At 38.1% G+C, this 72,089-nt stretch overlaps 4 protein-coding genes across 8 annotated transcripts in view; 3 read left to right on the forward strand and 1 right to left on the reverse strand.

Moving 5' to 3' along the window:
- LOC104217538 (putative late blight resistance protein homolog R1B-12) overlaps positions 1 to 345 on the forward strand; it is a 3,700-nt gene extending 3,355 nt beyond the window's left edge. Inside the window, exon 2 of one of the 2 annotated variants that reach the window (XM_070150262.1) lies at positions 1 to 345. This exon is cut by the window's left edge and continues 2,366 nt beyond it. The gene's annotated coding sequence lies outside the window, so the exon portion shown is untranslated. The other variant, XM_070150263.1, reaches the window with a different exon arrangement.
- Positions 346 to 7,268: 6,923 nt separating this feature from the next.
- Positions 7,269 to 10,680, reverse strand: LOC104224736 (uncharacterized). Its single transcript, XM_070149960.1, has 4 exons — positions 10,528 to 10,680; positions 9,277 to 10,089; positions 8,841 to 9,071; positions 7,269 to 7,274 (listed from the first exon to the last, which is right to left on the reverse strand). The coding sequence occupies exons 1-4, from the start codon at positions 10,678 to 10,680 to the stop codon at positions 7,269 to 7,271; spliced, it is 1,203 nt and encodes a 400-aa protein (XP_070006061.1).
- Positions 10,681 to 23,391: 12,711 nt separating this feature from the next.
- Positions 23,392 to 41,150, forward strand: LOC138868178 (putative late blight resistance protein homolog R1C-3). Its single transcript, XM_070149961.1, has 2 exons — positions 23,392 to 23,547; positions 38,766 to 41,150. The coding sequence occupies exon 2, from the start codon at positions 38,835 to 38,837 to the stop codon at positions 41,148 to 41,150; it is 2,316 nt and encodes a 771-aa protein (XP_070006062.1). The 5' UTR covers positions 23,392 to 23,547; positions 38,766 to 38,834.
- Positions 41,151 to 44,303: 3,153 nt separating this feature from the next.
- On the forward strand, positions 44,304 to 48,324 carry LOC104224735 (putative late blight resistance protein homolog R1B-16). Of its 4 annotated transcripts, XM_009776429.2 has the most exons (3): positions 44,304 to 44,460; positions 45,447 to 47,915; positions 48,095 to 48,324. In XM_009776429.2, the coding sequence occupies exon 2, from the start codon at positions 45,535 to 45,537 to the stop codon at positions 47,896 to 47,898; it is 2,364 nt and encodes a 787-aa protein (XP_009774731.1). In that variant the 5' UTR covers positions 44,304 to 44,460; positions 45,447 to 45,534; the 3' UTR covers positions 47,899 to 47,915; positions 48,095 to 48,324. The 4 variants fall into 4 exon arrangements, with proteins under 4 accessions (XP_009774731.1, XP_070006365.1, XP_009774733.1 ...); XM_070150264.1 differs by having other exon boundaries at positions 45,447 to 48,324; XM_009776431.2 differs by having other exon boundaries at positions 45,454 to 48,324.
- Positions 48,325 to 72,089: the final 23,765 nt, after the last annotated feature.

Below are 72,089 nucleotides of genomic sequence, written 5' to 3' on the forward strand. Positions count from 1 at the left end.
GTGAGCCACTACTTCAATATCTGATCTGGTGTTTAAATGCATCTGTTTAATAGAATAGTATATTGTTGCAGACTTATGAGATGCATTTGTTCAAAGGCTTCTTGTTGCAGACTGATTGCGGATAACAAATCAGGCCAAGTTGAAGTTTCTGCAATGCAAATCAGTGTAGAAGATATGTTAGGAACTTAATGTCACATTATTCTCCTACTTCAAATGTTAAATTTTGGTTAGTTCTGTTAAAATCATATAGAATCTGTGAACTAGTTTTTGATACGTTGTTTAGTGATGATCACTTGTTAACTTAATCTGAGTCAATAGCACCAACATTTTATGTGGAAACCCTTCTGATAAGGGAAAAATCACGGCCAAGAAGAGCAATTGATATCACTATAACGAGGAATTTTATACTGTATAGTAACGAGTACAAATACTACTAAGACCACTACACCCTCAAAAGAAAAAATACTCTTTTGCTTTTTCCACGTTACTACAATATGTCTCATACTCTATTTTTTTCTTCACAGACTATTTTCTTATAGTCTATGAAATACCTTGCTCTCTATCTTTCACTCAAATGTATTGTCTGATATTTTTGGTGTGTAAGAAATGAGAGTCGAAACTCTCCTTTTATAGGTAGAACCTCACTCCCTCACGCCTACTACATTTTACATTTTTCTCTCATGCATATTTGTTATGCTTACCAATCTTGACATTTTTTCTTCTGCAGCCTACCATATTTGACAGTGCAAAAGAAAAGATGGCGGCTGCCAATCAAAGGAAGAAAATTATCTTCATTGATTTATGGGATGGACCCCATAAATCTCCCCCTCCAGTCTCATTCACCTGAAGGAGGTAACACTGGAGATTCTAGTTTGAACACATGCCGACAAGTTCTTTGCAAAGCTCGAACTTGTCTCTTGGTAGGGTTTTCACTCGTGTGAATCTTTTTGACTTGAAGTGATTCGTTCTCCACTTGCTCACGAATCCAATGATATCTGATGTCGATGTGTTTTGTTCTCGCATGGTACGTGAAGTTTTTGCTCAGGTCTATTGCACTCTGATTGTCGCAATAGACAACATACTCCATCTGTCGCAATCCAAGTTCTTGAAGAAATCTCTTGAGCCATATTATCTCCTTGCCAGCTTCAGTAGCCGCAATATACTCTGTTTCAGTTGTAGATAGTGCGACACACTTCTGCAACTTCGACTGTCATGATATAGCCCCCCTGAAAAAGTAAACAAATATCCAGTAGTGGATTTTCTGTTATCAAGGTCACCTGCCATATCAGAATCTGTATAGCCCTTCAGAATTGGATTTGATCTTCCAAAACATAAGTATTCATGTGAGCTTCCTCTTAGATACTCGAGTATCCACTTTACAGCTTCCCAATGTTCTTTTCCTGGATTTTCTAGAAATCTGCTAACAACACCGACTGCATGAGCACTATTTGGTCGAGTACATACCCTTGCATACATCAAACTTCCGACAGCAGAAGAATAAGGAATATTGGCCATTCTCTCTTTTTCCTCCGTTGTTGTAGGACACATCTTCTTGCTCAACTTCAGATGACCAGGAAGGGGTGTGCGAACCAACTTAGTACTTTTCATATTGAAGCGCTCCAGTACACATTCTATGTACTTCTTCTGTGACAAGTAAGGCTTTCTTTCTTTTCTGGAACGAGTAATTCTCATGCCCAAAATCTTCTTAGTATGACCCAATTCATTGCAAAAGATTTATTCAACTGTTTCTTCAACTCGTCAATCTTGGAAGCATTCCTGCCCACAATCAACATATCATCCACATATAGCAAGAGGATGATAAAGTCATCATCAAATTTTTTTTGTATAAACACACAGTGATCTGAAGAAGTCTTCTTGTAGCCTTGCTTCCCCATAACAGACTCAAACTTCTTGTACCACTATCCGGGAGCTTACTTCAATCCATATAGACTCTTCTTAAGTTTGCATACAAGATTTTCTTTACCTTTTGCCTTGAAGCCCTCAGGTTATTCCATATAAATCTCCTCTTCTAAGTCACCGTGAAGAAAAGTAGTCTTCGCATCCATCTGCTCAATCTCCAAATCAAGACTGGCAGTCAAACCAAGAACTGTCCGAATGGAGGACATTTTCACGACAGGAGAAAATATTTCGTCAAAGTCAATACCTTTCCTTTGACCAAATCCCTTGACAACCAATCTAGCTTTGTATCTGGGCTTCAAACTATGTTCTTCAGCTTTAACTTTGAACATCCACTTCTTCTTCAAAGCTCTCATGCTCTTAGGCAATTGCACCAACTCATAAGTATGGTTCTCAAGCAGAGATTTCATCTCATCTTGCATGGCTTCAATCCATTGATCCTTGTGCTCATCTTCTATGGCCTCCTCATAACATTCAGGTTCTCCCCATCAGTGAGTAATACATACTCATTGGGCGAATAACGGGAGGAAGGAATACGAGGTCTAGAAGACCTCCTGAGTGGAATATCTAACTCGTCCACAACTTCGTGAGTAGGAACATTTACCTCATCAGTATTAGCATTGTTATCACCATCACCATCAATATGTTGATCTGGAATATGGTTCTGGGCATCACCATCATCATTGAGCCCACCAACGTCATCCACATTTGTATGAGGAATTTGATCAAGATTAACTAAACCTTCAGAACTTGGAAATTTTAGCTTCTCCGCTTTGTTAATATCTTCAATGATTTGATCCTCCACGAAGATAACATCACGGTTTCTCACGACCTTCTTCTCAATTGGATCATATAGCCTGTAACCAAACTCATCAAGGTCATAACCAATGAAGATGCACTGCCTTTCCTTGACAGTTAATTTTGACCTCTTATCTTTAGGTACATGTACAAAAGCTTTGCAACCAAACACTTTCAAGTGGTCATAGGAAATATCCTTGCCATACCAAACTCTATTTGGAACATCACTTTGCAAAGCAACCGCAGGGGATAGATTAATAACATGTGCGGCGGTCAACAAAGCTTCACCCTAAAAGGAATTCGGCAACTTTGCTTGAGAAAACAAACATCTCACTCTTTCCATCAAGGTCCTGTTCATCCTTTCTGCTAAACCATTAAGCTGAGGAGTCTTCTAGTGTCTGATACCATATTGCTTGTAGCATTCGTCAAACGGTCCACAATATTCATCATCGTTATTAGTACGAATACACTTCATCTTCTTTGCAGTTTCTCTTTCAACTAAAACTTGAAACTGCTTAAAGACACCCAACACTTGGTCTTTAGTCTTTAAGATGTAGACCCAAAGTTTTCTTGAGAAATCATCAATAAATGTAGCAAATTAAAGTGCACCACCCAAAGTCCTTGTCTTCATTGGACCACATAAATCTGAATGCACCAACTCAAACAACTTTGTCTTTCTTGAAGGAGGATGAGACTGGAACAAAAATCTATTTTGTTTTCCAGCCAAGCAGTGCTCACATTTTTCTAATTTTGCACTTTCAAAATTTCATAACAATTTCTTCTTGGCTAGAACATTTAGTCTTTTCTCGCTAATGTGGCTAAGCCTCTTATGCCATAACATTGAAGAGCTACTGCTCTCAATGGCATTCACCATATCAACACAGGTAGAGGTCGTAGTCCAGTATAGACCATGACGTTTTTCCCCACGAGCCACAATCATGGAACCCTTAATGAGTTTCCACTTTCCAGCACCATTGGTACTGACATATCCCTCATCATCCAAAACACCAACTGATATCAAGTGCAAACGAACATCAGGTGCATGTTTTACATTGTTTAAAACTAATTTAGTTCCAATACTAGTTTCCAAACAAATCGTTCCAATACCAGTCACCCTAGATACAGTTCATTACCCGTACTCAAAGTTCCAAAGTTACCCTGAGTATAGGATGAGAAAAATTCCTTTGTTGATGTCACATGAGATGCGACAACACTGTCCACAACCCAGCTTGACTCATCACAAGCAATATTTATCAAATCCGTATCAAGGACAGTAACAAGATGTTCTGTAGTGATGGTGGACACACGATTGCCATCTTCTTTCTGTTCTTCCTTGTCTCTATTCTTCTTTTTCAAAATACGGCAGAACTTCTTTGTGTGCCCTTTCTTCTCGCAATGATAGCACTCAATATCTTTAAGTCTGCTTCTGGATTTGCTTCTATTATGTTCTCTATTTTGAGAACCCCGATTCTTGCTTCTCATTTAAAAAGGCTGCTCTTGGCAAGATCCATAGAGATCACACCATCCGGAGCAAAATTTGATAATGAAGTTCTAAGAACTTCCCAAGAATCTAGTAGGGAACCAGGTAGAAACAGGCATTGAATTTCTTCATCAAATTTAATGCCCATAGTAGATAACTGGTTCATGATTCCCAGAAAATTATTCAGATGATCTGTCATCGCTGAACCATCACGGTATTTTAAACGCAATATTTGCTTTATTAGAAACATCTTATTGTTTCTAGTTTTTCGAGCATACAAACTTTCAAGGTGCTCCCATAGGGTCCAAGCATGTGTCTTCCCAGAAATATAGTTCAAAACATTATCGTTAACCCACTGTCTAATAAAGCCGCAAACCTTCCTGTGTAGCAAATTCCATTCTTCATCTGATTTATTATCAGGCTTTATAGTGGCGAAGACAGGTTGATGAAAACTCTTGACATATAGCAAATCTTCCATTTTGCCCTTTCAAATGGCATAATTTGTGCCATTCAAAGTAACTATTCTACTAGTGTTGGCTTCCATCGTTTATCACAAATACAAATACTATTTATTATGAGACCAAACTAATTCTTTTCTGATGTGGAAGTTCAGACTATGCTGTAACCACAGAGCATACTCAGACAGAACCTTGGCTCTGTTACCACTTGTTGGGAATAAACCCCGTAAAAATAATATTCACGATATTAGTGATAAACGCGGACCATAAAGTTATGGTTAAATCAGCAAGAATAAAATGCAGCAAAAATAACACCAAGATTTTACGTGGAAACCCTTATGAATAAGGGAAAAACCACGGCCAAGAAGAACAACTGATATCAGTATAGCGAGGACTTTTACACTGTGCAGTAACGAGTGCAAATACTCCTAAGACCACTGCACCCTCAAAAGAAAAAATAATCTTTTGCTTTTTCCACCTCACTACAATATCTCTCACACTTTATTTTTCTTCACAGACTATTTTCTTATAGTCTATGGAATACCTTTCTCTCTATCTTTCACTCAAATGTATTGTTTGAGAATTTTGGTGTGTAAGAAATGAGAGTCGAAGCTCTCCTTTTATAGGCAGAACCTCACTCCCTCACCCCTACTACATTTTATATCTCTCATGCAGATTTGCTATGCCTACCAATCTTGACATTTTTCTTCTGCAGCCTACCAGATTTGACAGTGCAAAAGAAAAGATGGTGGCTGCCAATCAAAGGAAGAAAATTATCTTCCTTAATTTATGGGATGGACCCCACAGTGTGCGTGACTCATTCTACTCCTTCAGTTGTATTTTTAAGTACTACTAGTTTCTATGTATGTGTTTCACAGGTAACAAGCCAACTAAGAAGAGAAAGATGAAAAAAAACGGTAAAGTAAGTACAATACAATAGACACGATTAATTTCATGCAACCTATATCTTATAAAATATCACTTTTTAGCTAATTTATACCATATAGGAGTATGTTTTATTATCACTATTGCATTTTAGTTATTTATATAAGCAAAGCGGGTAAGGAAGACTGTGGTGCCATTCATTTATAGATTGAGCTATAAAAACTTGTGTTTTGTTGTAGTTTTTTACTATGGGAATGAGAAGAAGCTTTTAGCCTTTAAATATATAATAAATATATAAATAATATGACAACAAACATGTGTGGTGAAAAGTCATTTTTTGTTAAAATATATATTTTAGTATGTATTAGTATCATCTTTTATGGAGTCAAAATAAGAAAGATTTTACTTTCACCGAATAATTTGACAATTAACATCTCATCTAGTTGATTGACATATTTATTTTTGCTAGTTATTATAGTTGTTGCCATAATGTATTTTGGAGAACTTACATTTTCATGTAATGATGGAAATTATTAAAATATCCAGCACTACCATAACCGTAGAATTGACAACTAACTATTTGGAAGTTGATGATAGGCTATAATTGTGTATTTTAGTCATTTATTACACTCTAATATACTGCACTTTAATTGAGTTTGAGCTTTAATCGCTAGTGTTTTTCACTAATTGTGTATGTTATGCCTAGTAGAAGTGATTCTGAGCTATGTAGATATTATGGAATGAATTCAAGTGATTTGGAGCTTTGAAGTCTGAGTAAAAGTCCAAGGAATTAAGTCGGGATCGTGTCCGGGGATCAACGGATGATAGTTAAGAACGAAAAGAAGAATCGAGCGGGCATACGGCGCATTGTCTAGTAAAATACAGATAACTTTTCGCTCAGAACTCCGTTTGGGCTCCACAATATATCGTTGAAAAGCTATTTGAAAGGGCTACAACTTTCATTTTTACATTTTCGCAAATTATCACTACTGCGCCGCATGGGACGCCGTAGGGTGCGGCGCAACAGTGTAAAAATTGGCCTGACAAGAACAATGCAAGGATGCTGATAATATCCACTAGCGGGCGCAGGGTGCGGCGCACATGTACAAATTTTACAGAGTTGGAGTCCTATTTCGCGCAGGAAAGGGTATTTCGTCTGGACCTGACCCTACTTGGTATAAATACATATAAAAATACTATTTTGAGGACTTTTGACAGATCTTAGACCTGGGGACAGATCTTAGACCTAGGGACACACTTTAGACGTGGAGGAACACATACCATGCTTTGGAGGAGGCTCCTAACTAGTTTTTTTTTTTCTCTTTTCTTCTTAAGTTTCATAGTTTATTAGTTCTAGAGTTTTTCGGTGCTACATGAACGTTGTAGTTTGAATCTTGAATTGTTCTCATTATTTTATCATATTGGATTATTTATTCAATCTTGCGCTTAATTATTTAATTGTTTGATCACCAATTAAATACTATCTACGAATCTAGGATTGAACTCGGGAGAGGGAATTATAGATTGCATATAAGATTGAGTCGAGCAAGATCTTAACTCTAGGGGGGGGGGGAGATTTGCAGTTAGGATAGGAATATACCTAATCGCCTTGCTTGTTTACTATACAGGAATTGTTAATGTGTTCTTGTTAATTCTAATTCCATAGGAATATAGGCATTAGATTAACTTGAATAGACGAGTTGTACTTCGGAAGAAGGCTACGAGTAATATTAACCCTGTCAATCAATAAACCAGATAAATTAATTAGACAATTTAAGTGAAAAACTCAACGGGATTGTTAGCTAACCCATAGCTCTAGAATATTCACTCACATTGAATTCTGCTTTAAGTTTGTCGTTGTTTTCTTTAATCTCGTAATTTGTTACTCTAGATTAAATTTTAGAAAAATATTCATACTTTAGGATTCACTTGAATAGATTAATTGTTTTGTTTAATTTAGTTGATAGTTAATCACAAGTCCCTGTGGGTACGATATCTGGACTTACAATCCTATATTACTTGTCGACCACGTATATTTGCATGTGCGTTTGGGAGCAACAGAAGGAGACCAAATCTTTTATTATATGCTCTTCTATATTTGTCATGAATACTGGATTTATTCTAGCTCTTGTATATATTGTTTGTTGAATCTTTTTTATTTGATGTTAGAAGTATGTTTTTTTTTACCAAACCTATATTTACAGTATTCGCGCTTGTCGATTTTGGAACTACTTGTAGCACTTGATGAAAATTTCCTCCAAATCTCATTACTTTTCACCAAACGATGCATCAATGTTTATTATACCTCCAACGCTCTTGTTAACTATTTCGATTGATTGACGCTTAACCATAGATGCTTATGTTCTTGTTAATAGGAATCAATACTTAAAATTTATACCAAAACCTAACTATTTTAGGACAAAACTAAAAACACAAGCATCTTGGAAAAGATCCAAAGGAGCTATAAAGGATGTGAATAAGGAATAATACTTTTCTAAAGGAGCTATAAAGGATGCGAATAAGGAATAACGATTAAACAATATAGTAGTTAAGCCAAGTGGAAAAGATCTAAACATAAGCAGAATGGAAGAAATAATACCTTTTGCTGCAAAATTTTTGTTATGGAGTAATATACTTCTCAAAAAGTTTATGATGGAGAATATAGAATAGTGGCTCCTTTTATATATAAGTGTTTGAGTCTTTTTCCCTAATGGATTCAGACAATATAATAAGTTCTCAAATTATTAAATTTGTAATGGATTCCTAGAGGTATTGGTATTAGTTTAGGATTTAGACAATATAATGAGGTTGTGAAATATATGAATTTTTTTGAAGTATAACGTGTTCCCAGGAGGAATTGGTATTAGGTTTAGGGATAACGGGATGCCGTCATTTGTGTGTCCTATGGCTAATAAGATTAGAGGGTCGGCGTTGGAATTCCGATCATGGCCTTTCCTTAGGAATTATTGTATTTAATATTTTAAGGCTATTTTGGTAAACCAACATTGTATTCAAACTTTTATAAAATATTGATATATTATATTAGTCGTAGGGATTATTATTGCTCATCTCACAAAAGAGAGATTTCATTTCAGACCTAATATGGACGATTTTGACTTTTTCTCTAATGACTTGGGTTAAATTTGAATAGTAAAAATATTACCGGGCACTTTATTGGGTCGTTCTCATTTAATTTGATTTAAAGAAAAATTTAACTGATACTCAAAGTATAGATATTGGAAATTTTGAAAAATCTTGGCCTGATTGGAAGTAGCAGCAAGTTTAGCTAGACAGTCAGCTACCTGGTTACCCTTCCTAAGGCAGTTTTGCATGCGAACATTAGCATCATTTATGGAGTTGATGATATTGTCCACAATCTGCTTAATCTTGATGTTGTCGGCCTCTTTCTTAGTCAACATATTTACAATGACCAGAGAGTCGAGTTCAAGAACAAAATCAGTGAACCCATGATGGCTACACCATTTCACTCCAAACTCAGCTGCAAGAACTTCAATCATATTGTTGCTATTACTCTGCACGTTGACTGAGAAAGCCATGATTAAGTCACCATTACTGTTTCTCACAATACCCCAATACCTGTCGTGCCAGTTTTTTTGATGAAGCTCTTATCAGTATTGACCTTTATAGTATCCGCCGAGGGTGTTTGCCATCTAACTTTCTTCCAAGTTTGAACCGACTTGAATTTTTTTATGTTATCACAATAAAAGGCCACGATACCTTGCTATCAATACCAGGAATCACCTTCGCAATTGCCTGCTTTATGGTCCAGACTCCTTGGTACTTCATAACGTTGTTGTTGAACTTGTTCTTGTTTCCATATCTACATAAGGTCCATTGCTTCCACATTTCCCAGCATATGATAGTTGGCTCAATCTGCATAATCTGTTTGTGTATTGTGTTGGTAGTTTTTGTATCCCACCATCTCTTAAAGGTTCTAATAATAGGTTCAAGTTGATGCTTCATTCCCAGAGGTTTGCCTATTTCATTCCATATGAACTGTGTTGTATCACTTCCATTGAACACATGCTGCATGGTTTCTAGCTGTGCATGATTACAATAAAAACATCTAGAAACAATGCTAGTACCAAATTTGCTAATAGCGTCATCAAAAGGGAGTCTTTTCCTAAAAATCCTCCAAGTTAAAAAAAGAGCATTTAAAAGGGATAGAGTTATGCCAAACCTTACTGATGAACTCATTTTTTTCCTACGCGCTCTAATAGAGTGCCAGGCAGAGTTATTGGAGAACAAATCATTTTCAGAGATATTCCAAATTGGGAAATCATCAGTGTTAATATTTCCCACTGTGGTCTTAGAGATAGTGTCACCAATATGGGCAGGAAGAGTATCATTCAACTTTATAGTATCCCAAGTCCCACTGAAAATATAATGCTTGACTTGAACTTTAGCAGATTTTCTTTGATCCTGGACAACCATGGACATAGCCCCATAACCTTTCCAGTTATCCCACCAGAAACTCAAGTTTCCTGCTTGAATTTTCCAGATGATGTTAGGCGCAACCTTCTTCTTAATCTTCATCATACTTTTTCAAGTGTGAGAGTCAGAGGAGATAGGAATTTTGGCCACAACAAGGGCTCTCTTACAATATTTATTCCTAAGGAAAGTGGCACCAAAGAGAGGATTGGGTTCTAAACCTCCATCATCTTTTAATGTTAGGGAATTCCGTAATATCTTCCATCCTTCTAATACCCACACCATCTTCCTCTTTAGGTAAACAAAGGTTCTTCCAGGCACTCTAGCAATAGTTATTTTTTCCTTCTGAAGTTCTCTAGAAGAAATTAGAAAAATATTTCTCCATGAGTTTGGGCACACTTTTAGGGGAGTTTAAGGTATAAAGAGTATATATGGGGAGAGATTGTAAAATGTGTTTAATAAGGATCATCTTTCCCCTATCAGAGAGCATTTTACCCTGCCAAACATTAAACCTCTTCACAATAGTAGACAACATACCATCAAATAGAGTAGTATTTTTCCTTCCTTGATAAATAGGGCATCCCAGATAGTTGAAAGGGAAGATTTTATTCGTAAAACCTGAAGCATTGCTGATCCTATTAATCCTGCTAGCTGAGGTGTTAGCGGCAGTGATGAGGAAGCTTTTTGCATCATTAACTTTCTAGGCTGAAGCATTCTCATATCTCCTAATCACCTTCTTAATAAGCCTAATGGTCTTATTGTCCCATCCACTGAAGATAACAATATCATTGCCATAGGCTAGGTGGTTAATAATGGGGACTCTACAATCCATAGTGAAAGGAGAAAAATTGGTCATACCAATGAGACTGTTGAGAGATCTGGATAAAATTTCAGCTCCAATAATGAAAAGAGATGGGGATAATGGATCCCCTTGTTTGAGCCCTTGAGAAGAGGTGAAGAAGCCTTTTCTAGCACTATTAATAATGATAGAATACTAAACATCATCAACCAGTCTAAAGATTAGGTCAATCCATTCTTCATTAAAATCAAACTTCCTCATAACTGACATAAGAAAAATCCATGACATTTTGTCGTATGCTTTTGCCATATCAAGTTTCACAATGATGTTGCCACCCGTGTTAGCTTTTTTAATATTCTAGACGATCTCTTGAGCAAGCAGAACATTTTCAGTACTCATTCTCCCTTTGATAAAGCCGCTTTGATTCTCGGATATGATCTTGTTAAGCAAGGGATTTAGCCTTCTAGACTATTTTAGAAATAATTTTGCAGGAGAAATTACTCAGACTAATTGACCTGAGGCTAGAGAAAATCATAGGAGATTTCACTTTTGGTATAAGGACCAAGCAAGTATGTGAATAAAATTTGGTAAGCCTTCTACCATTGAAGAAATCCTGGACAAAATCCTGCATATCATCTTTGATAATATTCCAATATTTGTGATAAAAGGTCCCATTGTAGCTATTTGGCCCCGCTGAGGTAGAAGAACTCATGTTAAACATAGCTTCCTTGATCTCATCATATTTAGTTATGGCACTGAGGTAGGCATTGTCCTCATCAGTTATGTAGTTGGGGATATAGTTAAGAATGTCTTGATCTCTAAAATCATGATGCAAGTTGAAAAGGTGTTGGAAGTGATGGACCGCAGCTTTAGTAATGTTATCTTCCCCTTGGATCGAGTTGTCTCTATGATTCTTACTTCGATGAAGTTGAAATTTCCTTCTATCTCTGATTAAACTATGAAAATAAGTTATATTGGAGTCATCATCCTCAACCCATCTGATTTTAGCTTTCTGTTTTAGCAAAGTATCTTGCACTCCCATCCACCTGATATACTCAACATGCCCTTTGTTCAGCTCTTCTCTACATTGAGCATTATTATTGAGAAGGTCAAGTTCCTCCGGTTCTTGCATATTTTGCTTCCCAGATGTTGACCTAATAAAAAATACTACCAATGACTTCTTTAGACAGTGGGTAAGCTTCCTACTTTCAATTTTTGTTGTAGCTTCCACATAGGATTTTCAATAATTTGAGTGTGCCACACTTCTTCTACCAACTACAAAAAATCTGGTTGTTCTGACCAAAAATCAAGGAATTTAAATTATTTGATTCAATTATGTTGGCTATTATAGCTTTTAAAAAGAAGAAGTCGATGGTCGGAGCCAGTTCTAGCCAGATGCCTAACCATGTTATGTTGAAAAAGTTGAGACCATTAATTATTAATAAAGACCCTATCAAATCTTTTCCAAATTCTTTTTCTCGGCTCCCAATTGTTACACCATATGAACTTGGGGTCAACATACCCAATTTCGACAACTTCACACGCAGCCATACAATTGCTGAAATCAAGACTTTTATGCATTCTATAAGGTCTACCCCCTTTATTCTCCCCAGGATTTAAAATAATATTAAAATTACCACCAATGCACTATGGCCCGGTGATCTGACCATGAGCCAATTACACACTACAACACAAATCTTTCCTTTCAATTGCAGTTCATTTTGCATAAACAACAGTAAGAAAGAGATTGCAATTGGCATTGGCATCATTAATCTGGATAGTGATCTGTTGATCGTCATTAGCAATAACACCAGTTTGGTAATTACCAGACCACATAAATCAAATTTGACCATTAGTATTGGATATACGGTGTTGTAAGCCAATATACTTCATGTACCTATCAATTTTGTTCATGGTGATGAAGGGTTCTAAGATAGCAACGAGTTCCACCTTGTTGATGGTCATAAGTTTTTTTTAGCCTTTGAATGGCATTTTTAGAATCTTCACCTCTGATATTCCAAAAGAAGGTGTTAATCATGGAAAAGAATCAGTGAGGGATTAGTTTTTGTTCCTTCCATCACCTGGAAGGTTAGCCTTGATTTTGTTCTTCTTCCCCTTTTTTGTTTTTGTCCTTGCCATTTTTAACAAGAGAAAATCCATCTTCATTAGCCTAATTCTTTTGTTCTATTTGAAGTAGCTCTTTAGGGATGGTAATTGTGCCTCTATTTGGACAGGTGACCTTCAAAAGTTGCTTTTGTGATGGATCCCAATTAAGATCAACCATCAAGTCAAGCCCTGGCATGGCCTTAATCTCAGATGGTATACTTGAGGACCCCTCTGAATTTATATGGGTCGTGTTACATTTTATCTGCCCCTATACATTTTCCTCATTTTCATGGTTACTTGGACGACCTCATTAGAACTGTAGGTTGCATCCTTCTCTAAACACATGCTTTCAGTGGTGTTATCCTGCCGGCTGTGAGCATTTATATCTTCATTGGAGTCATTCTTAAGGTTTCCTGCTTGTTCCTTTTCAATCTCTTGTTCACAATGCTGCTCAATAACCCTTGCCAAATTAGTTTGTCCCTCTTTCTTTTTACCTGCTGGTTGCTGGATAATGGGTTTGAATACCACTTTGGATTTTTTTAGAGAGCCTCTCTTTGTTGCCCTCCTTCTTCTTTTTAGAAGTCCTTACATTGATGGTTTGAATTTGGTGCTGCACACTCTGTTCTTCACTGTTCAAGACACTTTGATTGTTACTATTATAATTGTTTCCATTGTTTCACTATTGTTGCTCTGGTTCGTCAAATTTTATTCTGCATTTTTTTTATCCATTGTCTTCATTTCTTTTTTGTTTCCTCTCCTCTGCTTTTTCATTTTCCATCTTATCCTTTCCCTATTTTGCTTCTTCTTCTCTAGCCTCAGTTGCCTTCTTCCTTTTTATAGCACGACAATTGATTATGTTGTGAAAGCATTTCTTGCAGAACCTATAGTACTCGCTCTCGTATTCCAACTTTTGTACAAAATCTGTTTGAGACGAGTTATCATGAATGCAACCCATATAAACACTTTCAGGTTGAGGCTTAAGTAGATGGATTTCAATTCTAACCCTAGCCATACTCGGTCTAGTCCTTCCCCTAGTTGCCAGATCCATTTCAAGTGGGATGCCAATAGATCTATCCACTTGTTTTACATAATGCCGAGTATGCATATGAAAAGGAAGACCAGGAAGCTTGACCCATACTAGAGAAATTGGCAAGTCTTCTTCAAGTTTAAAGTCTGGCGACCATTTCTGTGGGCCCTCAATTTCAATAACTTTTCTATACCATACTGTGTTAAAATCTTCCTCGTTTGTAAAATCCAAAAAAACATTAAAGTTGTCATAGACCTCAATTTTAGCCGATCCCTTTAGAGAAATCAGTTCCTTGAATTTTGACATAATTCGATCGATTTGGGGTGTTGGTCTTAGGAATCTGCCAACGATAGTGAATTTGCATCCAGCTGCCATTACACCATAGTAGTGAGATGCTTTAAAGAGTACCGCTGGCATCCCGTTGTGAGTAGAGAGAGTAGCTATTGCCGATTCTCAGTTCTGACATATTGTCGTCGAAGATGAGTTTGGAAGAGTGGTGACTTTGGTAGCATATGAAAGTTTCCCATCAATTCCTTCTAGAGGTGATTTCTCCATGTGGTGGGTTGTTATTTGCCCATCCAGACGCGCCAGAATGACGCCGTCCGGCGGGTCCATACGACATAGCGTGAAGGTAACTCGCGAGGTTAACTAGCCGTTGTAGATTTTCTAGAGAGAGAAAAAATAAAAGGTGTCCGCAACTGAGTATGATGATTTATTGTCTAGTTTCTCCGCTTTACTCATCAATTTCATACAACACTTTGCTATTTCATATTTCATGAATATTTCATTACAAGTAGGCTACTAGTATAGTAGTAGTACTCTTGAGAGGTTCCTTGCCTCCATTTGTCACCTGAAAATATCCTTTTAGAAAGTCAAATGTAACCTGATGTATTTTGGCATCAACATATCACGTATTGTAGGAGATGTTGTTGGGATTTTATTCTCTCGCTTAATTTCTAGCTAGTTTTTGCGGCTTTGTTTTGCTTTATTTAGCTATCAAAAGTTTGGAACCTAAAGTTCTCAGTAACCAAAATAAAATATTATCAGTGCTTGGACATAGTAATATTGTAAATTACAGAAAAAAAAAATACTGGTAAAAATAAATATAAACTAGTATTTGTGTCACGCCCCCAAAATCCGAGGTGCGCGACCGGCGCTTAACCGAGTAAACCCGACTGAGCAAGACTATTAGGTTCCATTCTACCCAAACTAATTTATGATTAAAGAGGGGATGAACTCCATTAATCATAGTTTATAAACATTTCATTAACAACTCCCATTTTGTTTTCATTAGCCATTTTAACAATAGAATCCAAAATGTGAAAATTTTTATAGATATGGAGGAAAACATATTTGCCAAATACCATTATTTCTAATTTCATTCCCAATACCAAACACCACCCATAACCTGTTTATGGAGCCTCTAAATATAACTAAAGAGTAATATAATATGGAAATGCCGGTAACAAGGCTCTGGCTATACCTCAAATACAAAGTACATGATGAGAAAATGAACAAAAGATACATGACTTGACCCCGGGATAGAGTGGGGCTCACCAAGTCTGCTGGGAAGAGAATACTGCTATCATTGGCCGTTGGCGCTCGCTGTGGAACAACCTGTATCATAAAATGATACAGCGCCCCCGGCAAAAGAGACGTTAGTTGCATTGAATAGCACTAGTATGTATAACTAAACACCATCTAATCAGAAAGAACTATCAAATACGAGCAAAGAAATCATTAACACCTTGTCATTAGAAAGAATTGTCAAACAAGAATAAAGAAATCATAAAGGTAATTCAAAAGCTTTGACAATCACCACATCATCAAATCAAAGAATCATATGACTTTCACATAATTCACATAGCTTTAGGTTGGGCACTAAAAGAATCATACAATTTTCACATTATGTTTCCATAATCTTTAGTTTGGGGCATCCCACACTATTCATCATTTGTTTTCAATACCACCGCTATCATGAGCGGAGTCCGATCTCGACCTGATCGGCTAGGTCACCTCACTCGAGGCATACATTCCAATCACAATCTAATATTTCCTTTTCATTTCCGAAATTCATTCATAATACCACCGCTTTCTTGAGCGGAATCCAATCCCGGCCCGATCGGCTAGGCCGCCTTGCCAAGGCATTGTTTCCTTTTTCATTATTCATCTCATTTCAATCTTTATTTCACATATATCAATTCAGAGGCACTTGGGGCCTCAATTATCACATCATACTTGGCACTAGGCCACATTTCATAACTCAATCTCTTTTTTCGCACATTTCACATTATTTCCACATATTTCACATCAATATCAATTTCAACAACAAGCCATTTAATTCAAGATGTCAAGTACACATGAGAGGAACCATGAATCCTCGGCATATACAATATCTCAGAAATCATACACCTCAAGTTTATTGACAATGGAATTTTAAACACAACGGATTCTTCCAAATCAATAAAGGGGATACACCAACCCACAACAAAAACACACATCAAAGGCATAAGCAAGCAATTACACCAATTGTTCTTGAATCATTCTTTTCCAATCATGACAATATACCATTTCAACATCGAAGTATGTAACAACCCACATTACATTGGATGTACTCATAAGGCAAAACATTATCTCGAACGGCCACTTACGGCATAAATTGTGTACAAAGCCTTTAAGGCACTTTATTATTGAAGTCATTTATGGAATGCAAAATTGAGGCTCATTTCATGAGCTGTTTCATATTTTCTCATGTCATAGGCATCACCAGGTACAATTATAATTCCAACTCTCGGTACATTGGCCACACTCTATTTCCCAAATTTATTTGATTTATTTCAAACATCTTTATACATTACCAACAACTAGACATAATTAATCAAATACATTTAATACACATAAAAACAATTGGGAGGATCAACCATAACGAGATTTCTCACACAATTTGGCATAACAATCTAAGTTTAAACTTGACTTGAACTCTAAGCATTTTAACACATGGTTCATATCCTTCTCACATCCTTAAATTTCTAAGGATAGCATATTGAACACAGTGAGACATACCTTTCACTTATATATTTTGCAACACTAATTCATATGAAGTAACAATCAATACATCAATCAAATTTCGGTCTTAACAACATTTGCATGGACACCAAAGGAGCTCAATTTCTAAGAAGATGGGTTTTAGCCATACATACTTGGAATTTGCTCCTTAATGATACTACAATGATCCAATACACTTAAGCAACTTCAATCTACAATACATCATTCAATAGGGTCAATATTAGTAATAAATTCCATAACTTAAGTCATTTAGGCATATTATCAAACACCTTGTAGATATAGATTTTTACACCTCCAAACTATAGTATTGGTTCATCTAACTATCACCATTAACCAATAATTCATCCCACCATTATTCTTAACCAATTTATAACTTCCAACAACATATGTATGACCATTCATTCATACCCAACCATCAACCTCCTTAATTAATCCATTTCACAATCTCTACAACCAACACAACCTAGGTTAGGCACTTATGACTTTCAATCATCATCCCATGAGTTCTAATGTACATATCATACATAAATAATCACCATAGAGTAGTTAGAGATGATAGACATACCTCTTGTAGTAAGAATCTTGAGAATACTCACTTGTGGTGTTATTGATAAATTTAGGGATTTGAATGGAAATCTATGGATTTTCAAGATCAATCCATGTTAATATAAGTGTATAGGAGTAGTAATCAACTCAAAATACACCAAAAACCTTACCTTGGATCATAGGAATGAAGGGTGGGACGGATTCCCCTTTGGTATAACAAGCCCTTGCTCCAAATATGACTTAGAGACTCTCTATACCCAGTCTTGGGGTATTTAGAGGTCTGCTACTAGCGCGGTCGTGCTACTGGCCGCGCTAGTGACACATGCCCAGTAAAATGGCCATAACTTTCTGTATACAGCTCCAAATGACAAACGGTGTGTTGCGTTAGAAACTAGACCCAAAGGGAATTAATTTGATAGGTTGTGCATCACACAACTCCTTATATAACTGGATATATGCTCGTCCAAAGTGAGGTCTTGTGCGCACTTATTTACAACTTTCGTCCATTATAAAATTTTCCAACTTGGCTTAGACTTAGGCCTCTCCTTAGATCCCAATTCACTTCTAATATGACTTATACGCTTATTAACATATCCAATTGATATCCATCATATCATGAATCCTCATTTGCACACAAAATAAAATAATTCTCCTATCTTGGCACGACGAAATCTTAAATTACTTGGGAAAAAAATACCGGGACCCATTTAGGATCATTCGTCCTCGAATGAGGATCGAGGTTCATTCATTAGCCATCCATATGTAAGTTCAGCTTGTTCACATCATGAAATATATCAACAGTCCTGAATTTGGCTAACTCCATAAATTTCCGAAAATTTCGCGAGAGTTTCTTTTGTAATTAGGCCTATCTACCTGTCAGAGAGCCCCCGAAACATATTTCCAAGTATCATTACACAATTTCTGTTATCCCTACAACTGGTATACAATTCATTACCTCAACAACTTGTACATATTCATACACTTTAAACAACTTACACTTAGCTCATTCTCTTTACACCACAAATTGTACCTAGTTCAACCAATGTCATTTACTTGCACAAAATTGGGTTACTTCAATGAGCCCCATAAAATTCAATCACTTTAACATGTCAAAAAACGCTTTAATTAATCATTACCAATCTACACTATCATTAATCATTTACCTACCACATAAGTTTCTCAAAAATTTTCATTTACTTCAAGGGTTGCACATTACCCAAATAGCATCAACATTTGAAATTTGGCCCACATTGGGAAGTTACAACAATAAGGCAATTCGGGAAAAATGGGGTGCCTTTGCACAAATCTGAACACTACCTCAAATTTCTTAAAGACAACAGTTCGCACGAGCACTACTAGACTTGTTCGAACAAATGGGGATATTTCTCTTTCATTTCTTTTTCCGCTTCCTACGTGGCTTCCTCGACTTGTTGACTTTGCCACAATACATTCGCGAAAACAATCCCAACCTTCAGGTTTATCTAACAAGGATGACAACTAGATACCTCGCATAAGCTAACTATCCATTAACTTCACGCTCAATAGTTTCCACCGGGATGATACACAAAAGGTCTGCAACTACCTTCTTAAACATAGACATATGAAAACACATAATACATGTAGAACAATGATGGTAAACATCATACTCATAGCACAGCCTACTGTGAAATACACTTATACAACCTTCATTATCCAATGGATTTAATAAAATGAGGAACAAAAGAGTTTGAGATCAAGCTGGAATTATTCAGGAATCCATTCAGGCGCTGAGCAGAGTATTTCATGAGGTTACATGCTAAGAGACACGAGGATTTCTATTAATGATGCCGATATGGTTAATCATTGTGACGACATCAACTATTAGACAATTAAGGCATAGGGGTAACTCGTACATTGGCAATAGGAACCACTAAGGAGGAATATTCAAGTACGTGACCTAGTCGCCTCCTAGAGTGTAGGGAAAATTCAGTTATCAAGAATGAGAATATTCCGTCACCTTGAATGCAATATAGGTTTCAAAACACATGAAATTGAATTACACTCTTAACGTTAACTGACACATGGAATATATGCCATAAGCCCATGAGGATGAAAATAAGTTGAACACTTACAAGATTATCATACTTCAAACAGCTTAACCATTCATGATAGTTGATCCTATATGATAGAACTAAAGATACGACAACTTGTCTTTCAAATCAATATGCTCTTGATATATGCAAAAATCTGAAGGCATCTAATCTCGACCTTTCACGGGTGAAACCACATAGCTTGGACATCCTAATATTGGGATGAAATCATGTATTGGTTAGAAGGGTTCTAATGGTTAACATGATGCTCCAGGGAGAAAGACAAATAACACTCATACCCACCCAGAAAGGTGGAATACCAAGGGTAGCAAAATTTCCCGCACATGATAATGGCATAGTCAACGATTCTAGAAGTCGAGGGTGTAAAGACAACCAAACTCAATGAGATAGTGCAAAATAATCATAGAAGGTTTGCAAATGTTCATGATGAATTCTCCATGGATTTTGACTTAAGAAAGGAAGTGTCGTAGTGACACATAGAAGGGCATGTTCTCTCATGGTTATCGAATAGGTGTTGGGAACTAGCACAATGTATTCACTAACTAAGGAACACAATTATCACGTTGTAGAGGTAAAAAGAGAAAATGATCATTTGTTATAAGTTGGACATGCTCCTGGTACATTAACTCCCAACTGCAATACAAGACCACATCATGGGCAACCACAATACTAGAAACCAAGTGAGCTACTTGCTACGGGATATCTCAAGTGGACACAAAAATAATAGCGACACAAGATCTTCCTGTGACGGAGATGTGAGGATCTCAATTTTTAGAGAGACTTTATGCACACGGTGACCATTTCCATTGATATGCACTCATATGATAAGTGTTAAAGTATGTTCTCATGTTACTAGACAGTGAGAAACTTTCATGATGATACTCGCAAGAGAGTAGAGTGGTTGTTCAAACCATATAAGCCATATACACCAATATGTAAAAAAGGGACTCGAGAAGGATCACAACACTGGGATGTTTTACATGGAAATTGACACCACATAGGTAAACTTTATGAGGGTGCATGTATAGGCACAAGTGAGCAGATGTTGTCCATTTAAATAAAACGTTTCTATAAGAAATTCATCGAGAATAGTCCCTTGTTGAGAATTTAGGAAAAGCAAGTGGGAAGTATCAATAGTGTTATATCTCAATTCAAGAACATAATTATAGAGCTCAATTCCATAGGAGGCTATAAGTAAGAGAATCGTGATCGGGAGACTTTGTGAATAATACGTCTCATTCAAAGAGTAGGGGCATGCAATGTTTTGTGATTTAGATTCCTGTTAAGACCATATCTATACAGGCTCCCAATACAGGTGTACCTATATAATAAGGAAAAGTATGCGGCATTCAGAATGACGTACTAGTGGGTCACTTACTTGGTGACTCTAGATCGGCGGGGCAGTGCCTTAACTGATGCACCCCGACTCTACATCCCTAACGTACGTAGGTAACATACTGATATACTACATGATCTGGTGGTGCAGATACATTAGTAGGAACAAGGGTACTCCCCTTAGCAACAAGTTCTACCAATCCCTCCATGGCTCAACACATTCTCCTAACAAGTCTTTAGGAAATCCACCCGGACTCAACGATGGGATCAATCCCTCCTTACATGCTTCAAATTCGCGGATTATGGTATCAAAATTACCAATATTGAGAATAAGACTTAGAGAGGAAATCAGCTCCCTATCTTGAGCTATATTGAACGATCTGGAGTATCAAAGAAGGGTGAAATTTCTAAATGTCCAAATAGCCTCCAACTTATAGATGTGGTCGACAACACACCGATAAGAAGGACTCTACTAGATACGGACAATTTATCACCATTATAGTATTGGTTCATCCAACTATCACCATTAACCCACAATTCATCCTACCATTATTCTTAACCAATTTATAACTTCCAACAACATATGTATGACCATTCATTCATACCCAACCATCAACCTCCTTAATTAATCCATTTCACAATCTCTACAACCAACACAACCTAGGTTAGGTACTTATGGCTTTCAATCATCATCCCATGAGTTCTAATGTATATATCATTCATAAATAATCACCATAGAGTAGTTAGAGATGATAGACATACCTCTTGTAGTAAGAATCTTGAGAATCCCCACTTGTGGTGTTCTTGATAAATTTAGGGATTTGAATGGAAATCTATGGATTTTCAAGATCAATCCATATTAATATAAGTGTATAGGAGTAGTAATCAACTCAAAATACACCAAAAACCTTACCTTGGATCATAGGAATGAAGGATGGGATGGATTCCCCTTTGGTATAACAAGCCCTTGCTCCAAATATGACTTAGAGACTCTCTATACCCGGTCTTGGGGTATTTAGAGGTCTGCTACTAGCGCGGTCGTGCTACTGGCTGCGCTAGTGAGGCAGAATATATCGCGATATGCGCGGTCGCGCTACTGGCCGCGCTAATGGTCGCGCTAGTGACACATGCCCAGTAAAATAGTCATAACTTTCTGTATACACCTCCAAATGACAAATGGTTTATTGTGTTGGAAACTAGACCCAAAGGACTTTAATTTGATAGGTTGTCATACAACTCCTTATATAACTGGAGATATGCTCGTCCAAAGTGAGGTCTTGTGTGCACTTATTTACAACTTTCGTCTATTATGAAATTTTCCAACTTGGCTTAGACTTAGGCCTCTCCTTAGATCCCAATTCACTTCTAATATGACTTATACGCTTATTAACATATCCAATTGATATTCATCATATCATGAATCCTCATTTACACACAAAATAAAATAATTCACCTACCTTGGCAAGACGAAATTTTAAATTACTTGAAAAAAAAAATTCCGGGGCCTTATAATTTGCGCTGAAGATCAAACAAATAATGCACTCCGATCCGAGGAATTTGAATTCTCAAAAAGACTTCAATTATTGGAATACATTAATTTAGCCAGACTAAATATATATACATCTAGAACGGTCGCATACACTTTTTTATTTGTGTTACATGGTCTTTGTTACCGTAGACCAAAATAGACACCACTTTTGCATACTAAAGGGATTATTATTGCTCATCTTATAAAATTGAGACTATTTTAGTTAAGACCAAATATGAGAGGCGATTTTGGATTTTTTTTCTCAGCCCCGGCCAGGTCAACTTTGCGATGATCGCGAATCATGCATGAGAGTGCGTGCACATTCAATTTCTCTATTCTTTAATTTTAGATCTAGAATTAAATTATATTAAGTTGACTCTAAATTTTTTAGCAAAGATAGAACGTGGAATGAGTCAGTAATCTATAAAATTATTCTATTTAATCTTGGCAGTTGGGAAGTAAAATTGGAGAATCATTTTAGAGTTGGAGAGAGTATTTCTAATATTTACTCTCCCTTCGTTATTGGACACGGAATTTAAGAAAAAAGAGAATACTTTTAAACTTGTGATATAAAATGAAGCACATATATTTTGTGTGACTATAAATTATTGTATAAAGATAAATTATTTTCAAATATGTAAAGAAATTATTCTTTTTTACACGAATAAAATAAGTTCACATAAATTGAAACGGAAAAAATATTTTTTAAGAAAAATGTGAAGTGCAGTACAATTATGAGGTATATATATATATATATTCCACCTAAGTCGCATATCGCGTTTGGTACATTGTATGCTTGAGAGTTTTAAATTGTAGTCAGATCTAAACTTAAAGTTTGCATACGTTCTTAAAGTGTAGGATTAATTAACATGTATTTGTTTACTCGTTCATACCCACAACAAAACTATATATATCACTATTCATTCTTCAAGATTGAAGTCCACGTACCATCTCCTATAATAATATTCTTTCTCATTTTAAATTTCTCTAAAGCCTAAACCATCAAATTAAGCAAACTTGGAGCAATTAATCTCTCTGTTTCCAATCTCTATAACGGAAGGTGAGATTTCTTTTCATGTTATTTTCCACTTATTTTATTATGTTAGTTTGCTTCTTCTGATCTTTGGTAGAATAATATTCACATTAATTTTTATGGCTTCTTTATGTTGCGATTATGAGCATAATCATTCCTCTGAAAATGACTGTGGAATCTATTAACTAGATCAAGACCAGAAAGGATTATAATTTGGATCTTTCCCAAGGAATAACACGATATAATTAAGAAGATAGTAAACGTAGCTAAATTTCCTCTCCAAGTCATGTACTTTCTTATAGTTTAGCCTTGGAAGTAGAAGAACGAGAAAAAGACCCTCCTTCTCGTTTGAATGTAAGATTGAACATTTTTTCTTTTTATTTGCTTTTTCTTATTTTGCCTGTTTTTGTTCTTTGACTTGAATATCTATATATCTTTGTGAAGAAAGCACATAATTTTGTATTTGCATAATATTGAGCCCAAACATGGTAACACAAATTTAGGAATAGGAGATGCATAGTAAAATGTAAGAGAACATCCTTTTTAATTTAAAATAAATGCTATAAGTACACCAAACACTCATATAATATGGTAATATAAATCAACTAAAATTCATCACTTGTATTCACCCTCTTATTTTCTATTGTTTGCGAAAAAAATATCCTATTTGTATATATATATAATTTGAAACTTCTTTTCACCAATTAATAGGATATTAAGAAGATCTATATTAAAACTAACTTAAAAGTGATATTCACATTTGTCATCACGGATTTAAATATTTTTGAATAAATTAAAGTGAAAAATTAAAAGCTTCGTCGTTGGGGGTTTTAAAAGCTTGTATAACTCTTCATTCTTCAGCATTGAAGTCCACCATCTCCAATAATTTAATGGATCATTTTAGGTTGAACTCCTCGTGTCAAGTCAACTAAGGCGTCATTACCCATCCCATTTAGACATAGATAAATTTGGCGGGTTAATAAAGTAGGTTCATTTTATCACCTTTGTCTTCAACCTATTTATCCCAATGGTAAAAATAGATAATTTCACAACCAACAAGTAAGAGCCCTTTGGCCAAGTTGCCAAAAACTGCTTATTTTTTTGACAATAATATGTGAATATTACCATAACAAACCAAATGATTTACAAACTAAGAGCAGCCAGCTGTTCCAATCCACTAGGATCAAAATCTCTCCAGCTCTCAAAAAACAAACAATAACAAGGAACTCTAACTATTATCAGTTTTAACAGCTCTAACTACATAGCCTCTGTATCAAAATTGGGCAATGTCTAGCTCTTCTAGATCCTGCTAACATACTAATCATCTCCCTAAGTTCCTTCTTAATTTGTGTCTCTATAAATGCATTATTTACATTGATCTTCCTGAAATGCTTCCAATTCCGAGCTTGCCAAGTGTAGTATATTATCGCACCAATGATTTTTGTTGCTACTTCTTTCCTAAATTGCATCAGTGTCGATTCTTGATCCACTGCAAACTCCTGCTAACTGTATAGGATGGAATATTTATTCCTGACCAATTGAGCAGTGCCACCCTTATATTCTGGGTCCAGATACAATCCACAAATAGATGTTGGTGCGTCTCAAGTACTCCACAATCACATAGTATGCAATTGATGTCCCCATTGATAGGGATGTTCAACCTCATCAGTCTTTCTTTAATCATTAGCTTGTCTTGATATGCCAGCCAAGTAATCACTCTTTGTCTTGACAACATTACAGGATTCTATATAAGCTCTGCTTCCCTCAGCCTGGTTATGTTTCCCTTCAGTGCTATGTAACTGCTAGACACTGAAAGAAACCACTAGTGTCCAGCTGGTAAACTCCTCTAGTATACCATTGTGCCATGATCTCCTTTAGAGCATTTAGTTTTTTCCAATACCAACTACAATTCTGTGGGGATTGGTGCTCCCAGATGTTGTGATTGGACTTCATGTAGACTTCATTGACCCATTTCACCGATGGTACATCCTTTTTTGTTGTTGCCATCTGCCATAGTAACTTGCCAACAGAAGCTATATTCCACTGTTCACTTTTTTTAAATATTTAATCCTCCATATTTTTTAGGATTACAGACCTTTTGCCATACTACTAATGATACCTTCATGTGGCCTATAGAATTCCCCCTAAGTAATTTCTACATATTTTGTCAATGCTTTTAACCACACTTTGTGGCAAGATGAATACTGCTCTCCAAAAATTGTAAATGGAGAAGAGAACAGTATTAATAATTTGTATTCTTCCAGCATACGAGAGTAATTTAGAATAACCATTGCGAACACTTTCTGTAAGCTTTTCAACCAAAGCATGATATTCCACTTTACTCCATTTCTTAGAGGAGAGAGATAAACCAAGGTATCTTATAGGCAGTGAATCCAAAGAAAATCCTGTGCAATTAAGGATCTCTTGCTTGCATTCCTCATCCATCCCTACCAGAAAAATGTTGGATTTATCTAGGTTATCCAGAAGCCCAAATACTGCACTGAAGTGGTTGAGTACTTCTATCATCCTGTTAATCGAGGCAGCTTCTCCTTTACAAAACAGCATCAAGTCATCATCAAAAATTAGATGTGTCAGTTTAGTTGCTTTGCACATTGGATGAAAGTGAAAATCTGGTAGCTCACTCATTTTACCAAGGCCTCTTGTCAAGTAATCTATTACTAGAACAAACAACAAGGGAGACATAGGATCCCCCTGCCTTAGTCCTCTTTTCCCTTGAAAATGAGTTTTGAAATGCACTTATATATGGTATTGTAGTATGAAATAGGTCTGTATTGGCTTGCATTTGAGGATCTTCAACTTTAGGAATTAGAGCTATGATAGTTGAGTCTAGTTGCTTCAACATCTGACCATTATCAAAGAACTCCAGGATTGCATTTGTTATATCTTCTCCAACCATAGACCATAAAGCCTTGAGAAACCACTTTCAAATCCATCTGGCCAATGACTCTTATTCACATCTATCTGAAACATTGCACCTTTGACCTCTACAATGGTATCTGGTTGCAACAATCCAACCTGGTGTTCTACTGATAAACATTTACCATTCCTCATAAAACTATCACGACCTAAAATTTTCAACGTCGGGACCGTGATGGCGCATAATATTTCGCTTGCTAGGAAAGCCAATGTTAGAACGGTTTATCCGTTTTAACAGTTTAAAAGTTAATATTAAGAAAGAACTAAAATAACTGAAATAATCTAAAGTGTAAATGCGGAAGCTAAAGCTATAAAACATCTGCTACAAATCCCTGAATCCGGTGTCACAAGTGCACGAGCTACTAAATACATACAACGGTCTAAAATAAATACAAAGCTGTCTGAATGAAAATACACAGCTAAATAGAAACAAAGAAGGGGACTTCAGGAGCTGCCGGCACTGAGTAACTGTACCTCAAGTCTCCACAGGCTATCTAATTTGATCTCTCTAGTAGCCGCCACTGGGACTGACTCCAAAATCTGCACAGAAGTGCAGAGTGTAGTATCGATACAACCGACCCCATGTACTAGTAAGTGTTGATCCTAACCTCGATGAAGTAGTGACGAGGCTAAGGCAGACCACTTATACTACAACATGAACGCAGTATAGATAATAATGATAGAAAAATAGAAATACTGAATAGGAAGAAGCAGTCAACTGAAAATGATAACTACCGCCTCAGGAAATAAACCAGTATTGTTCAGAATTATCAATCCTTAGCAGTTCAAATGAGAATATCGAAAACCAACACAAATCAAGAAATGGAAACACATAAGTTGTTGCAGCGCGCAACCCGATCCCACCAGACAACACACAATCCTCCGTTATTTCACCGTAACAATATCAAGAACAGTAAATAATATGTATATGTTGCGGCGCGCGACCCAAACCCATCATATATCAACAATAGTATCATAATTCACCCTTATTTCACCATATCAATCCACCCTTATTCTACTTGTTGCAGCGTGCAGCCCGATCCCACCGTATAGTAATTTACCCTTATTTCACTATATCAATCCACCCTTATTACTCCCGTTGCGGCATGCAGCCCGATCCCACTATATCAGTTCAAAACACTCAATGTGCACAGTCAAATCAACAGTTCAACCACAAAACCCTTACGATCAATAATTACCAAACTAAACCGAGAAGGAAGCCTTGTACAATATAAGAATCTACACAAGTAATACTATACCATGAAACCAATCTAGTAATTAATAATTAGAAGGTGCGAGTAAATCAATCTAAGCAAATAGCAGAGAATTATGAAACAATGGAAGAGCTAACATTATTAACAGGAGAAGATATTAATTAGTAAGTAGCAGCTAAGAATGGAAAGCATTTAGAACATATAATAGTTAAGACATGATAGGAAATAATTAAGAAAAAGCGAAAAATCATGAGAAACAGATAATTCGACGGCATATAAGCACTTGTCACCTCACATATATGTCGCTCACATAAAATTCACATAACATATAGTCTGAGGGTTTTTAATTCCCTCAAGTCAAGGTTAGACACAACACTTACATTGCTCTAGAGACCACTCAAAGCTTAACCATAACTTTGCCTTTCAAACAAGCCTCCGAACCAACAATATCTAGCAAATTACCAACCAAACGATTCAAAATAAGCCTTAGTAATCATCCACGATCGCAAAATATTCAATTTAGGTCATTATTGAAGAAGTCAATAAAAGTTAACTCCCCAGGCTCGCTTGGTCCAAACCCAAAATTCGGACTAAAACCCGATTACCTATTGACCCCCGAGCTCGGTTATGTAACTTTTTTTGGAATCCGACCCCAATTGGAGGTCTAAATCCCAAATTCTCAAAAATTCCTAATCCTACCCAAACTCCCAAATTTTCCCCATGAAAACACTAGATTTTAGGTTAAAAACTTGTGAAATATAATGAAAGAATGAAAGAAAATGGGTTAGAATAACTTACCAATGATTTGGAGAAGAAAGGGTCTTGGAAAAATCACTCATAGGATTTTCTTGTTTTGAAGATTTGAAGAAAGAGAGAAAATCCCTTAAACTATTTGATCAGTTGCAAGTATCGCATTTGCGACCTGGGGATTGCAAATGCGAGCCTCGCAAATGCGAAGAATGCCTACGCAAATGTGAACCAGTGTTGGCAAACGCGAACTGCCTGGATTGCAAATGCGATCAAAACTTCGCAAATGTGATGGTCCTCCCCCCAGCCCACTGCTCGCAAATGTGATGGCCTCTTCGCAAATGCGAGGCTCGCATTTGCGAGCCAGACCTTGCAAATGCAAAGTTTGCAGATTTGCTACACCAGCTGCTATGTTTCTCTAAGTTCAAAACACTCCGTAGCCTATCTGAAACTCATCCAAGCCCCCGGGGCTCCAAACCAAACAAGCACAGACGTCCTAAAATATCATACAAACTTGTTCGCACGATCAAATCACCAAAATAACAAGCGAACGTCTCAAATGAAATTTTCAAGAAAACTTTAAAACTTCTATTTTCACAAGCGAACGTCCGAATCACGTCAAACTAACTCTGTTTCTCACCAAATTTTACAGACAAGTCATAAATATAATAATGCACCTATACAAGAATCCGGAACCAAAATACGGACCCGGTATAAACATGGACAAACATCAATCATTTCTTAAAATCATTAAACTTTAAAACTTTTAATTTTCAACAAAAATTCAGATCTCGAGCTAGGGACATCAGAATGCGATTCTAGACATACTCCTATGTCCTAAAGTATGATACAAACCCAGCAGGACCGTCAAAATACTGATCCGAGTCCATTTGCTCAAAACGTTGACAGATTTTGACTCAAATTAATTTTTAAGGAAAAAATTATTATTCTTATCAGTTTTTAACATATAAGCCTTCCGGAGAAAAACATGCAAATCGAGGAAGGTTAAAATAAGATAGTTAAGGATTCCGAATACAAAATTTAGTTCTAAAACATGAGATGACCTATCGGGTCATCACATTCTCCACCTCTAAAACAACCGTTCGTCCTCGGACGGACGTAGAAAAGAACCTGAGCTAGTAAAAAGGTGCGGATATCTACTCCGCATGTCCGACTAAGACTCCCAAGTAGCTGCCTTGACGGGCTGACCTCTCCACTGCACTCGAACTGAAGGATAACTCTTAGACCTCAGCTGTCGAACCTGCCGCGCTAGAATAACTACCGGCTCCTCCTCATAAGTCAAATCATTGTCCAACTAGATAGAGCTAAAATCTAGCACATAAGACGGATTACCGTGGTACTTCAGGAGCATGGACACATGGAATACTAGATGAACTGCTGACAAATAGGTGGCAATACGAGCTTGTAAGCCACCTTACCCACTCTCTGAAGAATCTCAAAAGGTCCGATGTACCTAAGGCTCAACTTGCCCTTCTTTCCAAACCTCATTACACCCTTCATGGGTGATACCTGGAGCAACACTCTCTCTCCGATCATGAATGCAACATCACAAACTCTACGGTCAACATAACTTTTCTGCCTGGACTGAGCTGTGCGAAGTCTATATTGAATAATCTTAACCTTATCCAAGGCATCCTATACCAAATCTGTACCCAATAACCGAGCCTCCCCCAGCTTGAACTATCCAACCGTCAATCGGTATCGCCTACCGCATAACACCTCATAGGGAGCCATCTGGATGCTTGACTCATAGCTGTTGTTGTAGGCAAACTTCACAAGTGGCAAGAACTGATCCCAAGTGCCTCTGAAGTCAATAACACAAGCGCAGAGCATATCCTCCAATATCTAAATGGTGTGCTCGGACTGTCCGTCCGTCTGAGGATGAAATATTGTGCTCAACTCAACCTACATGCCCAACTCACGCTGTATTGCCCTCCAAAAGTACGAGGTAAACTACGTACCTCGATAAAAATGATAGAAACTGGCATACCGTAAAGACGAACGATCTCGTAGATGTAAATCTCTGCCAACAACTCTAAAGAATAGGTAACTGCCATAGGAATGAAATGCGGTGACTTGGTCAGCCTGTCCACAATAACCCAAACTGCATCGAACTTTCTCTGAGTCCGTGGGAGTCTAACAATGAAATCCATAGTGATACGCTCCCACTTCCACTTAGGAATCTCTAACTTGTGAAGCAAACTACCAGGTCTCCGATGCTCATACTTTACCTGCTGACAATTTAGACATTGAGCTACATATGCAACAATATCCTTCTTCATCCTCCCCTATCAATAATACGGCCGCAAGTCCTGATACATCTTGGCGGCACCCAAATGAATAGAATACTAGGAACTATGGGCCTCATCAAGAATTAACTCACAAAGTCCATTTACATTAGGCACACAAAAACGACCCTGCATCCTGAAAACTCCATCATCTCCGATAGTAACCTGCTTGACATCACCGTGCCGCACCGTATCCCTACAGACAAGCAAATGAAATTCATCATACTGTCTTTTCCTGATGCGCTCAAACAAGGAAGATCGAATAACTGTACAAGCTAGAACACAACTGGCTTATATATATCCAACCTCACGAATTGATTGGCCAAAGCCTGAACATCTAATGCAAGTGGTCTCTCACCAATTGGAATGAACGCAAGGCTGCCCATACTCACTGACTTTCTACTCAAAAAATAGGCCACCACATTGGCCTTCCCGGGATGATACAAGATGGTGATATCATAGTCTTTTAATAGCTCCAACCACCTCGTCTGCCTTAAATTGAGCTCCTTTTGCTTCAACAAATACCGCAAACTCCGATGATCTGTGAGTACCTCATACGACACGCTATAAAGATAGTGCTTCTAAATCTTCAGCACATGAACAATGTCTGCTAACTCTAAGTCATAAATAGGGTAATTCTTCTCGTGAACCTTCAACTGCCGCAACGCATATGCAATCACCTTGCCACCCTGCATCAAAACCGCACCAAGTCCAATACGAGATGCATCACAATATACCGTATAAGATCCTGAACCTTTAGGTAACACCAACACTGGCGCCGTAGTCAAAGCAGTCTTGAGCTTCTGAAAGCTCACCTCACACTCGTCTGACCATCTTAACAGGGCACCCTTCTGGGTCAACCTGGTCAACAAGGCTGTTGTAGATGCAAAACCCTCCACAAACTGACTATAGTAACCTACCAATCCCAAGAAACTTCGGATCTCCATAGCTGATGTGGGTCTATGCTAGTTCTAAACTGCCTCAATCTTCTTAGGATCCACCTAAATACCTTCTACCGATACAACGTGCCCCAAGAAAATGACTGAGCTCAACTGAAACTCGTATTTTTAAAACTTAGCATATAACTGGCTGTCTCTCAAAGTCTAAAGAACGATCCGAAGATGCTGCTCATGCTCCTCTCGACTGCGGAAGTAGATCAAGATATCATCAATAAACACAATCACAAAGGCGTCTAGAGAGGGTTTAAACACCAGGTTCACTAAATCCATGAATGTTGTTGCCCTTGTCAGCCCAAACGACACTAGAAACTTATATTGCCCATACCGAGTCTAAAAAAACTGTCTTAGGGACATCGGATGCCCTAATCTTCAACTGATGGTAGCCAGACCTTAAATCTATCTTTGAAAACACCTTGGCACCCTGAATCTGATCAAATAAGTCATCAATCCTTGGCAATGGATACTTGTTCTTGATGGTGACTTTGTTCAACTGTCGATAATCTATGCACATCCTCATCGATCCATCCTTCTTCTTACAAACAACACAGGTACACCCCAGGGCAAGATACTAGGTCAAATGAAACCCTTATCAAGAAAATCTTGCAATTACTCCTTCAATTCTTTCAACTCTGGTAGGGCCATACGGTATGGCAGAATAAAAATGGGCTGAGTGTCGGGGACAAATCAATACGTAAGTAAATATCTCTATCGGGTGGTATCCCGACTGTACGAGTCCATTCACTCCTCATGGACATCAACTAAAGGTGTGATAACACATTCCACTCCAAAGTCATGTTGTATCCTTCTTCATATCAAGCAACCCCTTTCCGTCGTATCCAACCTCCCTCCGTATAACAGCCAATATTCCAAATTAAGCCCGTAGACCTAGTCACAGTCCGCCATGAATCCCAAATCACTCTAAACTTTCCTTAAGGCGTGCAACTATCCTACCACAGAACCCTAAATGCTACTATGCCGCTCTCCCACTTTGGTCAAACCCTCTCCTTATGCAACTAATTCATTTCTGCTTCTCATATTTGGCCTTCTAGAAATTTAGCCACCGCAAAACACCACCCGTATGTTCTTTCTCATAAATGCCCTGCTGTTGCCTTAAATCAGAATCCATCTATGTAACACTTGAACCAACGGATCGCTACCAGCTCTAAACTTCTCCGAAGATCATCTTCCCTGAGCCATCAACATTAGGAACACCGATTTGATTTTGAACCACAGCACACTGCGACCTCTGATGGTTGCTTCCCCCACACCACTTCACAATACTCTTCCCCAAAGGAAAATTGAAGAAAATCATAACACCGGCGAACTTAACGCATGCAATCAAAGACAACAACACCACACCACAGATGAAAATTTCCACCACTCTCGAAAATACCAAGTCTTATTACCCTATTGACCTAAACCAAAGCATTTGTAAGCCAATTGTCTTTCCTCCGCCAAAAATAGAATATTGAATCTCTGAATCATGTATCGAGTAAAACCTCCTTTCAAGTCATTCACTGCCTCGACGCATAGACAAGCATCCTACCATTACACAAACACTGTGCGATAGTTACACACGAATCACCATACAATCAATGCCAAATCTCAAAACCTTAGGAATTACTGATACTGAGCTAAAACGAAAGAACGACCTTCTGCAAAGTCACGACAATAGTCCAATCAAATATGTAGGGAGAAGCATCCTGCACTACCTCAGTAGTACTATTACGATTCCTTAATTCCCAATTTATAACAAGTGCTTCAAGTCGCATAAGATTGAATAAGAAGGAAATGAAGGCATGCATAAGCCTCAAAGGAATCAAATCGCACGATGAGGAATCAAGAAGGGAAGTGCTCCTAACAGCCCTGTAGCCTCTCAAAGATAAGTACAGACTTCTCCATACCGATTCGCAAGACTCTACTAGACTAGCTCATGACTCGTGAGATCTAAGTGAATCTAGTGCTCTGATACCATGTTGTCACAACTCGAAATCTATTAAAGGTCGTGATGGCGCCTAACACCAATGTCAGGCAAACCAACAATAATTGATTAACTTGATTACTCATTTTAGTATTTTGAAATCATAATTTTTCCTTCGATTAAATAATAATAAATAAAATTATAGAGTAAATGATAATATTTTTCCAAATACACTAATGAACAACTCATAAGTACCCCTAGAACCCAGTGTCATAAGTGCATGAGCATCAACTAGGAAGATAAATAAAATACATCATATGTCCGGAATACAAATTACACAGAAAAATATAAATAACTTTGAAGAAAACTCTACTGGCTGCGGATCGTAACATGGAATGCAGCTCACTGAAGTGTCCGTAATAACCAAGCCTCTACGTTCACGAGGCCACTAGACATATATGTACCTGCACAAAAATGTGCAGCAAGTGTAGTATGAGTACGTAAATCAACGTGTACCCAGTAAGTATCCAATCTAACCTCGAAGAAATAGTGACGAGGGGTCGACTCTGACACTTACTCTAGGTTAAAAATAAGATATTGATAATTAAGCATGGATTGTATAAAACAGCTGAAAACTCAATAACAAGAAGTAAACAATTATCTTATTAATAGGAAATTTCCCAATTGATTCTCGTCTTTTAACAATTTATATCTAAAACCAACGAGGCAATATCAATTATTATTAGTTCCAAAGATTTATAATACGCAAATCATGTTGAGGTCGTACGACCCGATCCAACATATAAATATAAAATGTGCATTGCCGAGGGTCGAATGGAACGAACCATAGATGCATCTATTTAGCGTGTCGAGGTGAACGGCCTGCTCCCATGAGAGCAGCGGAAGTTTATCCCACTTGCGGAATATATTTGCGACACGGTCGAACATAGATTTCTCAAATTATTATAATATTCCTCAATTCTTTTTCAAAAATACGACGTTCAAAGGAAAACTTTCAAATCTCGAAATCCTCAATTTCAACTCTTTTCAAGACATTCAATAAGCATACTTAATCTCACTTCTTTTCAAGGCAAATAATAAACATAATCAAATAATGGTATCAACAAGGCATGGTGTAAACCTATAACTACCCGGACATAAGCATGAATTGTAGTTACGGATGGACTCTCGTCACCTCGTGCATACATATCCACCACAAATAGAATCGCATATTAATTTAGTTCACCTATGGGATTAATTCCCTCATACAAGGTTAGAAAAGAGACTTACCTTGCTCCAAGATTCCATAACCGAGCCCTAATCCCTTCCAACAACTCAAACCGATGACCGACGCTCCAAAATAAAGTCAATAAATGTGCAAATCAATGAATATATACTCTAATGCTCATTATAATCCAATTTACAACAATTTCCAACTCCGCCTGAAAGGTCAATAAAAATCACCCTCGGGCCCACGTGCTTGGATTCCAAAAATTTTCGAAGATAAACATTACCCATAACCCCACGAACTCAAATATATAATTTATTCTCAATTCCATGCCAAAATTCGTGGTTAAAATCAAAATATACCAATTTTCTAGGTTTTCTGCCAAAACCCCAAATTTCTATAAATTGTCCACGAATTTCCATATTAAAATCTATGTATAATTCAAGTATTTAACTCAAAATACACGGGAAATCACTTGCCTCTTGATGTTGATGGAACCCCTCTCAATATGGTCTCAAAAATCTCCTAAGTCCAACTGGGAAATGAGGGAAATGAGCTAAGTCCCGAAATATAAGCCCTTGCTCCAGTCGCAGATGTCGCATTTGCGACATCTTGTTCGCAATTGTGACAAAAGCATCACAAATGCGAACCAGAGCCACCCCTTCCAAGGTCGCATTTGCGACCAAATTTTTTGCAAATGCGAAGGGGACAGTATCGCAAATGCGAACCCTTCAGTACTTTCCCACCATCGCAAATGCGACTCCTCCCTTGCAAATGCGAGTTCGCAAATGCGATCAAAACCTCGCATTTATGAGACCTGTAGCCCAGACCCAAAAACCAGCAAAACCAGCACAACCTTTCATCCAAAAATTGATCCGAAACCATTCTGAAACATACCCAAGGCCCTCGGGATCTCGTCCAATCAAACAAACCAGTCCCATAACATAACACAAACTGGATCGAGGCCTTAAATCACATCAAACAACGTCGAACTCATGAATCGCACCCCAATTCAAGCTTAATGAACTTTAGAACTTCAAACTTCTACGTTCGATGCAGAAACCTATCATATCACGTCTGATTGACCTCAAATTTTGCACACAAGACACATTCGACATTATGGACCTACTCCAACTTCTGGAATCAAAATTAGACCCCGATATCAAAAAGTCCACTCCCGGTCAAACTTTTCAAAAACCTTCAAATTTCCAACTTTTGCCAAATGACCCCAAAATGACATACGGACTTCCAAATCCATATCCGAACGTGCTTCTATGACCAGAATCACTATACAGAGCTATTCCTAGGCTCGTAATTCTAAATGGACATTGATAATATTGAAATTCACTTCAACCCAAATTTATAAAATCCTACCAAAATACCAACTTTCCATAATAGGCACCGAAACGCTCCCGAGTCATCCCAAACCTGATCCGGACATATGCCCAAGTCCAAAATCATCATATGAACCTGTTGGAACCTTCAAATCCTGATCCTAAGGTCGTTTACTCAAAATTTAAACCTTGGTCAATGCTTCCAACTTAAAGCTTTCGAAATGAGAATTTTCTTTCTAAATCAACTCCGAACTTCACGAAATTCAATTCCGACTAGATGTACAAGTCATAATACCTTAACTGAAGCTACTCATGGCCTCAAATTATTGAACGATGTGCTAGAGCTCAAAACGACCGGTCGGATCATTACAACTTGACTTTGTACTCCTTGAACACATTGGTCTACTAACTCACTAGGACCTTGAGCTGGTGGTTTGAAAGTGTTATGTTCGTTAATCTGAATTCCTCTATTTCCTTGTTGCTTGCTAATTTTGTTCCTTGCATTATTAATAGGTGTTACCTATCATGAATTTACCTCTTGATTACCTGCTGACCCTTTGCTTATATACACACCTTGTATCTCTTATGCAGCCTTTGTCACTAGTTTTTCCTGCTTCTGAGCTAGTTCTTGTTGTCTCTGGACATGTGAAGGTTGATGCACCTTCTTTACGCGATATTCTTTTTCCTTGTGACCATATTTCTTACAAAACTTACATAAAGTAGGTTTCCAATCATATTGTACATTTTGTTACATAGGCATTCATTTTTTATTTTTTAAAGAAAATCTTTTCTGGTAGCTTGGCATCCATACCTACTTCAATAAGTAATCATGCAAAGCTAAGCCTCATTTTCTTTTTTGTGTGATTGTCTACCATAAATGGTTTACCAATTAAACTCCCTATTTTTCTTAATCCCTTTGAGCTCCAATATTTGAAGTCCAAGTTGGTAATTCAACCCAAATTGGAACTGTATAGAGCTCCTCCCTGGTAAATTCCATGTCTAGATGCCATACTTTTACAATAAAAGATTTGTTATCAAAGTGGTATATACCTTCTTGAATAACTTCATTCTTCCCTACTACATCATCAAATCGCACGAAAACTATCCATTCTTCATCATAGAGATCTTATTAACGCCATATTTGCCCCATATTTTCTGGATAAAGTTGTTCAAAACTGAGAAGGGAGGGTGAGCCCTCAAAACATAACACACTACAACAGTTTTTCAATATTCCAGTTCTATACTGATATCCTCGGTTTCAATTTCACATACAAGAGTCTCTACATGCACCTCTGGAGCTATGTATTCTAGTTTAAAACTATCATTAGTTACCTTTGTGATGTAAAAGTTTTCCCAAATGGATCCCTTGCTTGCGACTTCATCCATTAGTTCTACTTCGTCTGCCCACGAGAGTTTACTTTGACTCTTTGACGAACTTCCTGAAGCTTCTTTTGAGGTGGATGTTACCTCCAATTGCTCAGGTGTGCTAGCTATTGAAGATCCCCCAATTTTCTCTGAGTTTGCATCCCTAGATTTTGTTAGTATTGTTCTATTGGTTTCCAACTCTATCTTCTGTGACTTCAAGATTTCAATTGCCTTTAGCAGCTCATCTTTTTTCCATTGTTGATTTAATTCCTACTAACGCGGCTGATTCCTGAGCCAAAATTGTCTTCTGCGATTGATTCCGAGCTCTCTTCCCCATGGATGGCGCACGTTAAACTAACATGCACTGAGAGAGAAATGGTTTAAACTGCTTATTTTGAAAAGTGCTTTTGTTCAAAAGTACTTTTGCGAAAATAGTAGTTTGTGCTTGGTCAATTCGTTTGAGTTGTGCCTTTTGCAAGCTCATTATATTTGGCTAATCTTTTAAAAAAACACTTTTAAGTATCAAATTACGAAAAAGGACGGCAAAAGTTCAATTTGCAGTTAATACTATTTAAACAAGAAAAATAAATTTAAATATTTATTATAAAAGAATTAAATTAAACTATAAAACGTAAAGTAAACATATAAATTAAAATTTTTAATCAATATAAATATAATTATTCCAAAGCAATAACATTGAATGTTAGGTATTACTTATTATTTACATGATAATTTAAATATGTCAAATACATCATTCAATATAAATTTGAAATCTACTCGAATAAGATTACACTTAAGCTATTTATATAATTAATGAACATTTAAAATCAGCCGCTTTATGATAAAGTAGGATTACACTTAAGCTATTTGTATAATTAATAACATGAAAATTTCTTTATTTTTCTTTTGTCTCCTATCGTATTTCAAATAATGTAAACAACACATAAGCTATTTGTATAATTAATAACATGAAATTTCTTTATTTTTCCTTTGACTCCTATGGTATTTCAAATAATGTGAACATAAATTTTCATTAATTTACTATTAAGGCGTGACGTTATAAATTAAGATTTTGGATGTCTACTTTATTTCTTCATTATATACTGGTGGCCTTTAGACCCATAAAACCTTAAATGCGGCATTAAATATTTGTTACGTATTATTTATTGGTTTGAATTCTTTCTCTAAATAAAGAAGATTGTTAATTTTGTTTTGATTAATTTTATGGAAGGTGACAGAGCTATTAACTCTAAGGCAGTTGGTTTATAGTTTATACTATTGTGAAAGATACCAACTAGAGATGGAGATTGTTGAGACATGTGAAAAAGGAACTCTTTCTTCTGCAAAGCCTTCCAGCAAACGTAGTTTTCTATCAACTGATGATGAAGTTGTGGGCTTTGAGAAAGATGCAGAAAGTATAATGAAAAAATTGACTGGTGGAGCAAAGGAGCTAGATGTCATCTCAATCTATGGAATGCCAGGTCTCGGAAAAACAACTTTGGCCAGGAAAGTGTACAACAATCCTTCTATTGTTAATCACTTTGATGTTAAAGTATGGATTCCTGTTTCGCAAACATATAATAGGATGAAGTTGTTGATTGAGATTTTCAAACAAGCAACTAGTGATAAGAGAGAAATCAAGGAGGACATTGACATAGCTGACAAGTTGCAGAAGAGTCTAAAAGGCAAGAGATATCTCATTGTATTAGATGATATATGGGAAGTCGAAGTATGGGAAGATTTGGGATTATGCTTCCCTAATGGCGAAGATGGAAGTAGAGTAATTGTAACAACTCGAATTGAAGAAGTGGCTAAGCATCTTCAATATCGCAGTGATCCCTATTCTCTTAGATTTCTGACACTGGAAGAGAGTTGGGAATTACTGCAGAAGAAAGTATTCCAAGGAGAGAGTTGTCCTCCGAATCTATGGGTAGCAGGGTTACAAGTTGCAGAACACTGTAAGGGATTGCCCCTTGTGGTTGTCCTGATTGCTGGAATTATTGTGAAAATGGAAAGAGAGGCATCCTTGTGGCTTGAGGTTGCAAATGGCTTAAGTTCTTATGTTTTAGGAGAGCAAACCATGAAGGTAATGCAAACAAGTTATGATCATTTAGAAGACCACTTAAAATCTTGCCTTCTTTACATGTCATTCTTTCCAGAAGACCATGAGATTTTAGTGTCTGATTTGCTGAAGTTCTGGATGGCCGAAGAGTTTGTAGAGGATATTGACACCGAGAACATAGAGAAAACATCTAGCATTTTCTTGGATGATCTGCTTAAGAGAAGCCTAGTGATGGTCTCCAAGAGGAGTTTTAATGGTGACATAGACTACTGCACAGTTCACGATGTAGTGCGTGAGTTTTGCTTGGCAAAACTTATAGAAGAAAAGTATATGCAGCTGACAGTGCCATACAGTCCAAATCAACATGTGTATTCCAAGGAATCGCGGTTATGCATTTATATTCATGATGATCTGGTTGAACAATTAGATCGTTGCGAATATCGACTGGATAAGATTCCAATGCTCGAGTCCAAGCTGGAAACTAAGTGTTCTGGTGAATGTCCTAAGCCTTTGGAGTTCATTGCTCATCCAGTACAATTCAACACATGGAGTTATTATCGATCAGATCCTTTACCTTTACTGGTTAAATTAAGACTTGTTCGAGTGTTGCGTTTGATGGATGCGGACTACTTGCCAAGTTCTTGGACTACTGCAGTACAATCTTTAACTCACTTGAGGTACCTTGAAATTTCTGTCGGACAATTTGATTTCAAGTGGATTTCTCACCTACTCGATCTTCAAACTCTAGTGGTTCGTTCAGCCATCTCCAATCCAATGACATTGCTTGCTATCTGGAAAATGACAAAGCTAAGACATGTGAATATAACCAAATTTTCCTTGGTATGGGAAGCCGATGACCGGGTAGTTTTTGGACAATCTTCAACAACTATGCTAGAGAACTTGAAGACATTTGGCATGTGCTGTACATATGTGGATGATATGAATCCAAGGTTCTGGTGGAGGTTCCCCAATCTTGAACAACTCCGCCTCAAAATTGAAGATGTACCTAGTTGTCCTTTGTTTCCCATACCAGAAGTTCATACTCACCTTCAATCTCTCGAACTTGAAGTCAAAAATGGCAGGAAAGGATACAATACTTCAGTTGGATGGGACGAATACTTTGTCTTCCCTTCAAATCTTAGGCGTTTGAGCATTCGCAACATGTCACTAACGGAAAAGATAGTCGCAAACATTGCAAGATTGCGGATGCTTGAGAGTCTTACATTAATAAGAGGATCTCGATTCTGGAATCTGAATTACTGTTGGGACGTTAGAGATGTCGTGTTCCCTGCACTCAAATACTTGACATTACAGATTAAGGATTTGACAGAATGGAAAGCTTCAGAGGAATCCTTTCCCATGCTTGAAAAACTAGTTATCAAAGGTTATTGCTACCTTGAGGAGATCCCACCTTGCTTTGTGGATGTTCCAACGCTCCAACTTATTGAAGTAGAAGACTGCATGGATTCTCTCGGAGTTTCAGCTATGAATATCAAAAAGGAAATTGAAGAAACTACAGGATGTGACAGTCTCCAAGTTCGTATACTGGAGTAATTAAGCCACCAGTTCAGCACTTCTTTTTTCATTTTATTAGCTTCTGTGTCTTGAATTCTGAAGTTCAGTTATATCTTGCATTATTATTTTTATCATATATACTTAAACAGCATTTTGGAGAGTATACATAAAGGTTTCATGCATATCCTTCATAAAATGCCTCCCTCCTAGTGTACAACAGGATAAATTGTATAAACGTATATATACTATCCGTTTCACTTTCTTAGTATTCATACCCCTACCATTATACTTGTGGGTTCAAAATACCCCTCACCCGTTACATCCCTCTTCAAAACTTAAAAATGACGTGTGGCACACCCTGGTTGTACTAAAATAACCTGCCCCATTTTTTATTAAACCCCATCCGATCCAACTTATTTACCCACCCTCATCCGAATCCCCCCTACTTAATTAAATCATTCTCACCCCCTTATTATCTTTGCTTTATTTCAGTGATGATTCAGAATAACATTAGCAACATCTGATACAAAGTGTGGCTTTACTCCTTAATGAACTCTTCTTCTGCTGCTGATGATAAAGAAGATTTTCTTGATTTTCCTCTTCTTTGTTTTTACTAATCATTAGTACTCTTATTAAAGCTTTGGTATTCTCTTTTTGATGACAAGAAATTCCACAATGCTTTTTTGGGTTTGTGATGCTCTAATGTGGAATGTTTTTCAATACCTTCAAAGGCAAAGACTTCAGAAATTTAAATCTACATATATCTTTTGTTGGATTTATGTTTTTTTTAATTCAAGAAAAATATGAAAATAATTTTATAAATTTCTATTATAAATTATCAGTTTGTAAGCAATGCTCTTGTGTAGTTTACTTCTCATATTTCTCACCCGTCATTCTTTGGGATAAGTTTAAGTCCTTTTTTTTGTGTGTGTGAATAAGTTGTATTAGTATTTTGAAATACAACAAATTACTTCCAATTTCTTTTTCTCCAAAAACAAGTGCATCATCTGCTGCAACAAGGTGGGTTCGGATGGAGGTGGGTTAAGAAGTTGGGTTGGGTGGGGTTTATAAAAATGAAAAATGTTGCAGGTTATTTTAGTGCAACTAGGGCATGCCACGTGCCGTTTTTAAGTTTTGGAGAGGGATTTAACGGATGAGGGGTATTTTGAACCCACAAGTGTAACGGTAGGGGTATGAATATTAAGAAAGTAAAATGAAGGATATATAAAACTTATTTTTGATAGTAAAAGGGTATATATGACCCTTTACCATTGTATAAATAACCATTGACAGTTCTGAGTTTGATCTCAACGGTAGGAAAGATACATACCTAGCATGTTGCCAATAATTGGCCATGGCTTTCGACCTGGTGGGCGCGCGGTTCGCCCTACAGCTTCTTTTACTTAATTACTCCAGCTATATAAAAGAAATTACCAAGACAAGCCAAGCAAGTTTATATTTTAAATGACAAGCGGTTCAAATTTTGGCAAAGAGATTGAAAGGAGGATGCTTGGTAGGAAAAGAATGGTCTTTACATGAAAATGAAAGATTGCTAATTGATTATTAAAGATAATATTGCAGAATTAAAAAAAGTGGCATAAATTTACAACAGGTGAATGAACCATTCAAAATATGTATCATAGTTTTTTTTTTTTTTTTTTTTTTTTTTTTGCTAATAATGTATTATAGTTATAGAGATGATATATAGAATATCATTCCGATTTATAAACAAATTGTTGTCGAACTAATTGAACCACATGATATGTATAAATAATACTCTTGGTAAGTATTGAGTCGTGACAAAAATAAAAGTATAGAATACAATTTCAAAAGAAAATGTGATAAGCTCTTGACCTAGGGACAGCACTGCTGGGAAATAAACCATATGTGTGTCAGCAATAAAGGTCTTTTACGGGTGGGCCGGACCAGGCTGGGTGGGAAAAGTTGAAACCATTCGGTTTTCGAATTCGGCCGATTACAGGTTAGGGGCTACCGGGCTCAACGAGTTCGGGTTCATTCGGATAAACAATGAACCGTAAGGGTTACGGGTATAAGGGGCCGGGCCGGGCCAGGTTAGTATTTTTTATTTTTTTTTTATTTTTTGTATTTTGTACAACTATTGTAATTTATATTAATATAAAGTAAAAATATAAAGAATACAATGAGGATGGAAAAAAATTGCACTTATAAATTGTAAATGCTACATTTATTTCAAAATTCAAACTTACAAATTGAAATGTTTACATTTAACAAGTAAATTAACGAAAAGAGTAAATTCAAAGGTTTTGCATTGCCTTAGACTCTAAAACCTTAAAAAAAAAATTGAAATCTAGCCTTTAATTGCACTTATAAATTGTAAATGCTACATTTATTTCAAAATTCAAACTTACAAATTGAAATGTTTACATTTAACAAGTAAATTAACGAAAAAGAGTAAATTCAAAGGTTTTGCATTGCCTTAGACTCTAAAACCTTAAAAAAATTGAAATCTAGCCTTTAAATCGGTCCAGGCCGAGCCGGGCCGATTAGCCGTTCTACAGAAATTTTGGTTGACCAGGTTTGACTGATTCAATTAACCGGATCAACTAAATACCGGGCCTGGCCTGGCTTGGCCGGGCCAGACCCGGGTCAACCTGGCCCGTTTGACACCTATAGTCAGCAACAATACAACAATAACAACCCAGTATAATCCCACTTAGTGGGGTCTCGGGAGGGTAGTGTGTACGCAGACCTTACCCCTACCCTGGGGTAAAGAGGCTGTTTCCAAATAGACTCTCGGCATCCTTCCCTCTAAGAACTTACACCTTGTTCTTGGGGAGACTCGAACTCACAACCTCTTGATTGGAAGTGGAGGTTGCTTACCATTAGAGCAACCCCTCTTGTCTTCTAATATAGTCAACAATTTCTTTTAACTTTAATGAAAGTAGTAATAAAAAATTATATAGTGGATATAGCTTAATTAAAATAAAAAGGAAAGCTAACAAAAGGACAGGCTATAATATCAAAAGAAAATGTAATAATCTCTCACCACTCCCACTCGGTTTAAATTAGAATTTTCTTTTTAGCTGGAAGCAACATTGTTCTTTTTTTTAAAATTAAACATAGTAAATATTGCAAGTGGAAAACCATTTTTCGGTGGCTATTTCAAGTTAATCTAGTTTTCTAATTTGTATATCAGTATTAGTTGACCAAAGGGAGAGATCTGTGAGAACTTTTGAAGTTCTTTGTATAATTTGCCTTTTTCAGTACATGAAATACTGAAACAAAATTCTGATATTTTTTGATATAAGTGGAGCTACTAATTCTAATTAAGCAACTAATCTCTTGTTGCCACTCTCAGTAAAGGAAGGTGAGGTTTCTTTTTAGGTTTCCACCTTTTTCTTTTTTGTTGCCACTCTCAATTTTTTTTATAAATAGTACACTTTCTTTTGCAATTAAATCTGATTTCTTGAGCATTTAGATGTGAATTTCTTAAATGATCGATATTCACACCTTCTAATTTCGTTCTTACTTTATGAGAAGCTCAATGTTGGTTGTTATCGTTACAAGTTGTTCGTTGTTCTTATCCAAAATACTTAATAACTTGGAAATTTCCTTATGTTTCCTTTGTCTCCAACCGCAATTCAAATAATTTGAACATGAAACTTTCATAATATTTTCATCAATTTATTATGAACTTGGAACTTCAAAATATCTCCTTAGTTCCCAATCTTGGACGTTGAATGCAACTCTTCAACTCCGTCCTCCTTTCCCTCTTTCTTCTATTTATCTTTTTATTTTTATAAAAGAAAATGAAATTTAACTGATTAGCAAAAGAGAGGCAAAGTTTTTCTTGTGGGAAATTTGATGCTAAATTGCAAGCTTTTTGAAATGTAATTAACCTTTTGCAAAATTATTAATATTTGCTTGTTTTTATGGGCGTATATCTTAAAGACATTTCCATCCTAAGATGGAGAGATATGCATCACTAAAGTAACAACAACATACCAATATAATCCCACAAGTAAGGCCTCAAGAGGGTAGTGTGTACGTAGACATTTCGCTTCAAAAAAGGGTGAAAAGGAAGAGAAGGAAAGAAGAACAACAAGAAGAAAGAAAGAAAGAAAGAAAAGGGAGACAAAAGACATAATGAAAAAGGGGAGAAAAGGTGAAGCCGAAAAAGAAAAAGTAGCATAAAAAAGATATGTATTACTAAAGTAAAAAGGAGAAATAAATGGAAAAATATACTCAAAAACACTTTACTTGTGGTGCTACTTTATTTCTATTATTTTTTGGTTTGGATTTTTTCTCTAAATTATGAAGAATTTTAATGTTGTTTTGATGTCTTTTATGAAGGTGACAGAGCTATAGCTCAAGGCAGTTAGATAATAGTTACCACAATCGTGTGAAAGACACCAATTAGCGGTAGTTTTCAACAATTGAGATGGAGGTTGTTGAGACATGTGGAAAAGGAACTCTTTCTTCTGCAGAGCCTTCCACCAAACATAATTTTCCATCAACTGATGAGGAAGTTGTGGGCTTTGTGAAAGATGCAGAAAGTATAATGAAGAAATTGATTGTAGGAACAAAGGAGCTGGACGTTATCTCAATCTTTGGAATGCCGGGATTGGGTAAAACAACTTTGGCCAGGAAAGTGTACAACAATCCTTCTATTGTTAATTACTTTGATGTTAAAGCTTGGTGTTCTGTTTCGCAAGCATATAATAGGAGGACCTTGTTGCTTGAGATTTTCAAACAAGCAACACGTGATAAGAGCGAAATCAAAGAGGATGTTGACATAGCTGACAAGTTGCAGAAGACTCTAAAAGGCAGGAGATATCTCATTGTATTAGATGATATATGGGAAATCGATGCATGGGAAGATTTGGGGTTATGTTTCCCGAAGGGTGAAGATGGAAGTAGAGTAATGGTGACAACTCGAATTGAAGAGGTGGCTAAGCATCTTCAGCACCGCAATGATCCTTATTCTCTTAGATTTCTGACATCGGAAGAGAGTTGGGAATTGTTGCAGAAGAAAGTATTTCGAGGAGAGAGTTGTCCACCCAATCTATTGGAAGCAGGATTACAAGTTGCGGAACATTGTAAGGGATTGCCTCTTGTGATTGTCCTGATTGCTGGAATTATTTTGAAAATGGAAAGGAAGGCGTCCTTGTGGCTGGAGGTTGCAAATGACTTAAGTTCCCTTGCTTTAGGAGAGCAGGGTACAAAAGTAATACAATCGAGTTATGACCATTTAGAAGACCAATTAAAGCCTTGTCTTCTGTACATGGCTTTGTATCCAGAAGACTATAAGATTCCAGTGTCTGATTTGCTGAAGTTGTGGATAGCTGAAGAGTTTGTAGAGAATATTGACACAGAGAATCTAGAAGAAACATCTAGAATTTTCTTGAATGATCTACTTAAGAGAAGCCTAGTGATGGTCTCTGGCCGACAGGAAATTAATGGTGCCATAGAATACTGCTCACTTCATGATTTAGTGCGTGAGTTTTGTTTGAGAAAACTTATAGAAGAAAAGCACTTTATGCAGCTCGCAGTGCCATACAGTTCAAATCAACAATTGTATTCCAAGGAATCACGGTTATGCATTTATATTCATGATGAACTTGTTAAACAATTAGATCATTATGAATATCGGTTGGATAAGATTCCAATGTTCGAGTCCAAGCAGTTAGATTGTTATGAATATCAGTTGGACAACATTCCGATGGTCAAGTCCAAGGAAACAAAGCGTTTTGGTCAATGTTCAAAGTTTATTCAGTTCATTGCTCATCCAAAATCCAACATATGGAACCGATCAGATTCTTTGCATTCACTTGTTAAATTAAGATTTGTTCAGGCATTGCAATTGAATGAAAGGGAATTGCCAAGTTCTTGGGTTAAGGCAGTACAATCACTAACTCACTTGAGGTACCTTGCAATTTGTGTTGAAAAATTTGATTTCAAGTGGGTATCACATCTACTCTATCTCCAAACTCTAGTGGTAGATTATTCAAGATATCCATTCAGGACATCGACTGCTGCATTCTGGAAAATGACAAAGCTAAGGCATGTGAAGATAAACTCATTTATCTTTACTGGCGAATGGGATGCTAAAACTGGTCGACCAATTTTGGAAGAACCTTCAGAAAGTACGCTAGAGAACTTGAAGACATTGCGCACTTGTCGTGTTGCTGTGAGCGATGCCGCTCGGAAGGTCTGGTGGAGGTGTCCGAATCTTGAAAAACTCAGCCTCCAAATTATAAGTGTACCTAGTTGTTCTTTGTTTCCCTTACCAGAACTTCATACTCGGCTTCAATCTCTTAAACTAGATGCCGGATGCTCGTATGAAGACAAATATGAAGTTGGATGGTCCAGCTACATTGACTTCCCTTCAAATCTTAGGAAGTTGTGCATTCGCAACATTTTTATAACAGAAGAAATAGTTTCAAAGATTGCAAAACTGCAGAAGCTTGAGAGTCTCGAAGTACATAGAGGATACCTTGTGGGGAATGGTCAGTGTTTAGACGTCAGATATGTCGAGTTCCCTGCACTCAAATTCTTCACAATATTTGTGCTCTTTATGGAAGAATGGAAAGCTTCAGAGGAATCCTTTCCCATGCTTGAGAAGCTAGTTGTACTAAATTGTGAAGACCTCGACGAGATCCCTCCTAGCTTTGCCGATATTCCAACACTCCAACTTATTCAAGTGGAGAACTGCATGGACTCTGTTGGGGATTCAGCTATGGATATTAAAAGAGAAATAGAAGAAAACACAGGCTGTGACACTCTCCAAGTTCTTATATCATAGGACTGCTACTAAAGCTGGTAAGTCATGATTTCAGCAACTCTTTGCTCCATCTGATATGGGACAAAACAGTTTGTCATTTAATTTGTAGGTGTAGCTTTTTTGCAATAATGGACCTCATTTTCCTAACATTCTTCCATCTTTCATTTGCACTCCGACATATCCATTTCCTCGATCGGGTCTGCAATCTTCTCAACAGTTGCGCCATATCTGAGCATTTGTTAAAGAGATGAAGGGAATTCTTCTGATTTCTCAACAGACCTTCTGATTTATTGAAATATATACTTCCAGCTCAGAATGCAATTAAGCTAAGCTAACTATGAACTAATGTATGTATGTTTCTTCAATCTTATAATGCTGTTATAAGGATAGTCGTCAGTATGTTTAGTCAGTCAGACTCAATTAATATGTGAAAGTTCAATACTCCTAGGCTATGTTGCGCAAACTCCCCGAAACAACAGCCGCCTCGTGTCAGATCCTCTAAAAATACACTACTTTTGGAGGATCTGACATGCACTTATCGACATTTTCGGAGAATCCGAACAACAAAGCTCCTAGGCATTGAACATACTCAGGAGCTCAATTCTAACAAATTCGGAATTATAATACCAACAAATCAGCAGCAACAGCTGCAATATGTAGTATTCATTAACATAGACACAGGGAGGACCGTTGGAAAACTAACAGTTCACCATGTTTTAATGGGTTACATAGTAAATAGTTAAGAGTAAACTAGTGATGGGGATCAAGTGCTTGTTTTGCTTATCGTCCTGTTATTGGACACGAAATTTGAGCTTAAATCGTGACCTTATATGTATAATCATGCATGTGAGTGTGTGCACATGCAATTTCTCTATTCTTTTTCTTAATCTTAGATCTAGTATAAGATACATTAAGTTTACTCCAATAATTGGCCATGGACCAAGTGTCGACGCCCCCTTTTTCTAACGTGGAGTCGAAATCGGGTATACGACATTGGGAGGACAACTCTATTCCCTTTCAAGAATTGGGTTTTGGAATTTTGAAGAGTCTTTCACCTAATGATTATAGTGCATTAGGATACTTTAAGAAAGGTTTGAGTTGGAAAATCAGAGTTCGGGTAAGGGCTAGAAATTATCTCGAGGGGAAGGTGTTAGGCACCCCTCAAGATCCACTAGTGTGGTTCCCGGCCATGCTATAATTGTGACTTTACAAGTAAATAATCAAGGCTCAAATAAGGACTCGCATATAACATTGCAATTAGGTTGAAAACTTTTGAAGGTAAATAGAGAGGGAAGAAATTTATGAAAAAGATTTGAATAGTTTTACAAGAAGAGATGAGCAAATAAAGGGAGGGGGTCCTAGGTTTATGATTAATATGGATCACTTCCATGCAATATCTAGCAATCACTCCTCAGAAGAGGGGCCGCACGTGATATTAGCGCACCGGTCATCATATTCATATCTACCCTTCCCACCCCATTAAGGTATTATGCGCGGAATAGTATCGTTACTTATTGCATGCTAGTACCCGTCGCAATCCTGTTAGTCCCGGAGGCATTGAGACTACTAATCCTAAAGGGGAGGGAGTTGGGGTTTTTCAGAGTTGAAAAAAAAGGTAAAAGTCTAAGGCGACAAACAAAAACACATAAGCAGTTAAGGGAAAACAAATAGCAGTTAAAGGCTCAAACAAGCCTCCTCACTTAAAGACAGATTGTTTAGCATGTACTGATTATGGTCTGATTAAACTTAGAAAAATGCGTGAGGCAGACTGATTTATTACATATTTCAGATAAGAAATCCGAATCAGACCTGCCTGCTGGTTGAAATTTAACGAAGTCTAATTCACCTTATGGTTGGCCTAGGTGAAACTTATAGGCATGATATCTAACGATGCTTACTCCGATTTAAAATAAGGCTTAATGATCGTAGAAAACACATAAGTTCTGCAGATGTTAAACGACATTACTACTGGTTTTAGACTTATAAGCGAGTTGAACGATTATAGCTCTTATAGGCATGCTTTCTAGGCGTTACTGATTTTAAACGTTTATAGAAGTGCAGAAGTCCTATAGGCATGGTATCTAAAATACTGATTGTTATTTAAACCTATCTACACGTTTGCCTAATGATAGATGCATATGCAGAATACAGAAAGTCCTATAGGCATGGTGTCTATATGAATATGCAGAATTTTAGAATCGACTTACAGGCATGACATCTATTATGAAATTGCAGAAAACCCTATAGGCATAGTATCTACATGAGAATGCAGAAAACCCTATAAACATGGTATCTATGTAAAAATCTTATGGCATGGTATCTATACGAGAATGCAGAGTTTTAGTGATTTATAAAATGCAGAACTTCAGAAAATAGTAATCTCTATAGGCATGATCTCTAGATGAGATGCAGAATTTTATAAATGATAACCCCTATAGGAATGATATCTACCCCTTTGCATAAATAGTTCCCCACCCTTTTTCACTAGCCGGCCCCAAATGTTTATTACAAGATTATTACAAACCAGAATTGATAAAAGAAAAGTAAAATAAAATTACATCAGAAAGCTAAAAATCCCAACCAAGGAGAGCCTGATTCAGACTTCTGTCTGAAGCATGAAGTAAACCAACTCCAAAGATCAAGTTCCCAAACCTTTCCCTTATTTGGGATGTGTCAAAGTTCCCAAGAGTCTCAAAGGGCTCTGATCAATGTTTACACCCCAAATATATTTTAGAATCAAGGACATAGTGCAATGCGGAAGGGCCAGCCCTCAAATGTCCAAGTTCAGAGAGAACTCTAGATCCCAAAGCAAGGCTCATAGGAGGGGGGGGGGACATAACTTAAAATCTAAGAGTAGGTGCAAGTGCAAGGGAGAATAAGCTGGTGGTCATGCCAAGCAACTTGAAGTATTGGCACATCCCTGACCAACTTGTCATTTCAAGTTGAGGAGTTAAGGCTTATTGAAAGCCAGGCTCAGGCCTGGGCAGCCATTTAAGAGGCTACCAGACCATGAGCCTTAACTCAGCATACATAAGGGGTAAGGGTAGGGGATTCATAATAGAAACAGTAGACAAAGAAAAAGTGGGCAAAGGGCATGATCAGCAATAAAACATATGGACACCCTTTACTTAGGGTTAAAATTCAGTTCATAGACAACAACTCATGTTGCCATGCCCTGAATCCCCATTTACAAACACATAGAGGGTAAAGGTATAGGGATCAAGCATTCGCAAGAAAGTAAAGCAAACAACAGCATATGAACATGTCAAACTTTGCAGGTAATAGGCATAGATGTAAAGGTTCTAAGTAAACACATTAGGATGATTGCTAGGAACCGAGTCAGGACATACCAGTAAAAGAGCAAGAGCAGGATGCAAAGGCAAAGTAGTAGCAGTATATTAGCCTTGACTTTCAACCGGCTAATAATAAGCAGGAGCAGAGAACAACAGTAGAGAAGAGAGCAAGAGGGAATGCAGATTTTGAAAGTAGTAGTAGTGTTTAAGAGTATGCAATTCGAAGTGTGTTGTAAAAGTATTGAATTGTTAGTGTGTTAAAAGTGCGGAAGGGTAGTCCCTTTTATAGTGCAGAGAAGCAAGTAAGAAATGTAAGAAAATAACTTGCAATCAATCACATAGAATTTTCCTTCAGTTAAGGGATTTGATTTCAAATGGGCAGAATAAATAAGGAAAGAATTTGATTAAAATTTTTTCCAAAGTAGTACAAGAAGAGCAAATACATATGAACTATTTAAGGAAAGAGTTTGATAGCAACACAGTTTGTGCAAATAAGGAAAGGCAATCGATCAACGGTCAGTAAAATCAGAAATTGAGTTTTGGTATGAATGAACCCAACCAGAAAAGGTGAAGAAAGGTTTAATCAAAGAAAATCAGTAACAATCAATCGATCCTTATTAAAAGGAATTCCGAATCAATCACAAATTGGCAAAAACCTTTTTGAAGAAAGAATTCCTCATATATAAAGCACACAAACATGTCAAAAAGAAAGAACTGTCATGCTAATTAGAAAGAATCTAGTATAGAAAAGTTCAGAGTCATAAACAAAGAGGCTCAAATTCAGTACATAGATTCAAATTTAGTTTGAGAGAATCCAGGGTTCCATAATAGAACCCTAGTCCAAGCATGAGATCAAACTCGCCAAAAACCCCAAATCCTAGGGTTTTCAACTCGAATCAGATGTAGAGACGAGAAGACAAATAACTGAAACAAGATCAGAGGTCTCTTCCAGAGACTCATGAGAAAACAAATAGGTAAAACAACAGGTTCGAAACAAACATAGTGAAAAAACTGATTTGAAGCATAAAGAACATATTTTAAGAAAAGCTTGGAACTTAAACAAGTTCAGAAGACAAAGAGGTAGTATAAACTTAAGGAAACAATAGATGAAACATGTTCAGAAAGAACTCAAACAAAGTCCAGAAGAAGGCAAATAAGGACTAAGAGCTTAGTAGAAAATATAGTAAAGGAACAGTGGTAAACGAACGCATAAGATAAACGTGTGAAAGCATGATACAGAAACCAGTGGAAGAAAGAACGAAGCACAATAGAAGAACATGCAAAAATAAGGCAAACATAAAGATACGGGAGAAGAACATGCTAGGTAGAAAAAGAGAACATAAAAACATAGCATAGATAGATTCACACAAAGAAAAGAAGAAGAAGAGTCAGAAAACATTTCAAGATTTTTTTCAGAAACCCTAAATCAAAGAGAAACAAATTTTGAAAGAAATGATTGGGAAAAACGTTTCAAAACTCCAGTATAACATAGATGTAGTATAGATATAAGAAAACAACCAGAGAAAAACCTCGAATAGCTTAGGGTTTCAGAGAAACCCTAGAAATAAGAAAGGCTTGAAAGAAGGTCCGATCTTGAGTCGGAGAGGTCAGAAATAGGCTTCCGATGCTTGAATACGCCGGAGCCAGGCCGGAGAGGCCATAGAACCTTGAATCTGTAGAGATCTGAAAGGACACCATCGAGGTCGGACCTCGAAACTTCGAACATCCAGGGTTTAATAGTGGAGGGAGGTGAGTACAGGCCATCCATGGCCTGAGAAGCCATGGGTTCCGGTGAGATTGCGGTTGAAGGGGAGGTGAGAGAGGCTAGGGTTTCAGGAACCTTCGAGAGAGTTTGAGAGAGGGATAGTATCCAAAGGCGGCTATCAAAATGAAAATGGGGGATTAGGGTAGGGTTAGTGAATTAAAAAAGGTAAGGGGTGATCGTGGTCGTTGATCTAAATGATCAACGGCCTGGATTGAAAGAAAGGGCCAGGCGGGTTAATTAGTTGGGTCGGGGGTTGGGTTAGGTTAGAATTGGGCCGGTCCAATTGGGTTTCAAAATTGGGTCAATTAGGGGGGATCAATTTGGCTATGATTGAAATAAAAATGGGCCAGATTTTAAGTAGCCAGTTTTTCCCTTTTTATTTTATAAAAAATAGTAAAATAATTTTGAAAGCAAATCAAAAGTACTGAATCAGTAAATAATATATAAATATTAATTTAAAAATATCAGACCTAATTTTCTAATTGTAAAATACTATTAAATCTTAAAATAGGCTATAATTGCAATTATATGCAAAATGCCAAATACCTTTGTAAAAAATGTGCAAAAATTACCTTGAACTATATTTTGGTATAACTATAGGAATAAAATAAATTATTCACCAAAATTGATGATTTTGGGAATAATTATGGATTTTGTACTGCTAAAATAGATAATAAATTGGTTTTAAAAATCTTTAAAAATTTGAAAAAAATACCAAAACACTTGAGCATGCTTATGTATGCATATATATGTTATTTTGAAAGTATTTTGAGTGTAAAAAATATTTAGGAAAAAATTGGGTATCGACAGTTGCCCCTCTTTACCCAGGAAGGATGAAAGAGTTGTCGGGTAAAGATATGATGGCCAATTTTGACCGAAGGAAACGATTTGAAAGGTTTGGACCGAGCCCTGGTTCCTGAGCTGCCTACATATCCTTGCTTTTACAGGAATCAGGCCATATGTAGTTCAGGATCCATCGGCGGAATATGCCGATGGGGATTTTAAAATAACGGACGAGATATTCGGGCTTGAGAAGTATGGTTGAAGTCTGATGGGCTGCGGGAACCGAAGCGGGATCGCTCCTGCTGAGACGGCTGTTACCAATAGGTGTACCTGCAAGTAAGCAATACGAGCGCATATAGTGCGTAAAATTTAAACGTGATGCAAGTTCCCATTGGACCATGAATGCTGTCTTTGGACGGTTAGGATGACGTCCTCGAACCATGACGTCCTGGGCCATGAAGTGTAAATAAAAATTCGCAGGCCATGAAGTGATGTTCTCGGGCCATGTAGATGGTGCCTTCGAACTATGATACCTTTGAATAGGTTGGTAATTTTTCAGTCCATGAAATGTAGAAGGTGGCGATCTTTCAGCCGATGCAAGACGTAAATAAAAGGTGGCGATATTTCATCCATGCAAGAAAGATAAGGTGCCGATCTTTCAGCTAATGCAAGGCGTAAACTAAAAGTGGCGATATTTCAACCGATGCAAGAAAGATAAGGTGGTGATCTTTCAACCGATGCAAGAAAAAATAGAGTGGTGCTATTTCAGTCATGCAAGAGAGATGAAGTGGCGATATTTCAGCCATGCAGGATGGAGGTAGAGCTTAACCTCGGAAGGCAGAAAGGTAGCCTTATGCAATGTAGAGGAATGCAGGATGGAGACAATGCTTAGTCTAGGAAGGCAGAAAAGTAGCCTTATGCAAATGATAATGAAGGTAGAGCTTAGTGTAAATAAAAATTCGCAGGCCATGAAGTGATGTTCTCGGGCCATGTAGATGGTGCCTTTGAACTATGATGCCTTTGAATAGGTTGGTAATTTTTCAGTCCATGAAATGTAGAAGGTGGCGATCTTTCAGCCAATGCAAGACGTAAATAAAAGGTGGCGATATTTCAGCCATGCAAGAAAGATAAGGTGCCGATCTTTCAGCTAATGCAAGGCGTAAACTAAAAGTGGCGATATTTCAACCGATGCAAGAAAGATAAGGTGGTGATCTTTCAGCCGATGCAAGAAAAAATAGAGTGGTGCTATTTCAGTCATGCAAGAGAGATGAAGTGGCGATATTTCAGCCATGCAGGATGGAGGTAGAGCTTAACCTCGGAAGGCAGAAAGGTAGCCTTATGCAATGTAGAGGAATGCAGGATGGAGACAATGCTTAGTCTAGGAAGGCAGAAAAGTAGCCTTATGCAAATGATAATGAAGGTAGAGCTTAACCTCGGAAGGAAGAAAAGTAGCCTTATGCAAAATGTAGATAGAGACAGAGCTTAATCTCGAAAGGCAGATAAGTAGCCTTATGCAATGCAGAAAAATGCAGGATGGAAACAATGCTTAGTCTCGGAAGGCAGAAAGGTAGCCTTATGCAATGGAGAGAATTGCAGGATGGAGACAATGCTTAGTCTCGGAAGGCAGAAAGGTAGTCTTATGCAGATGCTGGTGGAGGTAGAGTTTAACCTCGGAAGGCAGAAAAGTAGCCTTATGCAAAATGCAGATGGAGATAGAGCTTAGTCTCGAAAGGCAGATAAGTAGCCTTATGCAGATGATGATGGAGGTAGAGCTTAACCTCGGAAGGCAAAAAAGTAACTTTATGCAAAATGCAGATGGAGACAGAGCTTAGTCTCGAAAGGCAGATAAGTAGCCTTATGCAGATAATGATGGAGGTAGAGCTTAACCTCGGAAGGTAGAAAAGTAGTCTTATACAGTGCAAGAATGTAAAAGGACGATTAGTAGTAAGATCTCTTAGCTGATAGCCGATTACGACAATATGACTGCTGGGGAGATTGTGTATGAATAGCAATTGTGGGCAGGTGATGATTCTGAGAAGTTGCATTCTTGGGAAAGTGTGAGTGCATAAATATATCTAATGATATTGCGAATTGAGTGCCTGCATCCAAAGAAAAATCGTGAGTTCTGTAAGGGAAAATGTTAGTTCGTCTTCCCGAGCTCTTGACGTTGTGTGTCATTGGCGTAGCGTCGCTAAACAACAGCAATCCGAATAATAGTTATGCATGATTTAGTAAATATAACGTAAGTATATAACCGAAAATAGTTTTCTTTAGATGAACCAACGACTGCGACGTGGTTCCAGACATTGCAACCTCTTTCGCTCCAGAATTTTGAGGGTCCTCCTCAAAATTCTGCCCCAGTTTGCTGAGCGGACATTTCTGACAGCTGTGCTGAATGACTAAAAAAATCATCTTCAGAATTTTGAGGGTCCTCCTCAAAATTCAGCCCCAGTTTACTGGGCTGGCGCTTCTGGCGATGCATGGACTAAAATCAACTTCGAAATTTTGAGGGTCCTCAAAATTCTGCCCCAGTTCCAATAATGGAGGAAAATGGAATTTTTTTATTAAATTGTGATCGAACCCATAGGGCTGCCTACGTATCCCCTCTTAAACGGGAATCAGGTCAGACGTAGTTCAAATTACATTATAAAGGGAATCATAAGTGGTTACACATAATATCGTTTCACTGCATCTGAATTGATTGGCTTCGACCAGACTTCTCCATCCATTTCTGCAAGAATAAGGGCTCCTCCAGTTAGAACCCGGTGAACCATGTACGGACCCTGCCAGTTGGGAGAGAACTTCCCCTTGGCTTCATCTTGATGTGGGAATATTTTCTTCAACACCAGCTGCCCCGGTGTAAACTTCCTTAGCTTAACTCTTTTGTTGAAGGCTTTGGACATTCTGTTCTGATACAACTGACCGTGGCAAACTGCATTCATCCTTTTTTCCATCTATAAGGGATAACTGCTCGTAGCGACCTTTTACCCATTCTGCATCATCCAACTCTGCTTCTTGTATGATCCTTAAGGAGGGAATTTCTACCTCGGCAGGGATGACCGCCTCTGTACCATAAACCAGCATGTAGGGAGTTGCTCCGGTCGATGTGCGGACTGTGGTGCGGTATCCCAATAAGGCGAATGATAATTTCTCATGCCATTATTTGTGCCTTTCGACCATCTTCCTTAGTATCTTCTTGATATTTTGGCTGCCTCCACAGCTCCATTCATCTGAGGCCTGTAGGCTGTAGAGTTCTTGTGTTTGATCTTGAATGTTTCACACATTGCTTTCATCAAGTCGTTGTTGAGATTGGAACCATTATCGGTGATGATTAATTCCGGAATTCCGAACCAACAAACAATGCGGTCGCGGACGAAATCAGCCACAACCTTCTTAGTGACTGCCTTATATGATGCTGCTTCGACCCATTTGGTAAAATAATCAATTGCCACTAAGATGAACCTGTGCCCATTGGATGCGGCAGGCTCGATAGGTCCGATAACATCCATTCCCCAAGCGGCGTATGGCCATGGTGATCTTGTTGTAGTAAGCTCGTTTGGAGGCACCTTTATCATATCTGCATGTATCTGAGAGCGATGGCATTTGCGAACATACTGGATACAGTCTGTTTCCATAGTCATCCAAAAATACCCTGCTCGGAGTATCTTCTTTTCTAAGACAAAACCATTCATGTGCGGCCCGCAGGTCCCTGCATGCACTTCGTCCAATAGCTTGGATGCTTCTTTTGCTTCGACAAACCTTAGAAAACCCAAATCGGGAGTCCTCCTGTACAGGATTCCTCCACTGTGAAAGAAGTTGTTGGATAACCTACGAAGTGTGCGCTTCTGAGTAGCATTGCCAAGTTCTGGATATTCCCATGTTGTCAAGTACTCCTTGATGTCATGGAACCATGGTTTTCCATCCGCTTCTTCCTCAACGTGGGCGTAATAAGCTGGCTGATCATGAATCTTTACCGGGATGGGATCAATGAAATTTGTATCTGGATGCTGGATCATGGACAATAAAGTAGCTAATGCATCAGCAAACTCATTTTGGACTCTGGGGACGTGTTAAAATTCTGTCTTTGTGAACCTTTTCCTCAACTCCTATATATGATGCATGTAGGGAAGTATCTTAGAGTTCTTGGTTGCCCACTCTCCTCGAACCTGATGTATGAGCAAGTCTGAATCCCCGATCATTAGTAACTCCTGAACATTCATGTCAATGGCCATTTTGAGCCCCAAGATGCAAGCTTCATATTCAGCCATATTATTGGTGCAAGGAAACCTGAGCTTGGCGGATACCGGGTAGTGTTGGCCAATTTCTGATACTAGGACTACTTCTATGCCAACTCCTTTGAAATTTGCAGTTCCGTCGAAAAACAACCTCCAACCATCACAGGACTCTGCAATATCTTCTCCTATGAAAGATACCTCTTCATCGGGAAAATACGTTTTTAGGGGCTCGTATTCTCCGTCCACAGGATTCTCGGCGAGATGATCCGCCAAGTCTTGCCCTTTGATTGCTTTCCGGGTCACATAAGCAATGTCGAATTCACTTAGCAGGATTTTCCACTTGGCAAGCTTGCCAGTGGGCATGGGTTTCTAGAAGATATACTTCAGAGGGTCCATTCTGGATATGAGATAAGTAGTGTAAGCACAGAAGTAATGCCTCAACTTTTGCGCGACCCAAGTTAGAGCACAACAAGTGCGTTCTAAAAGAGAATACCGGGCCTCGTATGGTGTGAACTTCTTACTAAGATAGTAGATGGCTTGCTCCTTTTTCCCTGTTTCATCATGTTGTCCCAAAATCCAACCGAATGCTCCATCCAATACCGCAAGGTAAAGTAATAAGGGTCTTCCTAGCTCAGGCGGAACCAAGACCGGCGACGTTGACAGGTATTCCTTAATTCTGTCAAAAGCTTTTTGACAATCATCAGTCCACTTGGTAGCAGCGTCCTTTTTCAACATTTTGAAGATAGGCTCACAAATGACCGTGGACTCAGCTATGAACCGGCTGATATAGATGATTCTCCCCAGGAAACTCATCACGTCCTTCTTGTTCTTTGGTGGCGGTAATTCTTGGATAGCTTTGACCTTGGATGGATCCAATTCTATTCCTTGATGACTCACGATGAAACCCAATAATTTACCAGCAGGAACCCCGAATGCACACTTGACAGGATTCAGTTTCAGATTGTACCTCCTCAGTCTGTTGAATAACTTTCTTAGGTATTCTATGTGATCCCTCGCTTTCTTGGATTTGATGATGACGTCATCCACATATACCTCGATCTCCTTGTGTATCATGTCATGAAAGATGGTAGTCATGACTCTCATATAGGTGGCACCAGCATTCTTCAAACCGAACGGCATCATTTTGTAACAGTACATTCCCCATGGCGTGATGAAAGCCGTTTTCTCTGCATCTTCCTCATCCATCCATATCTGATGATACCCAGCGAAACAATCAACAAAAGACTGCAACTCATGCTTGGCGCAGTTGTCAATAAGAATGTGTATGTTCGGCAAGGGGAAGTCGTCCTTGGGATTGGCCCGGTTAATATCCCGGTAGTCAACACAAACCCTAACTTTCCCATCCTTTTTTGGCACTGGCACGATGTTGGCTAACCATGTCGGATACTCTACTACCCTGAGAACCTTGGCTTTGACTTTCTTGGTAACCTCTTCTTTGATTTTCAAACTCATGTCGGGTTTGAATTTCCTAAGCTTCTACTTTACCAGCGGATATGTTGGGTCTGTCGGTAGTTTGTGAGCTACAATGGATGTGCTGAGACCAGTCATATCATTATATGACTAGGCGAATATGTCTTCATATTCCTTTAGGCACTCCGTCTACTCTTTCTTTTCTGATGGTGACAGGTGAACACTAATGCGCGTTTCTTTGACATTCTCTGTATCTCCCAGATTAACGACCTCAGTTTCGTCCCAGTTAGACTTAGGCCTATTCTCAAAATTCTCAACCTCTCTGACGAACTCTTCTGGTATATCATCCTCTTCTGAATCCATATCCGTTTGTTGTGTTGTCTCATTGTAAGTCACAATCATTGGTTTGTCGTCAAGGCAAGTAATAGTAATGTTGTGTAAAATAAAATAATAAGAGCGAGATATATAATAAACTGAAATGCTTCGATTGAATTCATAATTGTTTTGAATATCAGAGCTCATTCAAAATTAAAAGACAATGCAGAAATAAAATCAGCTAGTAAAAAGTAAAAATGTGATGCATGGTGCTTTTGTTTAGCCTTGCTATCCCGAAGCTTTCCGGGCCCTGGTGGTTCTGATTGACCAATTGCTGAGGTGTTCTCCTCGGTTCACAGCGTGTATAGAAGGGCCTTCCTCCCCTTCCTCCTCGAAAATAACACAGCAGTCCATATCCTCGTCCTCCAGGAAGAGATTCTTCATGGCTGCTAATGCTTCATCTTCCTCTGACCCGTATATGATGTCTGCCGGCTGGAATGTCTGCTCCAGGTGAGGTATCAGATGTTCCAGTGAATAGTAGGGACCGCGCCATGGTGGCGACCAGTGATTGAACTCCTCCCAAATGTATTCATACCCCAAACCAAATGTAGTACCATGTTTCTTCAGCTTGACGGGTTTGGTGATTCCCTGGAGGTTTTTGCTGAGTCCCTTTCCAGGTTCATACCCACACCAATTCAAGATACTTTCAATATTGTTATTCCACCATTTATCTTTGTCTACAGCATTGACCCTTTCAATGTGGTGGTATGTTTCTCCGCCTATTCCCCTTCTGCCTCCAATCATCGGGATGGTCTGGCGACTATATATGGGGTTGCTACCATCGTTATGAATAATCACCTCTTAGTGATTCCATTCAAACTTTACTGCTTGGTGCAGGGTCCATGCTACATCTCCAGCGGCGTGGATCCATGGCCGTCCCAACAACAAGTTGTAGGATGTTGGGACGTTTATCACTTGAAAGTCAATGTCGAACCAAGTTGGTCCCATCTGCAGGCATAGGCTAATCTCTCCAATAGTGGATCTTTGGGACTCGTCGAAGGCCTTGACATTAATGGACCTATCTTTGATCTCGTGCAGGCTCTTTCCCAATGTTCTGAGAGTTATCAACGAACAGATGTTGAGGCTGGATCCTCCGGCGATCAAAACTCTAGTGATGAAGTAATCCTCGCATTGCACGGTGATGTGTAGGGCCATGTTGTGACTCAGTCCTTCCGGCGGCAGCTCATCTTCGTGGAAGGTGATTTTGTGGATTTGCAGTATTTGCCTTACCATATTTGCCATTTCGCCTCTAGTTATGTTGCTGGGCACATAAGCTTCGCTCAATACCTTCATCAAGGAATTTTTGTGTGCGTTAGAGCTCTGCAGAAGAGCTAGGATGGAGATCTGCGCTGGTGTTTTGTTCAACTGCTCAACGACCGAATACTCCTTAGCTTGTATTTTCCTCCAAAGATCATCAGGCCCAGTTTCAATAGTCCGTCCAGAGGCTTGCTTACTGGACTCAGCTAGGTGCTCTGGAGTGTAAACCCTGCATGTTCTGGTCATACCCTGCGCAGCAATTGCTTCTCCCATCTTGGTCTTCTCTTTCCTCCTTGCTTCAGCTGTGTAATCCCATGGTATGGCATTTGAGTGGAATGGTCTTATGTCTGACATTTCTACAGGAATAGGTACCCTTGGTGGTAACACAACAACTTCGAAAGGTGCAGGTGCCTTCGGAACTCCAAACTCAACCTCAATTGTTCCGGGCGCCTTTACAGAAGAAGGTGCTTCAAATTCGAGAGGTATAGACATATTTACTTCATCGCCCTTGGAGGGCTGATTCTGCACAACAATTGGGTTAAGCGTGACCGCCGGTTTCTTTGGCTCATCACCCTCATCAATCAATCCTATTGACCCCTTGGGGTCCCAGTCATCTTCGACCTCGATCATGTGAATGTCTCGACCTTTGTTGTCAGTCATAGGGTTGTTGCGGACATTAGGAGCAGGCTCCTTTACTACGATAACCTTATTGTCGATCAGAGTTTGAATCTTGTCCTTCAACGAGCGGCACTCGTCAATGGTATGTCCCTTCATGCCGGAGTGGTACGCACAGGTCTTATTAGGGTTGACCCACTGGGAAGGATTTTCTGGAGTTATGGTAGGGATAGGGGAGATGTAACCAGCAGCTTTAAGTCTCTCATACAGCTGGCCAATTGGCTCAGCGATGGCTGTATATTGTCTGGGAGGTCTACGGTCAAAATTTGGTCTGGGTCTAAGAAAATTTTTGTGAGTGGGAGGTGATTGGTAGTGAGTGGGTTGGGAATTATAAGCTTGGTAAACAGGTGCAGGTTGAGAGTATCTGGATGAAGTGGGTTGATATGTGGGAGGTGGAGATGATTGGTAAGCGGGTGGTGGATTTTGGTAAGAGGGTGTGGGTGCTTGGTAATTGGGGATGGGCTGATATGTACATGGAGGTGATGGGTAGGTGTGGTATTTTAGTGGTGATTTGGCTCTCTGTGTGTGCGACCATCACGACACTCACATCCTTCTTCTTAGACGTGCCACCAGACTGTAAAGCCTTGTTGGTGGCCTGCAATGCTTTAAGATTAGTAACCATACCATTCTTAATGCCTTCCTCAATTTTTTCTCCCAGCTTGATGATATCGGAGAATTTCTGGCCCTCGATTAGCATCAACCTCTCATAATATTGTGGATCCTGAGCCCGAACGAAGAATCTGTTCATTTGTTCCTCTTCTAAGGCCGGCCTGACCTTAGCAGCCTCTGATCTCCAACGAGTAGCATACTCGCGGAATGTCTCAGTAGGCTTCTTCTTCAAATTCTGGACGTATAATACATTCGGTGCATTCTCTGTATTGAATCGGAACCTACCATGAAATCCGATGTCATACCTACCTATCTTTTCCATTTCTTAGGGTCCTGGCTGATGTACCAGGATAAAGCATCCCCCTTCAGACTTTTCATGAAGAGTTTTATACGGATTTTCTCATCCCTTCCGACTCCAACCAGCTTATCATAGTATGTCCTCAAATGGACTCTGGGATCTCCCGTGCCATCGAACATTTCGAACTTGGGAGGTTTGTACCCCTTCGGAAGTTCAACATCTGGATGAATGCAGAGGTCATCATAATTCAGCCCCTCTATACCTTTGTTTCCTTCCATGCCTTGGACTCGGCTGGTCAACTACTTGAGTTCTGCTGCCAAGTTTCTAATAAGAGAGTCCTTGTCATCAGACTCAGGTGCACTTGAGATTGGTTGAGTGTAGTGGGGTATAGTATCTATGTAGATGGGAGTGTTGTGAAGGTGGTCGTTTGTGGTGTTTAGTATTTCAGGAATGAGTAGTGGAGTGTTGTTTGGAGTATAGCATGTGTTGCAGTGTTGAGCATAAGTGGGTTGCATATGTGGTTGTGGGGTGTTCTGTGGAGGTGCGGGATTTTGAGCATTTGGAAAGATGACATCAGGAGCAATGAGAGAGAATGATAAATTTGCCAAGTTCTGAACTTGATCCATTTATTCTCGGAACTTCAATAGTTTCTGCTCAAGTTGGGCAGCAGTTTCCTTAGCAACCGCGGTACCCTGAGGAATCTCAGTTCTTTCCTTTCTGGCGCTTGCATCTTCCATTCTACTTTTGTTCTTGTTCCGGATAGGACTCGGAGTAGTAGGAGGTGGAGGGCCCTTGGATCTCGTACTGTATGATGATGGTGCCAGAATGCACGAACTAACCTTTGGGGAGAGGAATAAAATATAAAAGAAAAACAAAAAAGGTAACAAGTTAGCGCAGGTTATGAGAAGAAAATGTTGCAATATTTAAACACATTGTGCAAGAATATAAATCGTGTCCTAATTTGGGTGCCTCGTTGTGCCCGAGGTAGGCCTAGTGACAAGTTAATTTGGACAACTTATGAAGCTAATGCCTCATTTTATTGATAAAAATAAGACGAATCCTAAAACGCCACTAAAATAGCAGAAAAAATGTCACTAATGGCCAATGGCCTTATTACATTAAAGCGAAAAGAAAGACTCCTAACTACTTTGTCCCAGAAGGACCTTCTTCAGATTGAATGTTCTCGTTGATCAAGTCCTCCAGCTCGCGCAGATTTTCCGGTAAAAATGCTATCGCTAGACGTTCCCCTTTGCCTTCCTCAGCATTTTGACAGTCGATGACTCTTTTCCTCACTTTTCCTTCCAGTTCCAGCAAGTTGTACTCCAGGTATTCTAGCTTCTCACTAGCCTTGGTGACTCTCGCTTTCCATTCGTTGATTTGGTTACTCGATGGGAGGTTTCTCCACCAAGTCTGCAAGAGTGAAGGTATGTTTAGCATACCAAAGTCGGGAACTTTGTCATTCATTTTCTGCAAAACAAAAGGGTTAAGACCTCACCCCCACCGGACTTGACTATTTAATACCAATAATCAGCATAAAAAGCATTTAGTTCTCCAGATAAATGCACAGAATATGGCGGTGTCCATTTGGGTTTCAAGGAAACCCAGTGGACTTCGGACAAGGCTATCTTAAATTATGTGGACAACATAACTGACTCGGCTAGGTTTGACCATGATGCATGCATAATTAAACAAAGTAAGGTTTCTATTGGGGTATTAGACAGGTACCTTTGAGCGGACAACTCAAAAGGGAAAGGCACGAAACCATCAACTGCACCGCTGATCGACTGGTTTTGCCGCAAATACGCCTTTGCCAAATTTAAAAGGTGATAATATTGGAAGTGCGCAACCACTCATTATAAGCATTGCTATGGTATTTGTTTGGCACGAGTGGAATATGATGTTGAAGATGCAATTACAAGAATGAAACAAATCGACATGTATTTCCACGTTCATAGGATAAATGATTACAATATTTGCAGTAATCACAATAGTATTGAAATAAATCAGTAAAGGAAAGCAGTTAAAGAAAAGAAAAGACATGAAGAGCCAACTCATTTTCGTAGTGAAAGAATAAAAGACAGTAAATAAAGCAATTAATGAGATAGTAAAGTCACAAGCAACATGCAATGGTAAAAGCCTAAAGAATCCCCAGCGGAGTCGCCATGTTGTTGACGCCCCCTTTTCCTAACGTGGAGTCGAAATCGGGTATACGACATTGGGAGGACAACTCTATTCCCTTTCGAGAATTGGGTTTTGGAATTTTGAAGAGTCGCCACCTAATGATTATAGTGCATTAGGACACTTTAAGAAAGAATTGAGTTGGAAAACCAGAGTTTGGGTAAAGGTTAGAAATTATCTTCAGGGAAAGGTGTTAGGCATCCCTCAAGATCCACTAGCGTGGTTCCCGGCCATGCTACAATTGTGACTTTACAAGTAGACAATCAAGGCTCAAATAAGGACTCGCATATAACATTGCAATTAGGTTGAAAACTTTTGAAGGTAAATAGAGAGGGCAGAAATTTATGAAAAAGATTTGAATAGTTTTACAAGAAGAGATGAAAGCAAATAAAGGGAGGGAGGGTCCTAGGTTTATGATTAATATGGATCACTTCAATGCAATATTCAGCAATCACTCCTCAGAAGAGGGGTCACACGTGATATTAGCGCACAGGTCATCATATCCAGATCTACCCTTCCCACCCCGTTAAGGTATTAAGCGCGGAATAGTATCATTACTTATTGCATGCTAGTACCCATCCCAATCCTGTTAGTCCCGGAGACATTGAGACTACTAATCCTAAAGGGGAGGGAGTTGGGGCTTTTTAGAGTTGAAAAAAAAAGTAAAAGTCTAAGGCAACAAACAAAAACACATAAGCAGTTAAGGGAAAACAAATAGCAGTTAAAGGCTCAAACATGCCTCCTCACTTAAAGACAGATTGTTTAGCATGTCTTGCATGTACTGGTTATGGTCTGATTAAACTTAGAAAAATGCGTGAGGTAGACTGATTTATTACATATTTCAGATAAGAAATCCGAATCAGACCTGCCTACTAGTTGGAATTTAACGAAGTCTCATGCAACTAACTAATTCACCTTATGGCTTGCCTAGGTGAAACTTATAGGCATGATATCTAACGATGCTTACTCCGATTTTAAAAGAAGGCTTACTGATTGTAGAAAACACATAAGTTCTACAGATGTTAAACGACATTACTACTGGTTTTAGACTTATAAGCGAGTTGAACGATTCTAATTTAGTTGATAGCTCCTATAGGCATGCTTTCTAGGCGTTACTGATTTTAAACGTTTATAGAAGTGCAGAAGTCCTATAGGCATGGTATCTAAAATACTGATTGTTATTTAAACCTATATACATGTTTACCTAATGATAGATGCATATGCAGAATACAGAAAGTCCTATAGGCATGGTGTCTATATGAAGATGCAGAATTTTAGAATCGACTTACATGCATGGCATCTATTATGAAATTGCAGAAAACCCTATAGGCATAGTATCAACATAAGAATGCAGAAAACCCTATAAATATGGTATCTATATGAGAATGTAGAAAATCTTATGGACATGGTATCTATGTGAAAATCTTATGGCATGGTATCTATATGAGAATCCAAGAGTTTCAGTGATTTATAAAATGCAGAACTTCAGAAAATAGTAATCTCTATAGGCATGATCTCTAGATGAGATGCAGAATTTTATAAATGATAACCTCTATAGGCATGATATCTACCCTTTTGCATATATAGTTCCCCACCCTTTTCCACTAGCCGACCCCAAATATTTATTACAAGATTATTACAAACCAGAATTGATAAAAGAAAAGTAAAATAAAATTACATCAGAAAGATAAAAATCCCAACCAAGGAGAGCCTGATTCAGACTTCTGTCTGAAGCAAGAAGTAAACCAACTCCAAAGATCAAGTTCCAAAGCCTTTCCCTTATTTGGGATGTGTCAAAGTTTCCAAGAGTCTCAAAGTGTTCCGGGCAATGCTTACACCCCAAATATATTTCAGAATCAAGGACATAGTACAGTACGGAAGGGCCAGCCCTCAAATGTCCAAGTTCAGAGGGAACTCAAGGTCCCAAAGCAAGGCTCATAGGAGGGGGCAGAACTTAAAATATAAGAGTAGGTGCAAGTGCAGGGGAGGGGGAGTGATAAGTTGGTGGTCATGCCAAGAAACTTGAAGTACTGGCACACCCCTGACCAACTTGTTATTTCAAGTTGAGGAGTTAGGGCTTATTGAAAGGCAGACTCAGGCCTGGGCAGCCATTTAAGAGGCTACCAGACCATGAGCTTTAACTCAGCATAAATAGGGGGTAAGGGTAGGGGATTCATAATAGAAACAGTAGACAAGGGAAAAGTGGGCAAAGGACATGATCAGCAATAAAATATACTGACACCCTTTACTTGGTGTTAAAATTCAGTTCATGGACAACAACACATGTTGCCATGCCCTGAATCCCCATTTACAAACACATAAAGGGTAAAGGTATAGGGATCAAGCATTCGCAAGAAAGTAAAGCAAACAGTAGCATATGAACATGTCAAACTTTGTAGGTAATTGGCATAGATGTAAAGGTTCTAAGTAAACACATTAGGATGATTGCTAGGAACTGAGTCATGACATACCAGTAAAAGAGCAAGAGCAAGATGCAAAGGCAAAGTAGTAGTAGTATATTAGCCTTGACTTTCAGCTGGTTAATAATAAGCAGGAACAGAGAACAGCAGTAGAGAAGAGAGCAAGAGGGAATGCAGATTTTGAAAGTAGTAGTAGTGTGTAAGAGTATGCAATTCGAAGTGTGTTGTAAAAGTATTGAATTGTCAATGTGTTAAAAGTGCGGAAGGGTAGTCCCTTTTATAGTGCAGAGAAGCAAGTAAGAAAGGTAAGAAAATAACTTGCAATCAATCACATAGAATTTCCTTTCAGTTAAGGGATTTGATTTCAAACGGGCAGAATAAATAAGGAAAGAATTTGATCAAAATCTTTTCCAAAGTAGTACAAGAAGGGCAAATACATAGGAACTATTTAAGGAAAGAGTTTGATAGAAACACGGTTTGTGCAAATAAGGAAAGGCAATCGATCAACAGTCAGTAAAATCAGAAATTGAGTTTTGGTATGAATGAACCCAACCAGAAAAGGTGAAGAAAGGTTTAATCAAAGAAAATCAGTAACAATCAATCGATCCTTATTAAAAGGAATTCCGAATCATTCACAAATTGGGAAAACCCTTTTTGAAGAAAGAATTCCTCATATATAAAGCACACAAACATGTCAAACAAGAAAGAACTGTCATGCTAATTAGAAAGAATCTAGTATAGAAAAGTTCAGAGTCATAAACAAAGAGGCTCAAATTCAGTACATAGATTCAAACTTAGTTTAAGAGAATCCAGGGTTCCATAATAGAACCCTAGTCCAAGCACGAGATCAAACTCGCCAAAAACCTCAAATCCTAGGGTTTTCAACTCGAATTAGATGTAGAGACGAGAAGACAAATAACTAAAACAAGCTCATTTGAAGCAAACATAGTGAACATAGATGTTTGAAGCAAACATAGTGAAAAAGCTTATTTGAAGCATAAAGAACATGTTTTAAGAAAAGCTTGGAACTTAAACAAGTTCAGAAGACAAAGAGGTAGTATAAACTTAAGGAAACAGTAGATGAAACATGTTCAGAAAGAACTCAAACAAAATCCATAAAAAGGCAAATAAGGACTAAGAGCTTAGTAGAAAATACAGTAAAGGAACAGGGGTAAACGAACACATAAGATAAACGCGTGAAAGCATGATATAGAAACCAGTGGAAGAAAGAATGGAGCACAATAGAAGAACATGCACAAATAAGACAAATATAAAGATACGGGAGAAGAACATGCTAGGTAGAAAAAGAGAACATACAAACATAGCATAGACAGATTAACACAAAGAAAAGAAGAAGAAGAGTCAGAAAACATTTTAAGATTTTTTTCAGAAACCCTAAATCGAAGAGAAACAAATTTTGAAAGAAAAGATTGGGGAAAACATTTCAAAACTCTAGTAGAACATAGATATAGCATAGATATAAGAAAACAACCAGAGAAAAACCTCGAATAGCTTAGGGTTTCAGAGAAACCCTAGAAATGAGAAAGGCTTGGAAGAAGGTCCGATCTTGAGTCGGAGAGGTCAGAAATAGGCTTCTGATGCTTGAATACACCAGAGCCAGGCCGGAGAGGCCATAGAACCTTGGATCTATAAAGATCTAAAAGGACACCATCAAGGTCGGACCTCGAAACTTCGAACACCCAGGGTTTAATAGTAGAGGGAGGTGAGTACAGGCCATCCATGGCCTGAGAAGCCATGGGTTCCGGTGAGATTGCGGTTGAAGGGGGTGAGAGAGGCTAGGGTTTCAGGAACCTTCGAGAGAGTTTGAGAGAAGGAGAGTATCCAAAGGCATCTATCAAAATGAAAATGGGGGGATTAGGGTAGGGTTAGTGAATTAAAAAAGGTAAGGGGTGATCGTGGCCGTTGATCTAAATGATCAACGGCCTGGATTGAAAGAAAGGGCCAGGCGGGTTAACTAGTCGGGTTGGGGGTCAGATTAGGTTAGAATTGGGCCGGTCCAATTGGGTTTCAAAATTGGGTCAATTAGGGGGTATCAAATTGGCTATGATTGAAATAAAAATTGACCATATTTTAAATAGTCAGTTTTTCCCTTTTTATTTTATAAAAAATAGTAAAATGATTTTAAAAGCAAATCAAAAGTCCTGAATCAGTAAATAATATATAAATATTAATTTAAAAATATCAGACCCAATTTTATAATTGTAAAATACTATTAAATTTTAATATAGGCTATAATTGCAATTATATGCAATTTAGCTTAAAAAATGCCAAATAAATTTTTAAAAAACGTGAAAAAATTATATTAACTATATTTTGGTATAAATATGGGAATAAGATAAATTATTCACCAAAATTGATGATTTTGGGAATAATTATGGATTTTGTACTACTAAAATACACAATAAATTGGTTTTAAAAATCTTTAAAAATTTGGAAAAAAAAAACCAAAACACTTTGGCATGCTTATGTATGCACATATATGTTATTTTGAAAGAATTTTGAGTGTAAAAAATATTTAGGAAAAAATTGGGTATCGACACCAGGTGGAGGTCCCCCCCCCCCCAAAAAAAACAAATTGCACTTGGGCCGTAAAGGGCCCCTCCCGGAGTCTGCACACCCCCAGTGAGCGCGGGTACACATTGTGATGTGAGATATAGCCTGAGGGGGTGGTACTGTTCTGAGATTGTGCCCTAGGGCCGAACATTTATATGTTTATCTTCTTAATTGCCTGTCATTACCTGTTGATTGTGTATTTGTGCCCGAGGGGTGGATTTCTGTGCTTATCTGTACTAATTATTTGCATTCGTTTGTGTAACTGTTGAAAAAGTCATTTTTAAAGAAGTTTAAACCGAGCTAAGATATTTTAAGAGATTTTTTTACAGCTTCACTGCTTTCTTACTGGTTTTGGACTGCTTCTATACAACATCTTGATATGTTTTACGTGATTTCTTGCCTTCAGTCTTTAACTATTATTATTACTCACTGAGTCGGAGTACTCACATTACTCCCTGCACCTTGTGTGCAGATTCAGGTATGTTTTGGTTGATCGGAGGCAGAGTCATCAGAGTTTAGCAAGGTAGCTGCCGGTATTCGCAGCACTGCTTTTCTCTCTCTTATTTTCATTAGACTGTATTTTACACTCCAGGCTTTCAGTTGTATTTATAACCTAATAGATGCTCGTGACTTGTGACACCCCGGTTAGGGCTGTGTTCGGTTGTATATTCGCTACTCATTATCATAAATTCATGATTAGACTGCTTTTATATTTGTTTAACTATTTTAAAAAGTGAATTGGAATTAATTGGTTGGCCTTGTCTTCATAGAGGCGCCATCACGATCGGGTCCGGGGTTAGGGTCGTGACAAGTTGGTATCTGAGCCTAGGTTACATAGGTCTCACGAGTCATGAGCAGATTTAGTAGAGTCTCGCGGATCGGTATGGAGACGTCTGTATTTATCCTCGAGAGGCTGCAGAACCTTTAGGAAAACTTCACATTCTTGAATTCTTATCGTGCGTCCTTTGATTCAACTTGAAATGTAACTCTTTGAATTCCTTCCACGCGTTCGTGTGCGCGCATGAGCGCTCAGTATCAAATGTGCATCGATGGTTTGTGATTCCCCGATCGAGGGGCGAGACGTGATCTCTGTGAGTTGATGTTGGGCCAGTGTGGAGGACTTGAGGCCGGATCTTTGCCTATAGCTTGAGCACCGAGGTGTTGATTGTGTAAGCAAGTGTCTTCAAACTGATATGTTCGGTAGTGTCCCTATTAGTGGAAGTGACGACTGCATAACTATGTGATGAGTATGTTAGTACTGCGAGATGTATCCATATGATTTGGAAGCGACGAGAAGGGTCTGCTAGAGGATAAAAGAACTATTAGGTGCTTGATTTTCATTTTTGATTTGAGATATAGCCCCGAGTTATGGGTGTGCGAAGGGTCTTTTCATGTGTCCTAGTTGGGAGTGAAGTAAATTTCATGTTGCGGTATGAGTTCAGACTCAGGAAGGCTAATTGACTGCGTAATATTTGTAACGGTGGAAGGTATACAGAAATGTTAGTTGAAGACAAGGCAGGTGGGTTATCTCCTGCGAAGTGTTCCGAGGTTGTGTGATCCTTATGTGTCTTTTAGAAGGTCTCATTTACAAGTGAAATATAAGGGTTGAAATTTGAATTCGGAGTCGCTTAAGAGAGTGGGTTTGACTATTGCAAAGAATGAATGCGAGATTTGCTGAATATTTAAAGTACTAGATGGTCTGTGTTTTCACAAGCTTACAAAGGGATTTGAGTTTAATCTCACTATGGTATTATGGCAGCAAGAGAGTATATGCGTTATGAGTTATTGGGTGAGTGATGATCTATGGCTTCGAGCCAAGTGGGGGAGTCTGTTGTTGATTAGTTGATTGCACGATTATGTGCTATGTTGATTCCAGTTTGAGGTGTGCTGGTGAATCAGTTATGGCTTGCGGAAATTGAGATCGAGATGGATCGAGTAAAGGAAAATTTTTAACAAAGGTTATAGGATTCTTCACAGGCGTGTGAGAATCACGGAATGTCTTGAGTTATTGTTGGTAAAGGATGCTCGGTGCATAGAGCAGGAAGTTGCTTGGTTGTAATGAAATGATGTCACATTCTGCGGTGTCAGAGTGCCAACGAGTCAAGGGTTGTTCGGTTTTCTTGATCAGGCTAATTACGGTTTGAATAGAGTGAATGACTCTCAAGAATGGTTCCAATGTTTTCAAGATTCTACATGTAACATTTGGAAGATGTGGTTAAGAACCGAGTTTAAGAACCGAGTTTTCATTTGGAAGATGTCAAGACTTGTGGTACTTTCTACATTAACTATGGGATTCTATATATCAGTATCAGGAAGGTA

Source organism: Nicotiana sylvestris, chromosome 6 (genome assembly GCF_000393655.2).
Source record: "Nicotiana sylvestris chromosome 6, ASM39365v2, whole genome shotgun sequence".
In the NCBI taxonomy this organism is placed as follows: domain Eukaryota; kingdom Viridiplantae; phylum Streptophyta; class Magnoliopsida; order Solanales; family Solanaceae; genus Nicotiana; species Nicotiana sylvestris.

What these genes read in the sequence shown, in the direction of transcription:
- LOC104224736 (XM_070149960.1), bottom strand. Translation starts at nt 10,680, where the DNA reads ATGCAAAAAGCTTCCTCATCACTGCCGCTAACACCTCAGCTAGCAGGA. An exon ending in AAATACTACTCTATTTGATG is followed by an intron (nt 10,090 to 10,527) that starts GTATGTTGTCTA and finishes AGTATGATGAAG; the next exon opens with ATTAAGAAGAAGGTTGCGCC. An exon ending in TTCCTGGTATTGATAGCAAG is followed by an intron (nt 9,072 to 9,276) that starts GTATCGTGGCCT and finishes GTCAACGTGCAG; the next exon opens with AGTAATAGCAACAATATGAT.
- LOC138868178 (XM_070149961.1), top strand. Translation starts at nt 38,835, where the DNA reads ATGGAGATTGTTGAGACATGTGAAAAAGGAACTCTTTCTTCTGCAAAG.
- LOC104224735 (XM_070150264.1), top strand. Translation starts at nt 45,535, where the DNA reads ATGGAGGTTGTTGAGACATGTGGAAAAGGAACTCTTTCTTCTGCAGAG.